General features: G+C 39.4%; 1 protein-coding gene across 2 annotated transcripts; it reads right to left on the bottom strand.

Annotated features, from left to right (window-relative positions):
- Positions 1–9,906: 9,906 nt before the first annotated feature.
- On the bottom strand, positions 9,907–49,929 carry LOC111155142 (mitochondrial ribosomal protein L3). Of its 2 annotated transcripts, XR_002641121.1 has the most exons (11): positions 49,706–49,929; positions 48,492–48,676; positions 47,151–47,242; positions 44,950–45,048; positions 36,510–36,609; positions 34,336–34,396; positions 21,671–21,779; positions 17,082–17,159; positions 15,328–15,405; positions 14,908–15,007; positions 10,558–10,616 (listed from the first exon to the last, which is right to left on the bottom strand). XR_002641121.1 is itself a non-coding variant. In XM_022515214.1 (10 exons), exons 1-10 carry the CDS (start codon positions 49,795–49,797, stop codon positions 10,464–10,466), a joined length of 1,047 nt encoding a protein of 348 aa, XP_022370922.1. In that variant the 5' UTR covers positions 49,798–49,929; the 3' UTR covers positions 9,907–10,463. The 2 variants fall into 2 exon arrangements, 1 of the variants encoding a protein (XP_022370922.1); XM_022515214.1 differs by lacking the exon at positions 14,908–15,007 and having other exon boundaries at positions 9,907–10,616.
- Positions 49,930–72,089: the final 22,160 nt, after the last annotated feature.

The following is a 72,089-nucleotide window of genomic DNA, read 5'->3' on the forward strand; positions in this document are numbered from 1 at the left end:
CTATTGGGATTTTATCAAGATCAAAAGCTTTTGCACAGCAAAGGAAACAGTTAACAAAACCAAAAGGCAACTGACAGAATGGGAGAAGATATTTGCAAATGACATATCAGTTAAAGGGCTAGTGTCCAAAATCTATAAAGAACTTAGCAAACTCAACACCCAAAGAACAAATAACCCAATCAAGAAATGGGCAGAAGACATGAACAGACATTTCTGCAAAGAAGACATCCAGATGGCCAACAGACACATGAAAAAGTGCTCCACATCACTCGGCATCAGGGAAATACAAATCAAAACCACAATGAGATATCACCTCACACCAGTCAGAATGGCTAAAATTAACAAGTCAGGAAATGACAGATGCTGTTGAGGATGCGGAGAAAGGGGAACACTCCTACACTGTTGGTGGGAATGCAAGCTGGTGCAACCACTCTGGAAAACAGTATGGAGGTTCCTCAAAACGTTGAAAATAGAACTACCTTATGACCCAGCAATTGCACTGCTGGGTATTTACCCTAAAGATACAAACGTAGTGATCTGAAGGGGCACGTGCACCTGAATGTTTATAGCAGCAATGTCTACAATAGCCAAACTATGGAAAGAACCTAGATGTCCATCAACAGACAAATGGATAAAGAAGATGTGGTATATATACACAATGGAATACTATACAGCCATCAAAAGTAATGAAATCTTGCCATTTGCAACGACGTGGATGGAACTAGAGGGTATCATGCTTAGCGAAATAAGTCAATCGGAGAAAGACAACTATCATATGATCTCCCATATCATATGATATGAGGGAGAGGAGATGCAACATGGGGGCTTAAGGGGGTGGAAGAAGAGTAAATCAAACAAGATGGAATTGGGAGGGAGACAAACCATAAGTGACTCTTAATCTCACAAAACAACTGAGGGTTGATGGGGGGAGGGGGTTTGGGAGGTGGGGGTGGGATTATGGACATTGGGGAGGGTATGTGCTATGGTGAGTGCTGTGCAGTGTGTAAACCTGGCGATTCACAGACCTGTACCCCTGGGGATAAAAATATATTATATGTTTATAAAAAATAAAATTAAAAAAATTATTGGAAAACGCAATTTATATAAAGTGTTTTAAATAAAGTTAAAATGAAGTAAAAAAAATGTTGGTTCAAAAAATATATGTTTATAAAAAAAAAAAAAGTTGGTTCAGCAGTTTTAGTTGGTATGACCAATCTGACATTCTGGAAACTCAGGATTTTTTTTTTTTTTTTTTTTTTTTTTAGGTTTCGTACAGTTTCATTGCCTGAAGCTATTTGCAGATCTAATCAATATCAGTTAGTCAGGCTTAAGACCCTTGCTCAGTTCAAAATAATCATTTTGGAGCTGGCTGAGAGGTTAATAAGATTGTCTTGACCTGTGCCGGGAGTGAAAGGGCAGAAGCTCTCATGCCCGGGGCCCCTCGACCCTCTCGCCCTCTGAGGATGGCAGAGATAGCCTGCCAGGAGAGCAGCCTCCTCCCGTTGTAAGCAGGAGGGGCCTCCAGCGAAGGTCCCTGGTCTGGAGGCAAGAGACCCCACAGTCACGCCCTGGTCTTCCTCTCACACTGAATTCGACCCTACGTGGGACAACCTACCCCACAGGGAAGTTGTTCAACATGCCTACAGGTGCAGTGAGGAGGCATGGGGCTCCTTTCTCCTCACAGTGGAAGAGTGGGCGAACTCAGTGGTATCCACCGGCGTGGTTAGGAAACTCAGGTGCCTGGAAGCTGGGCCTCTGCCCAGAACGCAGGACTTGGAGTTCAGAGGTGACCTTCAGTTCCTGTCCCAGCTCAGCCATTCCCTGTGTGCTGGATGAGACAATGTACGTCATCTCTGGGTCTCAGTTTCCTCATATGTAAAGTAGAGGAGAGAACAAACACCCGCCAGGGTGGCTGAGGACTGAACGAGAGGCTACGTGTGAAACATCGGACACTCAGTGGGTGTTCGATAAATGTCTCACAGACTGTTAACCTTCAGGTCGTAAGGAGTAGGGGCCCCGATGAGGCCTGAGGGGCAGGATTCCCTGAGCAATACCTCAACCCTTAGGAATGGGCTGGCATAGCCTCACCCTAGGCCCAACGCCCCATCTCCACGTCAGCTTCTCCAGAGTTGTTCTAAAGCATTCAGCCACGAAAAGAACAGTCTTGATCTATCCCAATTTGCAGAAAAAGAAACTAAGTTTGTGCATGTAACTCTCTCCATTTTCAAGATTTCCTCTCAGTAATTTTTCCAGAACCTTGGAGGTACAGGACAAGGGAAATAAATGAAGTAGTGAATATTGACAACAACAATAACTAACTGAAAGATTCAGATATGCTAGGTTGACAGCTTGTTTCACTTGTGATTTTTTTTTATCATTGAGGTGAGATACTAAAGTAACACATTTCCAAAGCACGCTGAAACAATTTTTAGTTTTCTAAGATTTTATTTATTTATTTGAGAGAGAGAGAGACAGAGAGATCAGGAAGAGGGAGAGGTAAAGGGAGAAGCAGACTCCCCGCTGAGCAGGGAGCTGGATGTGGGGCTCGATCCCAGGACTCGGATCATGACCTGAACCGAAGGCAGATGCTTAACTGACTGAACCACCCAGGCACCTGAAAAAATTTAATACATACTTGTGTATGAGGATAAAGCACAGTTCATAATGGAGGAAACCAAACGTATCAATATTTTAGGTTCTCCTTAAAGATGGTCATGAATCTCAGCTGTGTAGAGGGATATGGGGAAATCAGGAGCCCTGATTTTAGTACTGGCTCTGCCAGTCACTTGCTTAATGAGGACCTATACAAGTCCTAGATTTCTCATTCTGCTTGTTTTCTCATTATACGAGATTGATGGTATTTAACGTTTGTATAATTTTACAAGTTGTTAAGCATTTTCCCAGGTCAGTACTCTCAGAAGAACATAGAAACACCTTAAAATATAAAGTACTATACACATACAAAACATTACTATTATTACATTTTTATAAACATTTCTCCAACGTGAATGGCTTTAAGAAGGCTCCCAAATAAGGGGTCTGGGTACCCCAAATGATTTACCTGTCTACACACCATGTTGTTTTCGGCCAGTGGTTCTGAACCTTGATTGTGCATTGGTATCACCTGGGAGCTTTAAAAAATACTGATGTCTGGGGTCGAGCCCCAGAGATTCCAAGAGTACCAGACTGGGGTTCTCAAAGCATCCTACGTGGTTCCCATGTGCAGCCAGGGTTGGGGAGCACTGAGTTCGGCAAAGTTATGCCATGGTTTTGTAAACCACTGTGAGAATGACCTGTGCCTGAGGAGCTCCCTTTCAGGGCCCTGTGCTGTGGCTGGACCTCGTCACCACCCTGCAGCTCAAGGGCTCCCAGGCCACAGCACTTTGAATTTCTTTATGGGAAACTGTGTCTAACAAAGGGCTTTGAATCATTAAAACATAACCTTCTCCCCAGGGCACAGGTGTACTTACCAGCTGCTAGCTGGGGAATGGGGCCCTGTAGGCGGGAAGAGATCCTCCCTGTTCTAATTTTACAGGTAGAAAAAGGTTTGAGTTTTTACAGATCTTTTCCTGTTTACTTTTTTTTTTTTTTTAGATTTTTTATTTGTTCATTTGCTGGAGAGTGAGAGAGAGCACAAGCAAGGGGAAGGGCAGAGGGAGAGGGAGAAGCAGGCTCTTCGCTGAGCAGGGAGCCCTATACGGGGCTCTATCCCAGGACCTGGAGATGATGACCTGAGCTGAAGGCAGATGCTTAAGACTGAGCCACCCAGATGCCCCTGTTTACTTTCTTTTTATCAGTTTTTTTCCTTTGCTTATTTCCTCTGCTTTATGTTTTCTCATATAACCATTTTTCTCTGTGGATACTGTCGCCTTGGTTCTCATTCATAGATATTTTGGCAGCAAGCTGGCTGTTCCCAGCAGCTTGTGAAACTCTGAGGAGGGGAAGGGCGCCCTCTTTACAGGCACCAGTACTCCTGCGTGAGGGAAAGCATCGCTTCAGTGTTTCTGCAGTTGACAGAGGAATATGGACTGTCAGCCAACAACCCTGCGGCCATCTTTGCTCCATCACTGAAACACATCATTGTAGATGAGAAAATTCACGCGGGATGCCTGAGAAAGCCATTTTCTAAAAATAATTTATTTTTATTTTTTAATAAACATATAATGTATTATTAGCCCCAAGGGTACAGGTCTGTGAATCGCCAGGTTTACATACTTCACAGCACTCACCATAGCATATACCCTCCCCAATGTCCATAACCCCACCACCCTCTCCCGACCCCCTCCCCCCAGCAGCCCTCAGTTTGTTTTGTGAGATTAAGAGTCACTTATGGTTTGTCTCCCTCCTGATCCCATCTTATTTCATTTATTCTTTTCCTACCCCCCAACCCCCCACATTGCATCTCCACTTCCTCATATCAGGGAGATCATATGATAGTTGTCTTCCTCCGATTGACTTATTTCGCTAAGCATAATACCCTCTAGTTCCATCCACGTCGTCACAAATGGCAAGATTTCATTTCTTTTGATGGCTGCATAGTATTCCACTGTATATATATACCACCTCTTCTTTATCCATTCATCTGTTGATGGACATCTAGGTTCTTTTCATAGTTGGCTATTGTGGACATTGCTGCTATAAACATTCGGGTGCACATGCCCCTTCAGATCACTACATTTGTATCTTTAGGGTATATACCCAGTAGTGCAATTGCTGGGTCATAGGGTAGCTCTATTTTCAACTTTTTGAGGAACCTCCATACTGTTTTCCAGAGTGGTTGCACCAGCAAGAAAGCCTTTTTTTATGGTTCATTCTGACATAGTCCCTTTATACAGTCCTCCATACCTCTTGGTCACGATGTTTGTGATCGAGTATTTAATTCATTTCTTCTCAAATAAACCAAATTTTATGCACTGTCAGAACTTGATATCTTATCCTGTTTCTTTTAAAACAATGGACTTTTCTCCAACACATACTTGGTGAACTTACAAAGTCCTTTAGGAGGATCAAGGTCACAAATGTCCCTTTCACTCCTCCCATCAAAGCCAGGAAAGCACAACAATGCGCCTCCCGCCTCAAGAAGATGCTTTGGCCCTTGAGTTAGTCATTGATTTGCTTTTATGAGGTTACGGGTTGCATTCGTTGAGATTAACTTGGCTTGTCTAACTTGCACGGGCCACCTCGTTAGTCTAAAAAGAATGAAAAGCAAGGCATGAGGTGGACTCCTATAAATTCTACGGAACATTTAAAAGCAGAAAACCAAATGACAAAATGAAGGCTGGCAATCTGCACACTCAGGACTCTGGCTGTTTTTTGGAGGGGGTGAGGACACCCTAATCGGGTCCTTTTCTTTCAGGGACTCCTAGGCAATTGCTGGAGGCAGGACCTGGATGGCAGGCACATTTGTCTTGTAAGGCATGCTCTGAGAGACTGTGACCATTTCCAGCTCCCACCTGGAACCAGGAATTATTACCAGAAGCTGGCAGATAAGGTCTTAAAGCAAACACAGCAGTAAAACTGGAAACTGGAGAAATATGTTGTTAGAGTCGACTTGATAGAAAATTCCTGAAATCTATCATTAGTCAAGTATATAATGTGGACAACTGCTTCCTATATACAAAACAGGTAGCCATGGAGGGACACATAGGATTCTAAAGCTCCTGAAGATGTTTGCCCAGGGTGGCCTCGGGGCATCGTGACCTACCTTTGACTGTATTTAAAAACATTTTTTTAAAAAAAGATTTATTTATTTGACAGACTGAGATCACAAGTAGGCAGAGAGGCAGGCAGAGAGAGAGAGGGGGGAGCAGGCTCCCCACTAAGCAGAGAGCCCAATGCAGGGCTCGATCCCAGGACCCTGGGATCATGACCTGAGCTGAAGGCAGCGGCTTTAACCCACTGAGCCACGCAGGTGCCCCCTCTGACTGTATTTGAATGCTCTCTTTTGATTCAGCAAAACTGCAATCAGCAAAATGCCCTTCCTCATCTCTAACGTGCTCCACTGCAGAACTAGTTATAAAGACAAGGATCGAAGTCCACTCTCCCTGCCATGCTTCCTTCAAGAGTTGGGGAGAACTTCCAAAGTACTGACCTCAGGCGACACGGGCTGGAACAGGCATTGTTAAAAGTACTAACAAGAGAAAGAAATCCGCCATGGAAAAGCAAACAGCAAAGTAGCTGATGCAGGCTAGACCGCGTTGCACAGTGGGACGGCCGAAGAAGCCATGGCAGGGTATTTCCACTGGGCTGGGAATGAGGATTGATGCAGATGCATAAAGGCGTTTGCGTGAGCATCTGTCCTGGAGAGCCGAACAGCAGATCCCGTGTCACTGGTCTGAATGCTACTCTCCCCGCAGGCCGATGGGACTTCCCCTGCAATAGCAGGAACCCTGAATGGCTGCTTTAGCTAGTGTGTGTCGTAACACTTCACATTAAAAAAACAACCTCCCCCCAAACCCAAACCCCATAGTGCTGTACGTATCTCATTATATCTCCTCAGATGCACTCGGGTTCCATTCACAGATTTCCCTTCGGAAATAAGCTGTAAGATTCATCCTCATAGTCCATCCCTTGTGAAAAGTTGAAAAGCAGGTATCTAAGCATTAAAGGTTACAGAAAGCACTATTTATTGACTTTGAGAAACTTAATCTCCTTGCAAATTATATCCTCACATCTGCTGTGGATAAGAAATGCCTTCATTGACATTTTAGTGTTTGTTAGTGTTTAGTGTTTAGTGTTTGTGGCCTGTTACCATCCAATTGTCCCCCCATGCCAGGGCCCACTGTGGAGAAAGGAGTAAGCAGCATTATCATCTCAGCGACAGCTGCTCTAATAAGGTTAGGGTCCTGGAAAGGAAGCAGGACAACCAAAACTTAGTGTAACTCTTAAAGCAAATGGGCCTTGACCAGTGGGCCTTCCCGAGGCCCATACAATTTATACAAGGTTTAGCGTTTACCGATTTTAGAACTAATAGCTAGGACCAACTAAGGCTAGAACAAATGTCCAATTTGAATGAAGTTTAGTTATAACAAGGTTCCCAATTCAAAACAAATGTGAGGTAGTAAATCAGGTTCCAGCCCAAATCAGGACTGGAATGGGCTCCAGTGCTGAGAATGAAACTGCCTCCACACCTGTGCAGTGGCCAGGAGTGCTCAGGAGCAGGCCCTCATGGCCTGGACTCCACCAAGGGAGGTGAGTAGCCTAACCTATCCGTAGGAGGCCGAGTTCTATTTTCCTCAAGCTGAACGTTGGACGACAGGCACTGTATTCACAAGGAGTGACCCAAGGTTCTTAGCAAATCACTTGTCTTGCTTAGGGATGGACCAGGCAGACTCTGGCTTAACTGTCCATAACTGTTGAGGCTTCTTCCTTTTCCACTTGGGTCGGCAGAATACTTCTTCTGGGCTACTGAAGAAGTTAGCAGGAACGGGGCCCCAATTCTCTTCAATAGGTATCGGTACAGGGCCCCATCAGTGGGGAGTAGGTGGATGAAAGAGGGGAGTGGAAGCAGATGCTTTGCTCCCCGACTTAGAAGACAGGGTTCCTGCTCATTATTCTAAATGATCAAAAATCTTCTCCTTAAAACTCAAATGCAGATTGAAAGACCACTTGAAGACTCTACAGACAAATGGTGATGGTTCTAGGGCCGGCTCTGCAGCGGAGAGGGTTCCCTGCCTTCTTGAAAACACTGCATGTCCTGGGCAAACGATTGCTGAACGGCTCCTTGCTCTCCCCGTCATGTCATCTGGTTACCTTCAGGAGCTAGGATTCCTTTTTCTCCATCTCCACAAATACTTTATACCGAAACAAGATTTTATGTTCTCCCGGCAATGATTGTTCCTTTTGCCTTGCAAGGGAACAGCTGCTTCACTTTGGTTTATCAGCAAATGTCCCACATTTCTAAGTTCATTAAAGTCTTTTGATCAGATGCAACTGAAGTAGTAGAATCAAGACATACAGTATTCTGAATATCAAAGTTAAATAAAAGTGTGAGTCCCTGAGTGTAGTGTGGGGCATACCAAACTAATAGTTACGTTTTGCCTGCTCTTGAATTTTCAGGTCCACATGCATTTTCAAACCAGTTTGAACAGTCCAATTGGATGTCCTGTTGAGATTTTAAAAATAGGATTGACTTCTTTACAGTATTAGGTCTCCCATTCATAATCATGATATTCTTTTCTACTATATTTTCTTTTATACCCTTCAATAAAGTTTTATCTTCTACAATAAGACCCCAGCATGTTAAGTTTTTTTTTCTAGGTAACGTTTTAAAAAACCGATACTGTGAATGATATCCATTCCCTCCCACCCCATAAAATTTTTCAATTGAATATTGCTGTTTATACATAAATCTTATTTTCAGTCACCTTTCTGAACTGCCTTCATTGGTTCTGATGGCTTGTCAGTTGACTGTCTTTATCTTCTCAGTAAGTATTTCTTACAAATAATATTGTTCTCACTTTGCACTATTTATATCATTACTTTTTCTTGTCTTAGTAATTGCACTGACAAGGACCACAAACATTGCTGAATACCAGTAGTAAAGGGTATAGTTGTTTGATCTCTGACAAGAATGTGCCAAATACCTTAAGCCTGGGGCACCTGGGTGGCTCAGTAAGCGTTTGCCTTTGGCTCAGGTCATGATCCCAGGGTCCTGGGATTGAGCCCTACAGTGGGCTCTCTGCTCAGCGGGAAGCCTGCTTTTCCCTCTTCCACTCCCATTGCTTATGTTCCCTCTCTCACTGTCTCTCTGTCAAATAAATAAATAAAGTCTTTTTTTTTTTTTTTTAATATCTTATCCCTGAGTATGTTTGAGATAATCTTTTAACAAGTCCAGGAATTTCTAGTTTTGTAAGTTATTCTCATTTTTAGTAAAAAATGGTACAGTGACCAAGACTTAGTCCAGTTTAAAACAGTTCCTCTTGAGGAACTCATGACTCAAGAGAAATATGTAAAAGATGAATGTTGTTCCACTTTGGTACCCAGGCAGCTCAGAGTCAAACTGAGTATAACTTTGTATATCATAGTATGATCATCTATATCATCACTATTCTTTCCCAACTTCCCACCTATTTTTTTTTAAAGATTTATTTATTTTAGAGAGCACACCCAGAGCAAGTTGGTGAGGGGGGCGCTGGGCAGAGGGAGGACAAGCAGACACTGCGCTGAGCAGAGAGCCCAGTGTGGGCTCGATCAATCCGACAAACCTGAGATCGCCTCAGCCAAAACCAAGAGTCCGACACTCACCTGACTGAACCAATCAGGTGCCCCTTCCCACCTATTCTGATTTATATTATCCTTGGTGTTTCCTCTTTATTTACTTTTTTATTGTATGGATTTCCTGTCATTTGCAATAAATCTTAATGGAATTAGGTGAACAACAAATGAAAACTTAAAAAAAGATATGGCTGCATTTGGATTTAAAATCAAGAATGAGAGAAATGTAATCTAAGCAAAAAAAAAAATAGTGTTGGATCTTTCAAGAACAAATACGTTAGTTATCATGAAATCATATGGAGATCTAACAGTATGATTAGTAAGTCTCTTGGGTGACCATATGAATCAAATCTCAGAAAACATCTGGAGTTAAGTTGGATTCTGAGTCCTCAGGAATCTGGTACAGAGGAAATCCAGTTCAATGAGGCCTGCTTATACTTGCATTGTTAAGCTTGATTATTTGGCTTAAAGTAACTATTAGCGAACACATTTTAATTTCATATAATGAAGGAAAACCCAGGGGCCATTAGCATTTTCAGAAATAGGTGATTTACAAGTTTGTTGAATGTATAATCCCAGGCCATTTCAAATCCTCTGGGAAGGTATCAGGAAAAATGATTAAACCTATCTACAGCTGAGCAATCAAACTAAAAAACATCCCTCCCAACAGAAGTATAAATAGGATCCAAAATTTATCATTTTATTGTTTTTCCTTCATTAAGCCTTTATGACATACATATTTCTGTAATTTAAATAACAATCTTTCTTTCTATTTTAAGGGCTCTGAAAGTGTAAGAATGATAACAATGAATTTTAAGAAATGGTTTCTTTTTGTGAACAGGTTATACCATAACTTCCAAATGGTTTGCCACTGTTCCATCACCACTCCTTCACAAAGACAGACAAATCTTTAGTAAAAGAAGTTCAATTTAGAGGTATCTTAAGATAACCTGAAATATGCAGTAAAAAAAAAGAAACGAACCTCACAAATCACAAAGATTCTGCTCATATGCAAACTGCCAGTCCACTTAAATTTGGCATATTCAATCTACTTAACTGATCTGTTTAACGTGGTAACTTTTTTAAACATAATTTAGTTTGGGTGATGAATGATGATGTATTTATGCCCCTGACAAATACGACAAATATGGTATTGTGAGAAAGGAAAACATATTTCCTGGTTATATTACTGTTCTGACTCATCAAAACTCATAAAATATGTTAAGGTTCTGCCACATCCAACGAGGTTAGGTAAATGTAATAGAAGGTGCACTGGGCTGACACACATTTTCATCATACAAATCTTCTGGTAGTTCTTCTTCATCTCCATCAGGAAAATATGTAGGAAATGGTAGATTTTTACAGAAGTCCTTATATGCAGGCAGATTGGAATCTCTGATCTGTGGGGAAGGAGACAAAGATCTTATTATTAAGTATTATCAATTAAGTTAAAGATATTAAGGTAAAAGAAAAGGTCTGTTTAATTATTAAGAATTAGAGAATATCTGTCCCTACATTTTCTTTTTTTTTTATTTTTATTTTTATTTTTTTTATTTTTTAAAGATTTTATTTATTTATTTGTCAGAGAGAGAGGGAGAGAGAGCAAGCACAGGCAGACAGAATGGCAGGCAGAGGCAGAGGGAGAAGCAGGCTCCCTGATGAGCAAGGAGCCCGATGTGGAACTCGATCCCAGGACGCTGGGATCATGACCTGAGCCGAAGGCAGCTGCTTAACCAACTGAGCCACCCAGGTGTCCCTGTCCCTACATTTTCTAATGAGAATAACACAACTGTTATATGAAGTAAAAGGAACTATTACATGAAGTAAAAGGAACTCAAATGTATTCTTTTTATTCCAATAAATTTAATTAATCCAATGACAGAAATACAGCCTTCTTCAAGTTAATCATCTACTCATAATAAAATTATTGATTATTAATTTACATCTTATCCATAACTTATAAATCTCTAGAATTGCCCAGGATAAATTATATTTTATAATTACTACTTAGATATCAATTATATCCAAACTACGTACCTAAAAGTTATTACTACCTATTTCCTGATTTTTATTATCTACTCCTATTACATATTTTTATTTTTTTATTTTCTATCATAGATTCTTTTTGAGTCGAGGTTAAAAAATAACTTTTATCTTGTATTTTTGTTAGTCTTAAGTCAAAGGGCACATAACCAAAAATACCAAGTTTTATTAAGGAAATAAGTTTACATTTAACAAGCACCATTATCATTGACACGATAAGGACAAAACAGAATTTAGCAAAAACAATAATAATTAATCCACAAGTCTTTATATTACCTCTATTAACTCTTTATATTCTAAAAATATGCTAATTATATCTGTGAATTCACAAACCAAGGAACAGTTCAGATATTGATATGACCTGAAATGTTGGGCTTTATTTTTGGAAAACATTATTGGATTCTTTAAAGCTTCTGACTCATTCTACAGCTTTCATTCAGAGAGAAATAAAAAAAATTACATGTAATTAGACACACAGAGTAAAATAAGGTATAATCATTTTGGCAATAAGAAATGAATAATCTGGTTGAAATAAGTACACAGCTGCTAGGAACAGCTAAGTACAGAAAAACATCTACTTTAATCTCTCTCATTAAAATTGTTCCAAGAAATTTTCAGTAAGTTGCCCAGAAGAAAATAAACTCATTTAATTTTTTTTCCAATTCACTAATCTCGGGTTGAACTTTAACTTGAGGGGAAAAAAAATCCTATTCTTTTATCAATCTAAACTGTTTCAAAATCTAGGGATGCCTGGGTGGCTCAGTCGGTTAAACGGCTACCATTGGCTCAAATCATGATCCCAAGGTCTTGGGATTGAGTCCCACATCTGGCTCCTTGCTCAGAGGGGAGCCTGCTTCTCCCTCTGTCTGCTGCTCCCCCTGCTTGTGTTCTCTGTGTCTCTCTGACAAATAAATAAAATCTTAAAAAAATAAACTGTCTCAGAATTTAGAACTGAAGATAAAACCCAAGCAAATGAACAACAAAACCAGCAAAACTGCGTGCTAATTTGATAAATGTGAAAATTCAGTCATAAATGATCTACGTAGCAAATTCTCAGTTGCTTTTACATTTTGATAGACCTACCTTCCTGAGAACACTTCAGATACAAGCACTGCTTATATATATTCTAATTGTAAATGCTATAGTACTAAACATTCATTGATTTGAAATATATACGATGACATTTTATTTAAATCTCTTTTGTTTTGGTGGCTCTAAGGCTAAGAGCCAAAAGCTTGCAACCCATCTTTAACAAATGTGTAAGACTCGATAGTATGTATTTTTGTGCACTTAATCTAACCTCTGGCTTCATTATTTCCTTGCCTTCACCAAAACTCCCTCAACTCTCCAGCTCATTTTTTAAATATTTCTGTATATTGGCAAACCAGTTCAAATCCTCTGAGGAAAGGTGAGGGGTACCACACACACACACACACACACACACACACCCAGGAAATCTGGAATAAACTCAAATTTTAAATTAGGGGATAGGAATAAGCATACACAAATAATAATAACATATACTATGTAATGTTGAAAACAAGTTCTTTAGGCTCTCTTAATACATTTGGTGAATCCAAACAACAACAAAAATGCTTACATTGATTAAACAGGTTGGTCATCCTTAAGACTGTCTTTGCTAACTTTAGAATAAAAAAAGGCATTGGTAGCCCCATACTCCGTGGGGTGGTGGGGGAGGGGTGCTAAAGCTCTTATGGAATGAGAGAATGTTAAAGATGCTGCCTGTCCACTAGGATATACCTCAATCCCCATGGCCAAGGGGGCTTTTTTACTTGCTATGGAATCACCTAGAATAGAAAAAGTGGGGTGAATATTTTAAAAAAGTGCATCACACTTCTGACATTTAAAACACAAGCCTACGAAACACCCACCAAACCCATACCTTAATGTTTGGGACAGACATTTGTGTAAGGTTACAGAAGATACTTACTTAGACATTATATGTCAAAGATTTTTTTTCAAAATGAGTTTTTTTTTTTTTTAATCAAAATAATGTTTCTTGCAAATACATTCATTAGTGGTTAACAGTTCAAAATGGACTAGACACTCTTTGATGCTAGTTTTTTTTTTTTTAAGATTTTTTTTTTTTTATTTGAGAGAGTGAGCAAGCGAGCAAGCACACGTTCACGTGCACAAGAGTGCACAAGGAATGGGAGGGGAGAGAGAGAAGCAGGCATGCCGATGTGGGGCTCCATCCCTGGGTCCTGGGATCATGACCTGAGCTGAAGGCAGATGCTTAACCAACTGAGCCACCCAGGCACCACTATGCTAGCTTCTTGAAATATATTTGGATTCCTCTTATGGGATTGCCTTTTGATGTATCTTCTGAATGTCTTCAGTAATGATAAGTCATCATCCTTTCAGAGAGCTGAGTTTTTGGAGGCAATTTTTGGTTGATGTAGGTGGAAGAGTACTAAATGTTGTTGACTATAAACTCTTTCTAACAAACCAGTCAGAATATCACTGCACATATTATGGTTTTTCAAGACAACTGACTGGCATCCAAGAAAATGCTGAGGTGTACCTGAGAAGTCACAGTAGCAGTAAGGTGCAGCTGGAATGCCAGCCTAGAACGTGGTATGCGGTAAAATGGGGAGAGAAGGGAGACCAACAACCTTTTGTCAGAATTTAAAAATGGATCTGCTATACAGTATAATTTTATTATGGAAAAAATAATTTCCCTCTTTTTTATTAATTCGGTCATTAAATCTATATAACAATTTATTTACATTATATATTGTGTATATATATACTGTATACACAATATATATATAAACATACAATAAACGTGGAATGTGGAGGGATACATTTAATTATAAAGCCAAAATGTTCTAAGAAGTACAGTGACAACCTGCCAATCTTGACAACCTAACATTGTGTTTCTGACTATGTCACTTTGGAGACTGGAAACCTAATTAAATCTAAAAACATGCAAAGTAAAAAAAAAAAAAAAAGCTGTAAGAATTCAAAAGAATTATTTTTTCCCTAAGAAAAATGAGAGTAATCCAGTCAAAAAGTTAATTGCAGAAAGGGAATTTTAATTACTGTAAGATTAAAACAAGTATCATACTTTATGCTACTAATGGAATCTAATCTAAGAAATGAAAAGAATACATAAAGACCCAATCTGAAAATCTGAGGTTAAAGTTTTAGCGTATTTTTGTTCTTAGTGTTGGAAAATTAATAAAGAATACATTTCTGGGACTAGCTGGTATCACTTCCACTATAAACTTATTTTCAGAATGGAAGATTCAAAATTCAAAAGTAATTTCTAATGTTGTATTATGTTGGCCAAAATCCCAGGCAGAATATTTATTTTCTATTCTATGTGATAGACATATGTCTGTGAGAGTGCAAGAGTTTTTTCCTTCAAAATTTTCCTATACATCTGTTTTCTTCTTTTACTTACTTTTGAACATAAAACGTATATATTTTTAAAACACTAAAAAGTATAATCAGAGCAATGTTAGTTACAATAATAATAATAATAATAATACTGATAAATTTCTCCTTAAAATGTCTTTTACCACCTTCCTTTTTTTTAAAAAAAAGTTTCATTTTACGTTTTCTTTTAGTAATCTCTATACCCAATGTGGGGCTCAATCTCAAAAATCAAGAGTCACCTACTCTTTCAACTGAGCCAGCCAGGTGCCTTTTATCATCTATCTTGTTGACTCTCTCATTGAATTTCCATTTCATGTACATCCAGTGCTTGTGTCAGAGTACTCTGTAAAAAAGTAAAAGTTCTTTTTTGGAAGGATACTGATATTTTGACAACAGTTATCCTAATATCCTTTTTGTATTTCTAAAGAGCCTCTATTTATTGGTCCTACCCTTTGTGCAGGTTCATGATTTTATAAACCTAGGTTTTGGCTATTTTGTACATTTTTTCACTTAGGTGCTACTGAAAAGTGGAAAAAAATTCAACTTAGATAATGTGTTGAAACAGCCACTTATTTTCAAGCCATATTTATGGGTCAAAGGAGAATTTATGGCACACATTCATGTACCCAAACAATGGAAAATAAAGATGGTTTACATACATACCTTTACTAAGCAATTTTTATGTCCAGGTACAGAGCCATTTACATAGATTATATTGTGCTTTGTGTTTATTCTCCATACCTAAAGAAATGAAATAAAATTTTAAGAGTTAAAAATTTGAGAATATACTTGTATTAAAACAAGTGATATGCTACTAAAAGCCGAGGCTATAAGTAGCCTATGAAGTAATAATTATATTAGCACTTCAAAATGTTGAATGTACAAAATATTGTAATATAGGATTGTAACAGATATGACTTATGGAAGTGGTAGCAAATACTCATTTTAAAGATTTGTTTATTCTAGAGAGAGAGAGAGAGAGAGAACGAGAGAGAGAGCCTGCACAAGCAAGGAGAGGGAGAGAGAAATCTCAAGGAGACTCCATGCTGAGCACAGAGCTGGATGTGGGGCTTGACCCAGGATCCTGAGATCATGACCTGAGCTGAAATTAAGAGTCAGATGCTTAACTGCACCACCCAGGCACCCCACAAACTCTCATTTTAAATATAAATGTGACTGAACAATCAAGATTGCTTGGCTATTTTAATGGACTCTGTTGGCACCATTAACAAGTGGAAATTCGATTTTATTTTATGTTTATTTAATACTAGCTTGCTCCAACTTGAAACTGGGGAAGCCACAACCTTTCTAGGTCTAATTTTCAAAATAAGTGTGCTGAGCAGATGGCCCTCATGTGGGTGGCCTTTCATGTGGAAAAAAAGCTTATATAAATGGGGGAGAATGGTCAAGATATGGTAGTGAAAGAACTCATGTGGAAGGAAAATCAAGTCTGACCACGTTCACAGCTACTAATGGCTAAATGTTAAATACTATGGAAATTGAAATATTGCACATGTACACACATGAAACACACACACATGCACAGAAAATACACACAAACAGATACAAATGGTGATCTCATAGATATATTTAGAAGGGAAAAAAAATCTTAGATTTAATTACATAAAATTTAAAAAACCCTGCTGGTCAAAATTTATAAATAAAATGTATATAAGAATACATAGAATCTGGAAGAACATGCACCAAAATGTTAACTGTGTTTATCTTTGGGTATTGTTTTTATGAGGAGATATTTTCTTTGTACTTTTTATACTTTGAAACATATATGTGTATATATAAATATTAGTTGTCAAATTCCTCAAATTAGTAGGGACTGAATTTAACCCCCCACCTTAAATATATATAGTTATTGTAGAAGATGGGTATATACGACAACCCTTTCTTCAGTACTACCTTTTCTCTCCTATTTTGATGGTCTCCCTCTCTCCTCCTCCTCCACATCTACTTCTATCCACCCACATTCGACATATAATGCAAAATACTCTGGCATGGAATTCCACTTTTCTCTGTGCTTACATAACGGCACAGTAACATATATATGGAGGGAGCTTTTGTTCATTCTTTTATAAAAGGACAGTATTACACACAATGCTCTAGAATCCAACTTTTCTCACGCATCATCTTCTTATGCAAATCTTCCAGATCAAACAGTAGATGACTAACTTTTTCAATGACCATACATTCTACAGCTTGGGTGTTAAATAACACACTACCATGATTATGGGTACAAGACATACATACACACACACACACACACACACACACACACACACACACACACACCCTCTCTCAGGTATTAGAATGATCCTATGCAGAAAAAGACGTGGTACATCCTCTGGTGCCTTGACATTCAGGTATTGGACTATTCCTACAACAGAGCCACTTCAGAAACTTACTTTCAGTCCAAATGCTGTCCTATCTTTGTTTCCCATTTGTCCAGGCATTTTAGTTCCAGGCCAGACTCTGGCAACATCCTACATAAGAAAACCAAAATTAGTACTTTTAAGTACTCTCAATTTCCAATAGCACTGATCAAACTGAAATGCAAAGTGAGAGAGGAATTATTAAAATGTTTTACTTTGTCCTCATTCTGCTAGGCCCCAGTAAGGAACTAAATGAGGATTTAGACACAATTACCCCAGAGGATTTCCTTTCTAAATTAGATTAGAGCAACAAAATAAATACAGGCTAAGAAATGGATGTAGGAGAAAAACTCAGTTAACCAAAGAGTAGCAACTTCACTAATACTGGTTGAGAAGTAGAAAAGAAAAATTATAGAATGTAAACACATGTCATGCCACCACTCAAAGAACAAACCTGACAGCCTGGTCTGTTTTCACTAATCTGCATTAACTGACTTAACGGACTCCATCTATACCCCTGCTGGTGGGACAGGCCTACTCTTCCACCCCGCTTTTGTGACTTTCCTTCCCCAGAATGATTAAAGGACAGTTAGTTATAAGAATATTTGGTTTGTTTGTCCAGCTCTGGTTGTCTCTGATTCACATAAATCAAACAGCTCCACATTGTCTCTCTGATTTTGGCTTTGATAATAGATAATACTGTATCTAAAGTATTTGAATTACATCTAAAATGGGAAAGCTTCTCATGATACATGAATTCCTGGAATATAAACCCTTCTTTATCACTGCTCTGATATCAACAGGCAAAATGCCCAGTGGAAATAGCCTGCCATAGTATGAGAGTTGTTAACCAACTCAGATTAAAGGACAGTTCTGTGTGTTATAGACTAAGTATCACTCTTACTCATTCTACAAATGCACTCTGGATTGGTACACCTTGCTTAACATTACATTACTAAAAAAGGACTCTGTCCTCCCCCATTAAATTTACATTCTCATTAATAGTACACCCTTGGGGCGCCTGAGTGGCTTAGTCATATTCTGCCTTTGGCTCAGGTCATGATGTCAGGGTCCTGGGATTGAGTCCTGCATTGTGCTCTCTGATCAGCAGGGAGCCTGCTTCTCATTTTAAATATAAATGTGACTGAACAACTAAGACTGCTTGGCAATTTCAATGGGCTCTGCCAGCACTATTAACAAGTGGAAATTGAATTTTATTTTATTTTCATTTAATATTAGCTTGCTGCAACTGGAACCTGGGGAAGATTTGGATTTGGAACAGAAATTCCAAATCCATTAGTAGTCACTCCCTCCAATTCCCCCCAGCTCTGTGCAACCACTCATCTACTTTCATCTTCACAGATTTGGCTAGGATGGCTAGTTCATGTAAACGGAATCATACAATATATATTCTGTGACTGTTTTCAAGGTTCATCCATGTTGCAGCACATATCAATACTCCACTCTACTATATTGCTAAATATTATTGTCTGAATTTGCCATATTTTAATTATCTATTCATCAATTTATGAACATCTGGCTTGCTTCTATTTTTTGGGCTATTTTGAATAATACTGCTATGCACGCACAAGTGTTTTGGGCATGTTTTCACTTCTTCTGGGCATACACCTAGGAGTGGAATTGCTAACTGGTATGGTAACTTTACACTTAACATCTTTAGCAACTGTCAAACTTTTCCAAAGCAGCTGTTATTTCCATGTTCCTATCAACAATGTATGAGGGTTCCAATTTTTCCACATCCTTGCAAACATTTGTTACTATCCATCTATCTTTTTATTTCTAACCATCCCAGTATGAGTTGAAGTGCTATCTTACTGTGGTTTTGATTTGCTTTTCCCTAATGGCTAAAGATGGTAAGCATTTCTTCATATGCTAATTGGCCATTTATATATCTTCTATGGAAAAACACCTATTCAAATCCTTTGGATTAAATTGGGTTATCTTTTTCTTTTTTTAAAGACTTATTTGAGAGAGAGAGAGAAGGAGGGGGAGAGCACATATGCCCATGTGTAGGAGCAGGGGGAGGGGAAGGGAGAGAGAGAGAAAATCTCAAGCAGACTCTTCACGGAGTGTGGAGGCCAATGCGGAGCTCAATCTCAGGACCTTGAGATCATGACCTGAGCCAAAATCAAGAGTTGGTTGCTTAACCAACTCAGCCACCCAGGTGCCCTGAATTGGGTTATATTTTCATATTCTGGATTATAAATTTTAGCAGATATATGATTTGCAAATATTTTCTTCCATCCTGTGAGCTGTCTTTCATTTTCTTGATTGTACTGTTTGCAACAGAAAAGTTTAAATTTTGATGAAGCCTAAGTTATCTGTATTTTCTTCTGTTACTTGTATTTTTGGCGTCCTATCTCAGGCTTTGCCTAACCCAAGGTCATAGAGTTACTCCTGCGTCTTCTTAAAAGACTTTTATAGTTTAGCTCTTAAATTTACATCTATGATCTAATTTTTATAACTTATTTTCATATAATTTATAACTGCATAATTTCACATTCATAAAGAAGTTGTAAAATACAAAAAACTCTCAAACTTTTACCCAAACTCACCAAGTGTTTAAATCTTGCCCCATTTGCTCTATCATTCCCTCTACTTCTATGTATGCACACCCTCCCCTTACGATCTAAAATCTGATGGCAGACATGATGCTCCTTTACCTGCAAGTATTTCAGTGTGTATTTCTTAAGAACAAGAAAACTCTCTCATATAACCACAGTACAGTTACAAAACTAAAAAATAATTATTATTTAATCTGTAGTCCACGTTCTAAATTTTGCCCCAATAATGCTCCCAAGTCCAGGATCCACTTCAGAACTCTACACTGTAATTTGTTGTCATGTCTCTTTAGTCTCCTCAAATCTGGAGCAGGTCCTCAGTCTTTGTCCTTCATAATCTTGACATTTCTGAAGCTGATTATTTTGTAGCCAATTATTTGTTTTCCCATAATCTATTTCAGGTGATGCATTTCTGGCTGGAATCACCATAGAAATTATGATATGTTCTTTTTTGTTCCTTTTGTATTCACTAGGTTAATCCACTCTAAGGCTTTTATCTTTCCCCTTTGTAACTAATTGATGAGTTGTTTTAGGGACTCTGTATATAACTTATCTCCATCAAGTTTTCACCACTTGTTTCAGCATCCACTGATAATTCCTGGCTGAATCAATTATTCCTACAATGGCTGTCAAAAGTGAAATTCTAATTCTATCATTCCTTCTACATTTATTTGCTAATATTATACTGCAAAGAAGAGCAGTCCCTTTTTTCCCATTTATTAACCTAACCATTCACTTTATTCATCTATACCAGTGTGAGATCATCAATTCTAATTTTATTCCATTTTCTGTTATTTTTTACATTTTCAGATTGAACTATTCCAAGCTTTTTAAGTGGGAGCTCATTTTAGATGGCTGCTATGTCCTTTTCATGTGCCATCATTTTTAAAGCAGTTCCTTTCTTTCTTATTTTAATTTCTAAAGGAAGTATTTTTTTTACTGAGGTCTGATTGATCTACAGCATTATATTAGGTTATGATGTACAAAGTAATGATTCAATATTTGCATATGTTGTGAAATGGTCACAGTAAGTCTAGTTAACGCCCAATATCGTACATACTTACAAAAAACCTTTCTTGTGATGAGAACTTTTAAGATCCATTCTCTTAGCAACCTTTAAATACATACTACAGCATTATTAACTATAGTTACCAAGCTGTAAATCAGATTCCTTACTTTCTTGAACAAGCTATTTTGGGTTCATCTTATACTCCTGCCCCATACAAGAAACTGGCCATTTCACCAATGAGCCCAAGTTCTTTCAGTGGGCAAATGATATTTAGAAACCAAGATCTAGGCTCTAGATGTGGCTTGCTGCTATAGAATACTTTCGCTTTTAGGTTCTTTCAGTAGGGTGAGCTAAGGAATAAATATATACACACATACCTATCTATATCTATTTCTCTTTCTTTATATACACATAGAGTAAATGTACATGGATACATTCAATCTGAATTCAACACTATAGGGTTTGTTCTAATTTCCCTCCTTTTCATACCTGAATATCCTTTCCTAGTAGTGAGAAACTTGCCCCCATTATCAATATATTTACTTTTCCATTCAATCCTACAACTTACAGAAAACTATTTCAGAATACAAAAATCCTTCTCCATTTTCTGTGCTCTTACTGTTTCTACATTTCTTCTCTATTACTCTTCCCTTGTACCATGATACTGTCCTTGACAATCCTTCCCAACTGTGTTGACGCATAAATGAATTTGTGAAGGAACTGGTGGGGCAGATAGAAGGACATTCTAATCCAACTTCGAAGGGTAGGATGGGAGGCTGAGATGGAAGTGAGAAAGTATGCAGGAAAGTACCGAGAATACTGGTTGTTAAGTATGGGGGTTATTACTAAATGATTCAAGTCTGGTTCTGGAAAGTAAGTGAGGCCAGGACCCATAAACATGTGACAACTACTGTGACCCACCTGGAGTCAGATTAAAATAATGTGACCTGACCCCAAGGACAGACTAAAGCACTCTCTGCATAGAAGCTGAATATTCAGCATTAAAAAGGGGAACGCTAAGTTATACTTACACCAGTTGAAATAGCTCCAGGTCTCCTGTGAGTTTTTGTTTGACCATGAGTAGCAGGCTGGCCTTTAAATCCCCATCTTTTCATGACACCTTGAAAACCTTTACCAATGCTGAACAAGATAAACATTAGAATTTATATAATAAACAGAGTATAGAGTATTCCTAATTGTGCATTTTCTTAATAGTACCTTAGAGTTTTAACAATGCTGCTTATCTAAATACCTATGAAAAGCTATGCAAGAAAAACTGCAAATGAACATTTATCTGTGCCCTAGTTTGTACCCCTTCCTGGAGCCTCATTCCATATAAGATGATTAATTCAAGATGATGAGACAAGAACAAGTTAAGCAAAGGGAGTTCTTTCTGAACAGGGAGTTTTATCATCATAATCCTGTGAAACAACACAGTAAAAGTGGTAAATTTTTAGAAATTCCCAAGTACTCATAAGCTCTGGGGCAGGAAATCACTAAGAGCTCCATCTCCTGGTATTCATGCCCTTGTGTAATCACCTCTTGTGGAGTCTGCGTGGAACTAGAAACTCATGTCTAAGGAATAAACGATGGCAAAATGATAAGATGTCACTTCTGACACTGGGTTAGAAAGAGACCATGGGTTCCAACTTGGCACAGTCTTCCCTCGAGGCTCTGAAGGAAGTCAACTGTCATTTCCCATGGAGAGTCATTGGTAAAGATGTCTCCAGCCAATGACTGTAGTCCTGAGGCTTGCCAAAGGCCACATTAGTGAGCTTGGAGGCAGTGCTCCCCAAGCTGAACCGGGATGACTGCAGCCTTGACTGATGGCCTGACTGTAACCCTTGTGGGAGACTATGTGCCACAGGTACTCAGCTAAGTTGTACTGGGACTCCTGACCACGGAAACTGTGAGATAATAACCGTTCATTATTTTAAGCTGTTATGTTTTGGGGTCATGTGTTAAGTGGCAGTAGATAATATAACAATAAATAAAACAATAATAATGCCCTAATGCTGGACAAATTTTACTTTTATACGATAACAGAAACATCTTGGTCTCAAGGTTGGAATAGGAAACTCACAGAGGAACAGAATCAGAGACAAGCAATTTCTTAAAAATCTAGAATTTCAATTTTTAAATGAAACAACTCTATTTTCAAATTTCAGATTTGAAATCTGGAGAATTTGAAATGGCAGAGAATTGCAGATTTGAAATTGCAGAGAAGCATTCTGCGATGCAGGTAGAAAGCTGAAAATATAAGTCGGGAATTATTAAAATTTGTCTCTGTCAAATATATCAATATGAAGATACAACAAAATAGCTAGAATAAATTGCAATACTATACTGGACATATTTTTATACTCTTTAACACCTTCTTCACATTTCACTAGATAATATGTCAACCTATTTTTATTTCTTTAAGATTTTATTTATTTATTTGACAGAGAGAGACACTGAGAGAAGGAACACAAGCAGAGGGAGTGGAAGAGAGAGAAGCAGCTCCCCCCTGAATAAGGAGCTCGATGCAGGACTCATTCCCAGGATTCTGGATCATGATCTGAGCCAAAGGCAAACGCTTCACAACTGAGCCACCCAGGTGCCCTGATGTCAACCTATATTTAATGTCGTGTTCCCTAACTCTAACAAAGCTGACTATTTTAAGACACTGCATGTGCAGGCCACTAGCAAAAAGGACCCAAAGCATAAGATAATAAAAACCATGTTATTTCCATAAGGACTTTGTTAAGCATTTAATAAATTATCAGAGAGTAATGGATTAAAGTAAGCCCACACAAATAACTTTTAAATAAATTAAGAATTCAGCATAAAAACAATGGAAACTATGTGCAGAACCTAACAGCAGATTATCAAACTGCATGTCAAAAGTAACTTATATATGGATAATTTAAACGTAGTTTACATCATTTTCTTCACAGTACTTAACTGAACTCATCACTTATGATGTGCACATAATTCTGCTTTGCCTCAAAAAATCAAAATAATGTTTATTCCTAGTCAAAGAGCTAAAACAGCACTTAACACATATTAAATGAAAAACCCACTATAAAGTGTGCAAGGACATTAACATCTAAAAACAGAAACTTTGATAACAAATATTTTACTGAAAGTTTGCTTTAGAAACTTAAATATTTCTAGTTAATGCTGAATTTTAGAACATATTTGAAAAATAAAAAGCTTGGCAATTTAAAAATAAAGAAGAAATACCTATAAAGTCATTTTAGCCTACAGATATTGTCTGGCAAATTAACACTTTAAAGATAAAAAGAGGGGACTGGTAACACTAACCTAAACTGAACATGTTTTTTAAAATACCGCATTCTAACACTGGCCATTCTTGGTAGAAAGTTTGCTGGTACCTTCTGAGTTCTCAAACTGATTCATCGATTCACTTAAAAAGAAAGAGTGCTAGTATGTGCACCAATAAAACAAATGCCAGGTAAATTACAGAAGATATTTTAGCTCATTTTAAGAGTAAATGCTTGTAAGATGAAAGTGGCATCCTGAAAGTGCTAATTATCTGTGAGCTAATTACAGACTGTTTTTCAATCTAGCTCTAGAATGCATCATGTTGTTATACTGTGTACAATGGGAACCTCTTCAATAAATAACCTTTAAACGAAAGGATAAATGCAAATGACATGACAAATTACTGGCTTAATTCAGACTATGGAGAATAGAGTGCACCTGTTGCTCCATGGGTGGTTCAGGTATCTATTCTACTAGTTCTCTCAGTTGTCACCCAACTTAAGAACAAAACAAAACAAAACAAAAGCCAAGAAGAGAACTGATCTATACTTAGCCTACCCAGGCACATTTCAAATACAAGGTTTTCATAGGTCACATAAAAGAAAACCTTTATAGAACAATGATACACAGCACATAGCACACATGCTTTATTTCCTCTACCCCTTTTATGCTGCAGTTTTTAGTTAACAGAAAAAAATCAAATAAAGGAAAATTCAAGTCAGAAGGAACACAGTGTGAGAAGTTCCATATTTAGTGAGACAGATCAGAAATTTAAGAAAACACGAAATATATTTAGAGGATTTATACTTGATAAACCAAAAATTCATTAAAAAACTCAGAGATCCTATTTAAATTTAGGAGACTACTGTCCTTGTTTCTCAGTCCATTTTTCCTTAGTACACTTTAAGCTTAGAAAGGGTTTTTTGTTTAACCCTTGTGCCCAATCTAGAAAAGTCAGAGTTATTTTGTTATTGGCTACAGCTGTGTCTTAGGAAGAAAGATAATTAGTTTCCTTTATTTTGTCCTATAGTTTCCAAATGTTGTGAATGGGCATGCTTTTGTAAAATTTAAGATGGTATTAAGAAAAGGGGAGGAGGGGCTCAGAGGTATGACAGTCCTAAGTATCTCACAGAAGAAAATGAGTAATTTAATGTTTCCCACTACATTCTAGAAATCTCTAGAAATTATTGCTATGTGAGTTTCATTCCCTTGGTATACTACGTCAAAAGCACAAATGTCTACCAGCAGAAACACAGGTTTTAATACAAACCCATCATGTATTTCCCCACTTTGTGGGAAAGTGCCCTTGACACCATGATTCTAGATATATTTCTATAGGGCGTAAAACAAAATGTCCAAAGGTGAAGAGTGCTCTCAACTTGATTCATTCTGAGTCACTGGAGAACTTCCCCCCAAATTCTCATCACTGAGGCTTTTCCTGAACATGGGCTTTTTTTATCTCTCTCTCTTTGGTATCCCTCTTTCTCCACTTTGGAAAGCAAACTGTGCCCCCTTAATTCCCAAATCCAAAGAGTTTTATTAAAATACTGTTTTATTATGGAAAATTTTAAAACATACTGAAAAGCAGAGAGACTAGTACAGTGAATCCCTATGTACCCCATTACCCAGGGTCAAACATTATCAACTCAAGGCCTATTCTGTTTCATCTATTTCCCTCCTCTGCAACTCCAATGGATTATTTTTTTTTAAGATTTTATTTATTTATTTGACAGACAGAGATCACAAGTAGGCAGAGAGGCAGGCAGAGAGAGAGAGAAGGGAAACAGGCTCCCTGCTGAGCAGAGAGCCCGATGTGGGGCTCGATCCCAGGACCCTGAGATCATGACCCGAGCTATCCTCCTTCATAGTCACTAGAGTGACATTCCCAAGACAACAGTCTTTTCACACAAGCTGTCCCCTGCTTTAAAAAGCAAAATAGCAACAACAAAAAATAAAAGCAAACTAAACCATAACCTTAAGTGGTTCACAGTGACTTCTTTAGCTTGGGGCATATAAGGCCTTTTATAACTGGGTCCAGTCAACCTTTCAGACACCGCCCATCATGAATCCTCACGGTAGCAGATTACTCCGTGAATCCCTAAGTACGCCACTCTCTTTCCTGTCTTGCTCATTCTGTTCCCTCAGCTTCATACACCCATCTCACTGCACTGTCCTTCTACTTTTAACCATGAAAACAGAATCGAAAGTGTTTGTTATCAAGTGTCGCATGGGCTACAAAATACTTGATTTTCTTTATTAAAAGGAATCAAAACCCATACTGTAAGTAGAGGTTTTTATATCAGAACCATTTCTAAATTAAGCTTTCATGTTCTCTCTTTAGCTGATTTAAAGCTATAAAAAGTTTAACTCACTTGTACATAATCCCTCAGAGAACCAGTTAACTGAGTGGTACTAAATGGAAGAGAGGACTCTTGACTTCTCTAAGGATGCCCCAAGATCAGGCCATATTTTTATGGAGGTGAGGGTGGAAGATGAAGAAATCATTGGTTTAAAGCCAGCTTCTCTATGGTTAAACATTATGTACGAATACAGGGACATGGAGATTCACAACAGGTTCTGGTCAAAATCATGACTGAGATGCTTCTTTATGAAGTTGAATGACTGAGAACTGATTAGAGTAAGATGGTATCTCTCCTTGTGAAAAAGTAATGTGGAATATAAAGGCATAAAGTACAAATCAATAATCAAAAGAATTTCTTGTTGGATATAATTTAACATTACTTTGCTATGTTTTAGATTCAAACACCCAAAAGCTTTCAATTAAAAAAAATTTTTTAGTAAACAAAAAAGGACAATTTTTACTAAAATAAATCACATGCATATAAAAGGCCCTATGAGCTAATTCACTATCTCCATCAAGATTAGCTTTTAATTTATGATAAACTACTAAGGCACAAACATTTTAATCTTTAATTACAGCTTCTCATTTCAACAAACTCATGGAGATAGAGATTATCTACCTACTTTCATCTCCACACATTCCAAGGATAAAGTATTTCTGAAGACCCCTGTAAACTCTGGGAGTCAATTTCTACCAATTCAGTGTGTCTAAACCTATTTAATCAGTGATGTACGGCTCCTGAGCCCACAAGTTAAGGCATGGGGAATTTTTCAGTTGCTTTGTGCTCTATCACATTTTGTTAAAAGCTGGCATGAAATAACTATATAGCTGTTACTTCTGTTACTTTCTAGGATGAGTTTGTGACAGCATGACCTGAAATGTACATTGCCATTGTTTCTGTCTGAAAACCATAAACCTCCCATCAATTTATCTGGGAACATTTTTATCAACAAGTGAATGCTAAGAGTGCATTGCTTATAGCCTCCCAACTTCAAATCTAGCTTATTCAACAGTACAAAGAGCCAAATGTGCAGTGATTCCTCTGAGTCCTCTTAAAAAAGGAAGCATTTCCCCGCTGTCCTAAATAAACCCAGAAAACCATACTTGATGTCCTAAGTTCAATGCGAACTTCTCAAAAAAGAAATCTCAAATAACTAATTTTATAACGGAAGGACGTAACAATCTTCTGCAGGTCGTTAGCCATACCACTTTCTTCAATTGACCAGAAGACCATATTGCTGTGTATTGTTGAATCTACTGTTATGTCTTACTTCTTCTTCATGAATATAGATAAGTTATACCACTTGGAAAACTGAGGGATTATTTTTCATAAATAATTTTTTGGAACAAAAGGAATCTTAGAAACCACATGCTCCCATGCATGTCCCATGGTAAAGACAATGAAATCTACACTCAGACATGTTAAGCCACTTACCCAAGGACAGATCCCTGGTAAATGGAAGCATCTGGTCATGCTTTCAACCCAGGTCATACTGCCTCTTCGGAAACAGAATAGAGCAACAATAGGAAAAACGTCCAGCACGTCGGAATGGCATGAAGCTATTTCAAAGGCATTCTCGTTACTCAGTAAATTCTAGATGCAACAGGTAGTATGCAATCTTAAAATTACCTAGAGTGCTTGTAAAGCTACAACTTTGCTATACAAGTCAGTCTTAAGAACATAATAACTAGACATATTGGAAAATTCCACAATATAATTCCTAATGACTTGTGTTTTCTTCATTTTAAAAGATATTTCCTATTGCAAAAAGATTTTTCCTTTTAAAATCTGAAACAAATTAATAAGCAATAATATCAACAACAGTGATACTAGCTAATACTCCTGAGCATTTAATACATGCCAGGCCCTGACCTAATAGCTTTCTGTGCATCATCTCACTCAGTCCTTACAACATGGCTATGAGGTAGATGCTATAATTATTCTTATGTTAAAAATGAGACAACAGAGAGTTGATAAAGCTATCTAGGTCACACAGCTACTGAGAAGCAAAACCCATGCTTTCAGCCATTCCCTGCCTTAAATTAGACCTTAATTTTGCTGATTGTTAGGAAAAAAAAAAGTTATTTCATAGAGTTAAAAGGCTATTATAAATGATTACTATACAAATCTTTAAAGCAAAAAACAACAAAATATAACCCTAAAACACCACCCTTCAAACTCTCCTTTATCTTGAAACATTCACTTTTGACTGATTTGAAAAGGATTTTTTTTTATAGAGATGATTTCCTTCTACAGTTTAGTCACTCATTTTGAAAACTGTTTCATTACTATGCTTAAAAAATGTACTGCTTTCAATAACAGTAAATAAAGTAACTTATTAAAAATGACATAAAATTGGAAATGTATAGGGCCAAACAGCAACTGTATCCTGAAGGCAGCACATGCCTTGTTTTCCCCTCCTAGAGTTTGAGCAAACATCTGCTAAACAGAAGGACAGTGGGCTAGTGGGGAAAGTTTCTGACAGCGTGAAGGACTGGGCACAGAGCTCAATGAGTTTTTGCTCTTTTAAAAATCCACCTGGTGTTTTAATCACTTTAAGACTTTGATGGGCAACCATATTTCTGTACATAATGTGGTATTTTAACGAAAGAACCCAAATTAACCAAATCTCAGTAAATGTGCAAAGGTGCTCTACCAGTCATCTGATCTCCCTTGCTCCTTTCATTTCTACTACCAGGGATAACATTATCAAGGTAAGCACCTATTTTTCTATTTTGAGGCCAAAGGGCAGTAAGAATTGAAAGAGCACTGACAACTTTAACGTAATAAGATTACGTCTGAAAATATATGGGTTGTTCTTTCTTTTTTTTTTTAAAAGATTTTATTTATTTGACAGAGAGAGATGACAAGTAGGCAGAGCAGCAGGCAAAGAGAGAGGGGGAAACAGGCTCCCCGCTTAACAGAGAGCCCGACTTGGGGCTCAATCCCAGGACCCTGGGTTCATGACCTGAGCCAAAGGCAGAGGCTTAGCCCACTGAGCCACCCAGGTGCCCCTATATGGGTTGTTCTAATTAGCCCAGACTTAGAGACAAGACTGTTAGATTATCCTTTATCCAGAAAGGAAAGAATCTTTTAAAAGTAGTTGAATGAACTTTTTCTGACTTCAATGTGGGCTTCAGAATTTAAATAAATAAGGGAATAAATAAATAAATTCCAGACATCCAGAAAAAAATCCTTCAGGCATGCCACTGTCCTGACTCGAAGCTTAATAAAACACCTGGCAGGAAAGTGCACCACACATGCCCACTGTTACGGAGATATCACCACCATAGGTGTCCTTCAAGTCCTTTCAGACAAGGACCTAACTGTTTCCCCCTAATAAAGCAGAGCGCATTTTTACTGTTTTTTGTTTATTCTTTCTTTCATTCTTTCCTGATTTCTTTCCTTTTTTAAGAAAACCTACAAAAAGCACCATTAAGATTCACCATTAAGATTCAAAACAATGGACTATGTTGAGGACAGAATCAACAGTCACACCCCATCTCACACACTATTTACATATTATCCATAGCTATTTCTTCCTCAAAACTAAGAGTAAAAGAAAGGTGGTTCAAGTTAGACCCTGAACCATCATCTATTAGAATTTACGCTGGAATGTAATTGCCACTACAGAACAAGAACAGAAACTTTAAAAAGGTGCTAGGGCAGGGTGTGAGGGACACATCATGATACACACTAGTCTTAAAATCGTATTTAGAATGAATTACACAAAATTGTGATATTTCGAAGATAGGGCTTTATTAGCTGTTAACAGCATAATGCAACTAAAAAGTTATTCTGCTAGAATGGTTTTATATATTAGATGTAAACATTTTCCCCATTAATCTAAATTGAGTTTAGATTCTCAAACCCTCTGCACAAAAAACTATTTCCAAAATAGGAGTAAAAATTAGGGGCGCCTGGGTGGCTCAGTGGGTTAAGTCTCTGCCTTCGGCTCAGGTCATGATCTCAGGGTCCTGGGATCGAGCCCTGAATCGGGCTCTCTGCTCTGCAGGGAGCCTGCTTCCCCCGCGCCCTCTGCCTGCCTCTCTGCCTACCTGTCATCTCTCTCTGTCAAACAAATAAATAAATTCTTTAAAAATAAAATAAAATAAAAGTAAAAATTAAAATGAACTCTGGTAAATATGTATTTACCTCACATTTCAAAGTAACACTGGTAAATACTTATTTGTATAATGAATTATAACCAATGTGGAACAGGTAAATACAATGCATCTTTCAATGCAAGCAGATTTCCCAATGCAATTAATAACAGAGAAACATTTAAAAATTTTAGGGAAGACCTCAAGAAGCTGCTACTGTTGGTCACTGGTGACTCTAAAAAAAATGCAGATAATTTTACCCTCAAAGCAGATATTCTATTAAGATTTTATTTTCTTAAATTATACAGTATTTTGTTTTAAATTAGTTATTTCAAAAATATGTTTAGTCAAGCAATTAAAATTGAAGGTATAAGGTAAAAAAAAAAAAACAAAAAACAAACTTGAACTACCCAAAATATAAGTGTAGATTTAACAAATATAATTATTACAGTATGAGGAAAAATGAAGATTTTCAATTAGAGATTTGACATTTTTCTTTTCTAATGGAAAGATGGTGATGAAGCCAACTGATTAGTAAAGAGACCAATTTTCAGTTTTATGCTAACTAAAATGTGAGTACTAAATAGGCCTACTTCTATTGACACTGTTATTTGAAACTGGGCTGATTAAATTTACTTGCTTTAAAACAGATGTTTCAATGTAATAATCTGAGTACAGGTTTAGGGAAAGGAAGGGGTTAGGATTCTAAGCTGGGTAAAGGAGTAGGCAGGAAAGGCAGTTCCACTGGTGAGCCTTGACCAGGCCAGTGTTTCTCAAAGTGTGGTCCATGGACTAGCAGCATCTGTATCACCTAGGCACTTGTTAGAAGTGCAAATTATCAGGTATTGCCCCTGATCTACTGGGGGAAAAAAAAAGATCTCTGTGTGTGTGCACATGTATGTGCATGCGTGGCTGTGTGTGTGTGGGGAGGGTGGTTCAGAAAGCTATTCAAGTGTGACAACCACTGCTCCTGCCTGTAAATCCATGTCCCTCATCATCTGACCTATCCATGTCACTGCACAACTTTTTCTAGCAGGACTAATAATCAAGAAGATGGGACGCAGACATTTCAAAACATTTGAAACAGGGGCTGGAAATGGAGGACAAAGTAGTAAATCGTTGGCTGTAAGTGAGCCACAGTAAGGGACGGAGAGTGAGTACTTGGAATCTATTCCCAAAAGATGATGGTTCCATTTACAGTCAATAAGGAAAAGAACATTCTCACTGGCAGTGAAGAAATTTAACTCTCTAAAATGGGAAGCATCGGGAAGAGGAGACAATTTAAAAAGAAAAAAAGAAAAGCAAACAGGTGCATGTGTATGCTCCCCACAACCTGTCAGTGGCAAACAGAAGAGGCAGCAGCAACTAGGACTGGATGGAACTGAAGATCCAGTGCTGCCCTGGGAAGAATTCAAAATAGATCCTCATGAGAAGGACAAAGAGTCCTACATATTTACAAACATGGGCATCTTGAAGCCATAACACCATGTCAGCTATAAGAGTCACTGGAAACATTCATCTTTTAAAAAATCAAAGTCATCTGGCCTCAGGTACTAACACATAAAGGCACACCCACCAGAGTAAAGCGCAGCCATGTGTGGGTCAACTCTCTCCCCTGACTTCACACGGTGGAAGTCAAACAGAATACTGTATTACAGCCCACACAACAGTGAGATCTTCTCAAATGAAGGTCCTCCCTTCTCCAGAATTGAATGGCAACTTCTTTAAATTCCAGAAGTTATTCTTCCAGCTCTTATCAGCTACGTAGTCCCGAGGCTGGCACCAGGCTTTACAGACTTGGTTTCTAGGTACATGATCTTAAAACAAAACTAAAAAACTTTCCTTTTCACTTTAAACTCTCAAGAAGAATGCTAAAGTTTTAAAAATAACTTTTAAGAAGCCAGAAACCCAATAGTAGTATCTGAAATGAAACATCTACTGAACACAGGCATCTGAAAAGCTTGGCTCTAATTCAAGCTGGTCACAAATCCCACCACAAAGCATCTGCTAACGAAGGTCTCTGACTTTGCAGGAATTCTCGGAAGAGCTCATATAATCTGTAAAGTATGTAATGGAAATCACACATGAATAACTCTGTAAATTAATGGAATTACTGAGGTACTTTACTATATGTAATAATCAATCCAGAAATTAAAAAGTAAAATCATCTGATTCACAACACATACACATCTCCCCAACTAACCAAACCAAAGCTTTCCAGCTCTAATATTCTGAGTTCTTGCCAAGGGAAGGCAGAACAAGGAAAGTGACCAAGTGATTTTAGAGGCCCCAGTCAGGAGGGATGAGTCTGCAACAATCAGGAAGCAGGAAAAAAAAGGGAGGGGGGAGAAGTCCATAATCTCTCTCAAAGGAAGACACACTGTACTGTCAATTTATCTGACTCCATTTCTAAACAGCTAATCAAAGGTAAGGGCTGTTTGCAATGGCTCATATTGGAAAGTAGGCAATAATGGTGTGGAAATAAAGTACAGCTAACTGACTCCATTAAAGAAATGAATGCTGGGGACGCCTGGGTGGCTCAGTTGGTTGGACGACTGCCTTCAGCTCAGGTCATGATCCTGGAGTCCCGGGATCGAGTCCCGCATCGGGCTCCCGGCTACGCGGGGAGTCTGCTTCTCTCTCTGACCTTCTCCTCGCTCATGCTCTCTCTCACTGTCTCTCTCTCAAATAAAATAAAACAAAATCTGGGGTGCCTGGGTGGCTCAGTGGTTAAAGCCTCTGCCTTCGGCTCAGGTCATGATCCCAGGGTCATGGGATCGAGCCTCACATCGGGCTCTCTGCTCGGCAGGGAGCCTGTCTCTTCCTCCTCTCTCTCTCTGCCTGCCTCTCTGCCTACTTGTGCTCTGTCAAATAAATGAAAATCTTTAAAAAAAAAAAAAAAAAAAAAGAAATGAATGCTGGCTCTGGTTTTCTTGGATAAAAGCTCTTTGGCTCAGTTACTGTGATTGTAAGACTATCCCAGAGCACATGTGGGCCACTGTCAGAATTACACAGGCCACAGACCCTGTCGAATGACAAAAAAGGAGGAAATCAAGGCACACAAGAGAAGTAAAATTATCATCTGTGTTGACAGAACAAGAAACAGAAATAGCCGATAGCTGATATTTGGAGTTTAGTTTAGCCTAGTCATGCAGATTCTACTAACATATACTGAGCAACTGCTACATAAACAAATGTAAGGGCTCGGTTTACTTCATTCTATAGTGAAGTAACCTTAACCAAATTTTGAAAAACTGCTTCTTCTCCCGGTCTGAATATGACTCAAAGTCAGCACTTCTATTTGTGTGACAACTGTGTTGATTTCTCCCAAATTAAACCCTTGTTTCAGGAGAAAAAATATTTTGTTTTTATGAAGTCTCACTGTCTCACTTGTCTAGTACTGAGACATAACACCGTGCCACCAGAGGCTTAAGGTGTAACACTACTTCTTCCTGCTTCTCGTAGGCTCTTAACACAGTTAACAAAATGTTTTATAGTTACCCTAGGGGGACCTTAAAAACAACCATCACAAACAGTATAAAATGTTTCTAATTTAACTGTTTCCTAGAGTTGGAAAGAACCAGCATTTATAGATCACACAATCTCAAAAGAACCCCACAGCACTGTTCATTTTTATTTCACCATCAAACTGTAGATAGCCTTTGCTCTTAAAAATAGAAGTGGGCCCAACGCACAAAGAACCTGAGTAATGTGACCTTTCTCGTAGTCCCATTTCAAGAAGCATGCATCTCAGTTTCAAACCTGTAACTTGATGTTCACATACAACTAATTCAGTGCAATTTAAAATCTAGTAGAGTCAGTAACATTGCAGAATTACAAACGAGAATAATGATTACTTAATCTTTAGTCACAGACTTGAAGGACTATAATTTCACTTACTCTGTTATGTTTTAATATATAAGGAAAACAAAAGGAAAAGAACCTGTTATGTGGACCTACGTTTTGGCTGTGACATCCACATACTGTCCTGGGCGAAAATGAGCAGCATAAAGAGGGGTGCCTTTATGAAAAGAAAACAATCAAAATGAAATTTGTCAGCCTGGGAACAACTTCACTAAACATAAACTACATCTAGGAAAACTAAAAGATTTCAAAAAAAGTAGAAGATTCTCTTCACAATTACAATTATTAGAAACATCAACAATAAAATAATAAAACTGTTCATCAATCATGCCTTAATTGACTATACATGGGGTAGAGAACAATATGTCCCCGGACGAGGCACATGATGCGAGAGTCAGGCTAACAGACCATAGATGGCTGACGGGTTTGTGCCTGCACAGAGGCCAACGTGGTACTGGCTGAAATAGGCAATTCACATGACAAACACAGTGTTCTTATGGTAAATACATGAGTCTGATGATTCTTTGTTATTATGGTGAATAATAATATACTGACATTTAAGATACCTTTCCCTTTTTGTATAACGAAATAAAAACAAGAGTGACTCAAAAAATGCTGTGGCTGGATCAGATCTTTTTTAACCATTAGAGATAATTTACCCAAAAACAGGAACTGTTTGAACCCAGGTCCACCGTACATTAGGCAGTAATTACTGTATGGGTGATATCCATATAAAGCCCCTATATATCAGATTTTTGGCAGATTGGTCACTGTACCAATAAAATATAGTTATTTCAGCACATGCCCAGATAATTTCGAATTCTGAAAAATTGTCATCATTGATACCCCAAGTTTTATATATTAACATTTCCAAAACTAGTTGTATGTAAACAGAATTTTAGTTAAAATGCACCAGAAAAAATGTTATTTAGAGGAATTTTTAAAGTGAAAGCCCTTCACAACATTGTTTGTATCAATTTGGAATTAACACTATGAGAATTATTTGACAATTAATCTGCAAATATTTCTAGGACACTTGCTATATGTACTGTTAGAATTATAAAAGGTAAGACATGGCTCCTAACCTCAAGAATTTATTATCTAGGTGAAGAATCAACATTAACATCATCAAGTAAGACTTTTTCTTAAAAAAAAAAAAAAAAAAAAAAAGCCATAGTCAATGTAGTAGAGAATGCAACTGAATGGTAATTATGGCTTGTTTTACAACAGGGAATAAGGTACTATGGGATTTCAGAAGGTAGTATCCTTTAATGTAGGACCTAACCTAGATTTGTATAGGTAAAGAAAAACCCTGAATTAACAAAAAATAGGGGAGATTAAAACTGACTGAATTTCTAGGAGGCTGAATGACTTTTAACTGCTGATACCTGACCACTTTTCATCCACAAAAACAATTCCACATGGTTTGACTACAACAAAAGTTAATAGGGACTTAATTTTTACACTTGTTACCTTAATTCCATTCACTTTAGCTTCAAACGACAAAACCTGCACTTCAAAAAATACTTTTAATTCTAGCTTATATCAAGGCTGATCCTCCGTCACTCCTTAATAAGGCTTATTGTAATTATAATTTACTTTGTGAAATTCAGTTCAGTTATTAAAATACCGAATCTTATAAAACCCTTCTACTATCTGTTAGAACTCAAGTTGAAGAGATCAGGAAGCTTTTCTTAAGTTCAAAGATGTCAAAATGCTGTTAACTATATAAACTGATAAAACCATACTGCCAATCGTACTTTTTGACATTTCAGGGAGTAGGTAAAATACTTCAGAATTTTTAAGATAGAATCTTTACATCAAGGTGCTATGGTTAGTCAATTTGCTGTTCCATGAAAATTCTATCTCAGTGAGAATCTAGCTAATCTTCACCTATTAAAATGACAGCCTACACAGAGTGAACTTCACATTTTAAAGGCTAGTATATTTTGAAAAATAAAAAAGTAAAAAAAAATGAATGTTAGTGTATTTATCTGGAGTGGCTTTTCCAAATGTGAAACTCTCTGTACACTGAAAACAAAAGCGCTCCTCCCTCTTGAATGAAAACAAAGAGTTCTCTACAGTTCTTTCCAGTCAAAAAAGGAAAAAGACTTGTTTGTCCCTAGTGATTAAATCAGATACCACTTTGTATTTAAAAATAAATGTTTAGGACTTTGTATTGTGGATTCAACTTTACCGAAAGGCCTAACATTAAACAAATCACATACTTGGGTATTTTTGCCTCCCTCCCTTCCCCAGCTTCAGATTACCTGGCTTAATCACAGCATTATCTGTTACATGAAAGATTTTAACTTTCTGTTTTGGCGGCAATCCAAGTTCTTGGTAAAATTCCAATACAGATGTAGATTTCTAGAGGAAAAGCAGCACACATAAGTAACCCATGATACTGAAGGTGGAGTTCTGTGCAAAGAGATATAAACCAAGGCCTTAGCCCAGAGAACAAATCATTAAGAGCATTCTGTTCCCCTGATGAACAAAAACCAACACATTCTATTTAAGGGAGGTGAGATTTTTATCTATAATCCAATACATCCAGGATCCAACCAGATGCATGGTGTAGCTCATATATATTACATGGTGAAAGACCTTTATCTGTAGGAAAAGAAACAGCATTGTGCTCACATTTGAATTCTGACTGGAGGCTCTAAGTATCAAGAACCCCAATCTGGGGAAATTCCACTCTGTCTACTCTGCACCTGCTTCCAAGCAGCTGGAAGAAAATATACTAGCCACATTCAAATGTATGACCACAAACTTCAAAGTGAGTCCCAAATGTGGTCTGGCCAACCTACCTTTCCCTACTTAAATCCCTCTCACACTCTCCGAAGCCCCTTCCTTTTCACAACCCCTTTTAAAACCTCCAGTATGTTTCCCTCCTTCTCCCTTCTTTGAGCTAACCACGTTGCTTGAGATTTCACTAAAAAACCAGAAAAACTGGAGCATTTCCCCAAGGTCTTATCACCCAATCAAACAGCCCACACAAGCACTTACCCTCCCATCCCCACACCCCATGCTAGATTGCACGAGATGAGCATGGGGCAGTTTTAGCAAACGCCAATGTCAAGGCCCTTCTGTTTGGAGACTGTCGTTTCACTGATCTAAGGTGTTATCCAGGTGTCAGTGCTTTTTAAGCACTCCCTATGACTCTGATGTGAAACTTGGGCTGGAAATCACTATGACAAGTGAACTGTCCATGCTCTTATTAGAAGTCATACCCCTCACTGTGTACTCATCCGACCCCTCTCTTACCTGTTCAACCGCTTTTTCTTGAAATTGTTCCCACTGCCTTCTGAATCACCAATTTCCCCCTTTCTACTGGAACTACCTTATCCAAGATGTCACAATAACTCTCATTAAAACAAAACTTATCCTTGACTACAGTTTCCTTTCCATTCCCCCTTAAGACAATGCTCCTTGAAAAACTTCTGCTCAATCTACTTTCTATCTTCCCATTCTCTCAAACCCACTTTAATCAGGTGCCTGCAGCCCCTGAATACTCAATGCAAAGTGCTTATCAAGGTCACCAACCATCTCTATGTGGTCAAATACACTGGTCAATACTTATCTCACTGGCTCTGCCAGCACAGCTTGGCACAGGTGACCACTCACTCCTTGCACGCTCTCAGTTCTTTCATATACTAATAATACCACATTTCTAACTTCAATCGCAAATTCTACTCTGAACTACAAATTCATTCGTACAACCGCTAACTCAGTATTTCACTTTGGTATCATACAGCAACTCAAGTTTGATATGTCTAAAATTGAACTAAACTCCCCCCCGCCCCCCGAAACCTGCTTTCCTCTGGTTTTCCAAACTTCAATAAATAGCAACTCCATAACTCAGCTGCTTGGACCCAAAATCTTGTGGATACCTTTGAATCTTTTGTCATATCCCATGTCTCACACACCAGCAGTTCCTACAGATGCTATTAAAAATAAAGCCCACATCAATTACTTCTCACCTGCACCTCAAACCACTGTCTTTTGCCTGGATTATATTAATAGCCTCCTAATTGGTTCCCAAATTTCCACACTGCTGACACCATGGTCTATTCTCCAGGCACAGGCTGGCCATGATCCTTTTGAAACTCAAGCTAAATCACGTCTCCACAATGGCGACCATCTCATGCAGAATCAATCCTAAATCCTTAACATGGTTTACAAGGTTCTATATAATCTGACCTCATCTACTACTCTCCTCCTGGCTCACCCTGCTTCAGGTACAATGCATTCCTCACATTCCAAGAACACATTAGACAATAACCTTGGATCCTCTGCACATATTACTCCCCCTGCCTGGAATGCTTTTCAGATTTTTGCGGGACTTGCTCCCATGCTTTATTCGGGCCTCTATCTAAACATTAACTTACCTTTCCTGATTATTCTACCTAAAATAGCACCACTTTGTCACTTGCAAACCCCTCAGTCTTAGTCTACAAAGCACTTCTATTTGTCATGATACACATTTTTAATTGTGTATCTTCTAAGACATGGCCTCCCTTTATCGTCCACAATCTCACCAAAATGTAAGCTTCTTGAGAAAAGAAACTTTAGTTGCTGCTACATCCCCAGCTCCTGGTAGGTCCTGCCGCCTGTTTTTCCCTCCACCATGCCCTTTTTTCTGTACTGTAAACATCCTTGAATAAAAAATATCTTTGAATAGAAAACTTTATGAATATCTCATTTCCTTAAAATAATGTCCCAGGGCTTTTTCCTTTTCTTAGTTCTTAAGACTCTTGATACAGATTGCTAGAAGACTTGACAAAAAAGTTGTACCACTTTCTATTTTCTGATGTGAAGAGTGCCTCTTTCTTGGGACTATAACTAACACAGATGTATCTATCTTCTTGATGCTCTTTCCCCCTCAACTTCCCCTCTCATCACAAGAGAAACACCTACAGGTCCCCAAGGAACCACAGTACTCTATGTATGCTTACCTATCCCTGCCTATGCCAGTCTCTTGAAGGTAATTCTTCCCCAACCCTGTACCTCCAAAGCTCATTAAAAATTTGTTAAATATATGTCTAGTCTCAGCTCCAGTAATATTTCCTGTCCCGATTCCTGCGTGGGCAGCCTTGCCAGAGCAGACTACTCCTTGGTCTATGCGATCTTTAGACCTTGCCTATATCTCAAATATTGTCCACATTACCTTACACTTATCAACTGACGTGAATATTTGCCTGCCTGCTGGAGCACCTGGATGGTGAGCTGCTTTATTCACCTATGTTTGTAATTTTAGAACTAAGCACAGTTATAAGTCATATACTGCAGAAGTGAGCTAAATGAATGGTGAAGACACAAAAGATGGAGGACAGACATCCACCTGCGTGTGAAGTTCTGATTTGCCTCACCAAGTCACACCTTTCCACTCTTGCTGCTGCATCAGTTCTTGGCACACAACATCACTGTGTTTACAATGTTATCTTCAAGTCTAGTTATTAAAAATTGTAGGCCTTAAATAAAGATCATGACTTATTCTGAACATGAACAAATCTTCAAGAAACTAAACTATGAAACCAAACCAAGAGTAATTTGTAGTCAAAAAGCAAGAACAGCAGCAACTAAAAGACCCCAAACAACTCAAGACGATGCCAATGATGTACTGAAAACCGAGCATCACTGTCCCTAATCCAATGGAGTATCTGCACAGCCAGTCTTAATTATAGAATATATGAATATGCAGAAATCTTCAGTTACTTGATGATTTCAGTTTAAAATGTAAGCTTTTGGTGCCACTTTGAAACCTACTGAGAAGGCTGCGTTTGGTAGACATGAAATTGGGTGGCACTGGCCTGTAATGTTAATTTGTGGATCAACCCACAAGCCCTGGGAAGTCCTTGGGGACCTCTAGTGGAACCATACAACAGACCCCGAGAAGCCCTGCTCTGGATGCCCATGAAAGGTTGTTTTATACCTCACAGTGTTCCCTCAAGAAGCTATCCTTTCCACCTCCAAGAGTGATGACTTAAGTTCATCCCAGTCATTCCCTATACTTTTGCCTCCCACATGCTGAAATCTAACACTGATATTCAACACCACCCTTATTAAGGCCGCTACTTTTCTTTTCTTTTCTTTTCTTGTTTAAAGATTTTATTTGTCAGAGGAGAGAAAGAGAGAGCACACGCAGAGTGAGGGGCAGAGGGAGAGAGAGAAGCAGACCCCACTGAGCAAGGAGCCCAACACAGGACTTGATCCCAGGACCCTGGGATCGTGACCTGAGGTGAAGGCAGATGCTTAACTGACTAAGCCATCCAGGCGTCTCTAGGTCCCTACTTTTTAACTCCAATCATGCACACTTCCTCCATATCAAAGCAAACACATAAATTCTCATTTAAAAATGAGATTACATTTGCAACTGCAAATTGCAATTATTTTCCTGATGTATCAGATTTAAATTCATTATGTTGTAGAACAGAGTTTAAATTTATTCTTGACATTCACATATTCTACTTGATGATTTTAAAAACATATTCTTTTATTAATATCAGTTTCTAAGTATGTGGGGAAGCTTCTAAGAAAAAAACTTCTACTTTTTCAGAAACACAAAATAGGTAAGATAAACATCTTGACCTATGTAACTACAGACTGAGACATAAAAAGTAATACATACTTCGTGATTATATCCCAATTTCATTAAAATTAAATATTTTCTTTTAAAAATCAAAATATCATAAAACTAATTAGGTATCAGTTGTGAGAAAATCCAGAAGCTCAAGTTGAGTTGAAGGCAGCAGCAGTGTAACAGAAGTATTTTTTTAACTTCCAAATAAATGATTTCAGAAGGCAATTTAAAAGTCTGACAGCAGTGTCACACTTGGATAAGCCCATCTACGAGGCTGCATTTTTTTCTCCCTCTTTAGAGTTCTCTGCAATTATCCTTCTCACAATGAAAATGCTTCTCTGCTCCTAAGATGAATTGACTTAATCAACTTTTAAGGCTGCTTAACTTCCTATGTTTTTATTTATAAGTTACAAAAATAGCAAAAGCAAAACAGTCTAATTTATTGGAGGCCTAAGTTCTTTACAGAGTAAAAGACACAAAACAAAACAGTTCTACCCCATTATAAATAAAATTGATGCAGTCAATTCATTTTAGAATAGTTAACTATTTGATATTTTATATTCATAGGTCTATGTTTTTAAAACCTTTTATAACCAATTTACTTGCAGTTTCTCTGAGGGTTACACTTAAACAAGAGAAAGTCTGCATATTTTTAGTTTTAAAAATCTTTTTCCTTTCTGAACCAAAATTCTTATGAAGAATTCTAAAACTTCATTTTCACATCTTATTTGAAGAAAGGTCGTTCAAAGACCAATCTTTTTCTTAATATTGTTAATACATGTCCTCTGGACCTAGAAAATTTATTATCTTCTTTTTTCCTTTTTTTTCTTTTCTTTAAGATTTATTTATTTTAGAAAGAGAAAGAAAGCACACATGAGCATAGGAGAGGGGCAGGGAGAATCTTAAGCAGACTCCGCATGGAGAGCAGAGCCTGACGGGGGGCTTGGTCCCACAACCCTGAGATCATTACCTAAGCTGGAACCAAGAGTCAGTTGCTTAACCAACTGTGCCATCCAGGTGCCCCTAGAAAATGTTTACCTTGGAGAACAAGAAAGACCCCTGTAGCACTTTCCATACAAGGGAACTAAATTAAAAATCTGTGTAAGATAAGTGGCTGGAAATCCACAACATAATCAAGCGTCCAAATCACCTAGCTCTGCAATTTTTTTTAAAGATTTATTTGATAGACAGAGAGAGAGAGAGACGACGAGCACACAAGAGGGAGAAGTAGGCTCACCACTATGCAAGGAGCCAGACTCAGGGCTACATCTCAAAACTCTGGGAATCAGGGGCACCTGGGTGGCTCAGACATTAAGTGTCTGCCTTCGGCTCAGGTCATGATTCCAGGGTCCCGGGACTGAGCCATACACAGAAGTACAATTAATGAGAAAACAGGCATCTATCAAAGCAAAGAATTACTTACATGAAGATTAGCATGTATTTACATATTTAAAAAATTCAAACATCTGAAAAAATCTGACATTTTAAAAAGTTTTCATAAATACCTCACTGTGCTTTTCATTACTGTGAAACTACTTAAACCCCAAATTAGCCAATAAACTGTCAAGAATTAATCGCAGACTAAAATATATATAAACTATACAATACCATAATACGCAAAAGTAGTTAACTTCTCTAACACTTAGGAGACAGGCCCCAATGGCCTCTAGTCCTATAAAACTATAGGACTCCAACAATTTTAATCACCTTGAACTCACCCATCAGTATATCCCATTATTTATAGGACAACTCCTCCTGAATTTTCTATAAACACTTCACACACTTCTTTCCTCTTCCAAAACTTCCCTTTCCCTGTCACTATTCCAGGTTACAGAATCCACACTGAACTAGGTATGCAGGAATTGCTCTAAGCCTGTGTCCCCTTACCACATACTCAGCCAGTCTTGTACAATTCCTTGCCCTCTCCAAGCCCAATTCAACTACCTTGGGTCAAAAGCCTTTTATCAACTCTCCCCAGTGCTTAAAACAACTTCCTAAATGTTCTCCCTATATCCAGATTCTTCTAATTAAGTAAGACTATGATTTGACAATATCACTGCCCCAGTTGAAGAATTCAGAAGCTCCTGGGAGTCTACACGATGAAGTCTAAACTCTTCAGCACTCTACCCTGACAGGTACATCTTTGCACCTTTACCATCTTCCCCCACTGGCCCGCACGCTCACACACTTAAGAGTTCATATACCACACTTCTCTTTCCAAGCACACATACGCTCTTCCATGTGTCTCTGCAGAAGCTACCTGAAACTAGTAACTCCAAGCTGCAGTATTTGCCCATCTGTAAAATGGGGATAAAAATACTACTTACCTAAGAGGTTTGCTGCCAGGATGAAATGAGATTTTTGAAATGTGCCTGATATGTTAAAACAGGTATTCCTGCTGACATGTTTTTTTCTTTTCTGGTCTCCACTCTGTGAAACCTTCTGGGATTTTCCCAAGCAGAACCGGCCGTCCCCTATTCCATGCTTTCTGCATGTGTAATCCTATACAGGGATGGCGGATTTATTTGTCCATCCTTCCCATTAGCCTATGAGCACCCAGAGGGTGAATGTTAAGATACAATTAAGAAAGTAAGATCTGAAGTCTGACTGGCACCCTACCTTTTACCAGTGGGTGGCCCTGAAGGAGTTCCTTAACCTCTTTAGCCTCAGATGCTAAGAAAATTAAATAACAGGCTTAATGGTTATGTATCCATGTGTAATAAGTGCTCAACAAAGTTAACTATGACAACCAAATAGGAGTTTGGTTGTCCAATACTTGCTAGTTTTGACAGTTGTATAGTATGGGTTGTATCCTATTTACCATACATGTTCATTTCATAAACAATTTACAGTGGAAAAAATGTTTATCTTAGGTACAAGCACAATGTTTTAGTAAACTTGAGGATGTTTCATTACTTATTAGTGAAAACCATCACCATTTCTAGAAATTCTCTGCTTTTAGTCCTTCAACAGAGGATACTAACTGCACAGATTTCTCAAATATAAGTTATATATTTAGCATTCTAATAGTATCCTACTTGGGGGAAAAATGCTTTATTTCTAAAAACCTGAAGTAGGTTTTAATACAGCTCTATCCCAAGTACTGAAAGTTCCTTCTAGGGAGGGTCTAAACTGGGTGCTTCCTGTGTGCTCTAGGGACCTAAAAATTTTTTCAGATCTTAGGATTGTCACGTCACCATTTCTACCCACATCGGAAATGTTATTGGTTCTCTCCACATTGCAGAGAATCATGCTTGGGGAGTAAACATCATGGGATGGTTCTGGAGGCTTACAGAATCAAAACAATGCTGTTTGTATGTGATGCCAGTGCTGTTAAAGTTCTTGTTAAGATGATGAATATAGTTTATTCATTCTCGTGGATGCGACAAGAAAGGACTATGTTTTGCATCTTCTTAGGAAATATAGTGTTTGCGAAAGTATTTGAATTGGTATAAAGTTGTGGGGTTTTTAGTTTATGTGAAATCTGAATAGACTCTACCTTTTAGTTTTCCATGTGTGTTTTAAGAAAATTACAAATTTTGATGATGAAAGATACTTAGAGAAATATACACAACAGTGAAAATAAAAACAACTTCTTGATTATATGATATATTGTACTGTATTCTCATATTGATGGTGACAATTTCAGATTAAAAAATGCACAAAAAAATGTTCCTTCTAGTATAGACAAATTAGTCCCCACATGCTGCTGGTGTCAGGTATTCAGACAACTTAGAAAAAAATGAGAAATTAAACATAAATGACAAAATAGCTACTATCTATTGAGTATCTGTGACATGCTAAGAACATATGAGAAACCTCATTAATCCTGTTAACAAACCTCTTAAATAAGTAGTATTTTTATCTCCATTGAACAGATGGGCATATACGTCAGCTCAGAGGATAAAGTTACTTGTTTCAAATACTGAGGAGAGGTACTGGAACAAACTCAAATTCTCTCAGAATCCTGGGCTCAATGGCTTCACTAGCCTGCCTTCCCTCAAACCCACAATTTACTTCATGGATAAACACAAATTTGACTATGGAATCGCCTCAAAACTTAAAGAATTCAGATCTGAAACTAATGAAATGTACTCTTCTAAAGAATGAAAACATATCCTTACATGGAAACGTGATACGGTTTTTCCTCCTACAGTTAGGGCCGCCCGTTTTCCATTATGGTTTTCCTTTGGTGTGTATTTTAGAACGTGACAGTCTTGAACCTAAGGAAACAAACATAAAAAAGAAAACAAAACTAAGTATGTGCGAAGATACGTTTTAGCATATCATACCAGCCACACTAAAAGCCATAGAACAATTAGGGATTCCCTAACGTTAATTTATCCATCATTCCTCTAACACCAACCACAGTCTTAAAATACAGAAATAACTTTAGACAAAAAAAAAAAATCAAGTACAGAGCACACAGACAACACATACAGAAGAGTGCCTAAAACATAAATACACAACAGAATGAGTATTTATGAAGAAAATACGATTTACCGCCACCCATGTCGAGAAGTAGAATCTACAAAGCCTCTGTGTATCTCTTCCTAGTAATCTCTGACCCCACCTTTTTTTTTTTTTTTTTTTTAAACACCTCTAGAGCAGTGGTTCTCAAAGTGTGGTCCTCAAACAAGCATCATCAACATCACCTAGGAATCTGGTAAAAATGCTGGTCCTCATGCCCCAGCACAGACCAACTGAATCAGAATCTCCTTCTTTTATAACCCTTCTAGGTGATTAAGGCCCACTAAAGTTTGAGAAGCACTGCCCTAGAAATAAATACTATTCTTGATACATGGAAATCATTTACTTACTTTTCCTTACAGTTGCTACCTCTGAAAGCATGTAGTTTATTGTTTCCTGCCTTAGACTTTGTAAAAACAGAATCAGGTTGTACTTTTCCACGTCTTGCTTCTTTCACTTGTTTATATTACTAAGTTTCATCCACAATGCTGTGTGTAACTCTCTTCTGTTCATTTTCATTGGATCCTGCATTCTGTTACATGAATACCATGACTTATTTTTCCATTCTGCTACTGGACATTTGGGTTATTTCCAGTTTTGGAGTACTAAAAACAATACTGCTGTGAACACTGTTGTAAAGTAATAAAGTTCAAGTTTTCTATTAACACTCAGGATTGGAATTGCTATACTACAAGATTCGCCTATCTCAACTTTAACCACATAATTATGCTAACTGTTTTCTGAAGTGGTTGTACCAATGTACAATTCCACCAGTCTTTCCTGAAAGCTCCCTAAGTTCCCTAGAGTTTTAGGAACTATAATCTTCTCTTTGATCAGTCAGAGTCAATAAAACCATCCTAAGACTTGTAGGCCCTCTGGGCCTATGTGCATGAGCTCTCATTTTAATCACCAACATCTGTCTCATCACTTGTCTAAGACGAGACCCCAAAGATGAACTCAGGTGTCCAAACTGATTTGGGGAATGATGGCCTCCTAACGCTATCAGTAATATTTCTAATAATAATCATAAAGACAATAGCAGCCAATGTATACTGGACATTTAACACTGTTTTAAGTGCTTGATATTTATTACCTTGTGCAACCCTCACAAAAACCTTTGAGGTAGGTAATAACTATTTCTTTTACCAAATACAATTATATCTTTTGCAGAGGAGGCAGAATGTTCCAAGGAACATAGCCAGGAAGTGGCAGAAACAAGATCTAAAGTCAGATATTCGGGCACCTGAGTGGCTCAGTGGGTTAAGCCTCTGCCTTCGGCTCAGGTCATGATCTCAGGGTCCTGGGATCAAGCCCTACATCGGGCTCTCTGCTCGGCCGGGAGCCTGCCTCTCTGCCTACTTGTGATCTCTCTCTGTCAAATAAATAAATAAAATTAAAAAAAAAAATAAAGTCAGATATTCTGGTCTCAGGGACCACATTCTTAATGATTAGAGTTTATCTCAAAGAACAAAACACTGCCTCTCCAGACAAGAATGTTACATTCTAAGTAGCAAAGAGATCAAAATTTTAATTTCCAGTTGAAAGAATGAAAATAAGATGGGACCGAGACATTTTTCCAATTATGAATTCAACCAGCACACCTGTGAGAAACTAGGTTACAAACATTTTTTTTTTATTCATGCTCGTAGTTAACCTTATGACAGTATCAAGAAAACCACCACTCCGGCAAGAGTGAAACATTCACTGAAACAGAAGTAAAGTTCTTTAATTATATTTATGCCTGGCATTAGCCCATTCTTCATCACACAGTCACATGTTTCAGGATACAAATACTGTCCATTCAGGTTTGCACAAATAGATCTTGGCACACATACAGATCCTCTTTCTTTCTCACCTGAAGTAATGTAACCACATGCTTTTGACCATCTTTGGTCCATAAAGGCATCATACCCAGCTTCAGTGCAATAAGGCCTACTCTAGAGGAACCTGGTAATTAAAAGCAAATCAGTGTTATTACAAACTTTTTCAACATTCACTAACATGAAGTAAATAGTATTTCCTACACTGTGATGTCAATACGAGCAACAGTTAAGAAACATGCTAACATATTCAAAGAGTAAAACACTACTTGGAAATGTAAGAGATTTCAACCATGGCTGGGTAACAAACTGTTACTTAATAAATCTCTGTATAATGAATAAATATATGAGAACTGTGCTAAATAAGGAAAATAGGTAAACTGAGAGTCTGATTTTAAAACAAGGGTATTCATAGAGGACATGATAAATCCACCATTACGCTTTGCTTTTCTAGTATCAATTCTTATCTAACCCCATTAACTAGAAAACATCTATTCAAATTCTAAGAACTTAGCTGGTGTTAAAGGATGACACAAGTGGTCAAGTTGCTAAAATATGTCAGCCTCCACCATGCCACTTAGGTTTCTTGCCTAAGTTAGTAAAGTTGCTCCGCTAAGAATTTTTTAAAGATTTTATTTATTTGTGTGTGTGTGTGAGAGAGAGCATGCACGCACAAGCAGGGGGATGGCAGGCAGGGGGAGAAGCAGGTTCCCTGCGAGCAAGAAGCCTGATACAGCACTAGTTTCCAGGACCCAGGGATCATGACCTGAGCTGAAGGCAGATGCTCAACCAACTGAGCCACCCAGGCGTCCCTAGAACTTCTGATCACTACATAATCCAACTGTCACAATAAACCCCAATCAAAGACCACACTCTCAACAGGACAGGTCTTATTCTTGGTATGGCTACAGATGGGGTTAGGACTCTACTATGCAAAAGGAGCTGATTCTAGGGTTATGCTTGGCAAACCTAGAGTGCTAGAACACTCCAACTGAAAACATCTGCGTGACCCAGTGTAGTTTAGATCCTACTCCTCAAGATTTTCTTCCCTATTTATTTTATACACACACACACACACACACACATATATATTTTTTTTTATCTGAAGGAAATAAGAAAACATATGCAGAACAATTTTCCTTTCACCTACAAAACAGCTTCTTCAGAAAGTCTTGATTACCATCAGACATTTTACTAATAGTAGACCAGCATGCTAGAAATAACCTTGCAAACCAAACCACAATGAAACAGAGACACTTAAGACACGAAAAGTAAATTCAAGAGATGATAAATTCATCAAGCAGTCACCATGATTTTGAATGCTCCAGCCACACAGTAACTAGGAAATGAGAAACCATCAAAAATAAAATAACTACCTGGTTCCCAGGGATGTAGAGGCCATGGTTCATCTTTCAAAGGGCACAGTTTACTTGCTAACTGGGCTTTATTTTCATCAGAGACCAACTGCTTAACAAATGGGACATTTTCTTCAGAGAGATGCTCATCCCACCAAGTACCACTCTTGCCATGGAAACTTCTAGCCAAAAGCCAGATGTCCGTTCTGTAAAAATAACAATTAGAAAAGAAATAAAAATATAAAAAGTTCCCCAATTTAATGTGGGGAAAGGAAGCCATATGAGTTGTAAAGTGTAGTCTGGGCCTTAGGAAAGGATTTGGAATCTGTGCAAGTTTTTTTTCCCCCCTGACATTCCTTATGATAATAATGGGGCTTACACTTTAACTACACTTTAACTATTAATGATTACCCTAGTGTAAAAGGTCTTCATCTCCTCTGGTATAAACCAATTTCTAACAGAGCTGTCCTACCTAGACGCTGGAGAAGCCACTGACCCATCTGTATGCATACTTTAATAGTTTACATCCAATGGAGGTGGCAGACTATGGGACGCTGATCTCTGATAAGCTCACCTCTTTTCAGCAAGGGCAGGCCTAGGCTCAGAAGATCCATAAAAGACATGATCTCGGAGCACGTGAACACAACAAGGAAGACCTTGTATCGGGAAAGAGGTGTGTAATTCTTGCACGGAGGCTCAGAAAAGAAGTAAGGCTTTCTGTCACCTATCCACCTTTCCTAGTCAGGTGCTAGACTCTAACTCCAGGTTATAGTCCCAGTTTAACACTAATTAGTTGAGTAACCTTGGGTAAGTTACTTCCCCAAGCTTCCGTTTTATCTGCAAACTGCAATCATGAGAGTACGGAATAATGACAGTGTCTGTGAAACGAGTAACAATAGCAATTCTATCTCGTGAGGCTACACAAGCTAAGGCGCCTAATATACCAAACAAAGAAACGCCCAGTAATGGGTAGATAATATTATTGCTGTTGGTAATAGTCTCCACCAGTCGCTGGCTCATAAACATTAAAAAAACAAAACAAAAAAAAATCACCGCTTCACTCCTTTAATGCACACTTCCTTGGAGTAATGCTCCTTACTCCTCTGTGCCTGCGGTCTGTTACAGAGCCCCTCCCTCCCCCACCACGGCAGACCCCTCCGCACTGGGCCAGGGCACTGCTCCAGGTCTGTACTTCGCAGGGACTAAACCCCACACCCTGTCTCTAGCCCACCCACCTGTTTGCCAAGGCCCGGGCAGCACCCAGGCCGCCCGCGCTGCAGCCCAGCACCTGGCCGCTGGCCTGAGCCAGCAGCCTCCAACCAGGCATGGAGTGGCAGGGGAGGGCTGGCCCCGTTCCTTTTCCCGGCTCCCTGCGGCTCTGCTTTCAAGGCGTCTCACGCTGCAGCCGCGAGCCCGCCACGAGCCTCCCTGGAACGTCCCGCCGGGTGCCTGCCGCTGCCCTCCGTGATCGGAAAAGAGTTGCGGACCCACTTCCGGTCCGTTTCCCAATGCATTCCGGGCACCAGAGCCGTCCCTGGAACTAGAGTTCCGCCTTCGGATAGTCCTACCTGGGATGCCGGTTAGGGTAGGACGGGCAGGGGCTGACTCTCCAGGGGTTGGAAAAAAGGGATGTTTGGAGTTAAAACTTTGCAAGAATGAGGCGAACTGGAGACAGGCTCCTTAAGAAAGCGAAATCACTTCTAAGTAATGTGCATTGTGGGGCAGCTCATTGTACTAAGCAAACTTTGATATTGTTATACTGGTTTATGTTGAAAACAACCCCAAAAGGAAATTGTTATTTTTATATTATAAACGAGGGAACAGAGACTCGGAATTTTGGTGCTGGCCCAAAGTAGTACATCTGGCAGGTGGTCAGAGCTGGCACTGAAACCGGACCGGCATCTATTAACTATAGAATATGGCCAAGGTGATGATGTGTGCCTTGTAGGGCTGAATCATACAGAGCATTGCTACTTCTGTCTTGGTCTCTTGCATTGCTCCTTATGAGGAAAGACAGTGATCATGTCCTGCAGGCATTTGAACAGCCCTGTCGAGAGGCTCCTTACCAGCCAGAAGTGAGCCACCTAGAAGTGGATTCTCTGGTCCCAGGCAACCCTTTAGATGACCACATCTCATGAAAGACCTTGATCCGGAACTGCCCAGCCAAGGAGTTCACAGGTTCCTGACCAGAAGAAGTTGCCAAAGAGACTAAATGATGACTCTTATTTTGACTAAGTTTTAGAGTGAGTTGCAATGCAGCAGTAAGGAGCTAATATACATTCTTTACAAGTAAACCCTTTTCCTGTGTTCCAGACCCAGACTAATCAGCATGTGTGGGCCTTGGGCCATCATTCTACTTCTCCAAAGATCCATTTCCTTATTTGTTAAATGGGTGTTTACAGAAATTTGGAAATAAGAATTTAAGAATTTAGCTATTTCAACAGTCTTTTTTTATTAGTGATCTGGCTAGCCTGACTTAAAATCTCCAGGCAATGGTAAATTCTTGGTTACTACTTGGAATTCGGTAGGCTGGAAATCTTTGCTTTGTTTGCTCTTCCATTCAACCTGTTGCTATTGTGGTTACCTCAGACACTTCCAAATAATATTTTGGGCATTGGAGGAAAAATTACATCTTTTAATTCTAGACAGGCTACCTGGCATCCCAGTTACATAAACAATTATCGTATGATCTCTCTGATATGAGGAATCTGAGAGGCAGAGCAGAGGGTCATGGGGTGAAGGGAGGGAAAAATGAAACAAGGTGGGACCAGGGAGGGAGACAAACCATAAGAGACTCTTAATCTCAGGAAACAAACTGAGGGTTGCTGCAGGGGAGGGGGGTGGGAGGGATGGGGTGGCTGGGTGATGGAATTGGGGAGGGTATGTGCTATGGTGAATGCTGTGAATTGTGTAAGACTGATGATTCACAGACCTGTACCCCTGAAACAGATAATACATTATGTGTTAATTAAAAAAAAGAAAGACTCTTCATTGAACAAGCATACCCTGAGGTGTGCTACATGTAAAAAGCTGGAAGAAAAAAGACTTTCCTATCACTGCCAATAGCTAGCATTTCTTGTGTACATAATACATGCTCAGTGTTGTGGAAATCCATCAAAGACCACTGGGAGCACACCTAATCTCATACAAGGTTAAGTTTAATTAGCTTGTGACAACAAGAGAAAGCATACACAAGACGCTGTCTTGATGAGTTGGGAGGAACTTAAGCCAGGTGATTTTAAGTTGGCACCAGGGAAGCTGGGACTTATTTTGGAATGCTATCAAGAAGCAAGGACAGTTCAGCAATTGGGCATCTCAAAAATCTTGTCCTGGAGGCAAGAAAAACAAAGTGAGACCCAGGATGATGTTGGTATGAAGGCAGAATTCAGAAGATGGAATTGTTAGTCAGTTTGTAACAGTGGTGTGGCCTCGGGTATGGTCTGTTAGAAATCTCGTGTTGATGTTCCATTATAAACACTGTAGTTTGATTACTAACAGAATTCATTTTCACTCTTCCAGTTTATTTTCCCACTTAATCTTTCTAACAGCCCTATATGCTAATACTATAATTATCTCCATTTTACAGTCAAGAAAAAAAAAAACTCAGAGAGATTACATAACTTAAATAAGGTCACTCAGTAAGTGGTAGAGCCAAGATTTAAATCTCAGGAGTATGAGCACAATGCTTGTGCTCTGAACAATTTTATTTGGCTCTCTGTGGCAAATATTGCATTAGAAACTCTCTAGGGCTAAAAGGGAAAGTTAGTGAGTAAACATAGCATACACGTGGTCTGAGGATTGAGGAGTCAGCCATTCAGTCTAGCCTTTGCCCCTGGTGCCAAGTCTCCCGAGGTCCATAGTAGAGACCTTGAGTCAATGAAACCCTTAGCAGGCACCACTGCTTAACTGAATCTAAGGAAAGCGTGCTTTGTCCCCTGTTACGTAGCACTCATGGCCTGATCGCTGGCTGGGCCTGGAGATGGCATCATGTTTGATGCTGTCACAGCGGTATGCTGCTAATCGACAAAGACCAGGCCCAGTTCTCAAAGAAATCAGCCCGGACTCCTTTAGGGCACTCAAGCACTATGCTCAAGAGTCTTACACTTTCTGATGCGGTCCTTCAGATACTGCCCCCTCTCGGACTTCACTTTGCCTCTCTGGGAGTTCAGTTCCTCTTGGAACAAAGATAACCTTCACACTCTCTTTTTAGTACTACAATTAAAATTCAAAAAGCTGATTTAACAAATGTTCCCCTTTTTAAGCAAAACATTAAGAGTAGATTCGCTTCTGAATTTCTAAAACCACATCTAACAAAAGAGAATCATCACAGATTATCTTCTCTAAGATAATATCTTAGAAAAAGATATCTTTTCTATCGTTTCTGCCTTTAGGCTCTTTAGTTAATTCTTATAATGTTAGTGATATGTCCTGTATGGTTGGCTTATTGCAGACTAATTAATTATTCATTGTTGGTTAATTTACATTTTATATTCATTTATTATCTTAGTTCACAAACATGCCTTGTATTTGAAATTAAAAATCTTTTTGAGGTGAGTTTAGACTTTCCATTAAATTACCCTTGGCTTTCTTCCATTTTTCTATAAGTTGTGAGAATTTAGCATGTTCTAAAATCAAGAGAGATATCATGAAGGTAATCTGAGCATTGGATGGAGGAATAGGTAAAATGAAGCTTTGAACTTTGAGATTCCATTGCTAACTGAACAGAAAACTTAAAAAGGCCATATTGCAAAATCCACAGATGCTCATTCAGTAAGATGATGATGAATTCTGTTTCAGTGTCCTTCAGTAATGCCAAGTTACAATTTTCAACTTTGATATAATGCTTTTAAAAACATAATTTTTATTTATAAATTCTTAAGTCAGCCCAGAGATTTTTAGGGATCCAAGAGATGACCATACTGGAAAGTCCGAAAAGAAAAAAGAAGAAGAAGCCAGAGGAGGAGTCAGAGGAGGAGTACGAGAAGAGAAGAGAAGAGGAGGAGAAGGAGGAAAAAGAGGAATAGTGTGGCTATGTAGTGATGCGGATTTGAAGTTTCTCAGTATCCTTCCTGCCTCTGTTGTATTCAGAATGGTTCTGAAACTTAATGTAATTAAACCCATCTATGTTGCTTTAAAATTCTTTGGTGACCGAACAGAAGTGTTAGCTATAGACAGTGCAGCGTCACATACCAGGGGACCAAATGCTTTAAACCAAAGGAAGTTCCTTTTTCCTGGTATTTCTCCTGATGCCAGTGCAGTTCTGATGGCTGGAGTGCGGTTTTAGACCAGTGAGAGTTCTTGTCACCTGGAACCATGGCCAGGGTGTCTCCTCTGAGCCCAGAAGATACAGAGTCTTGAGAAATTCCTAGAGACTGAGTTCATTTGGGATTTTGATTATTCTTGGAAGGGGTCCCAGAAGCATGAGAAAGAGCTAGCACATCACTCTTGCCAAGTGGCAAGCACTGTTCTAAGTGGTTTACATATGTTAAGTCCCTACTCACCTATCATGTAGGTACTATATTCTCACCCTCATTTGCAGATGTGGAAATTGAGGCAGAGAGAAAACCAGCAGCTCACCCAAGATCACAGACCTTAACTTTGTTAAATAAGTAGGAGTTTTAGGAGTTGAGTCCAGGCAACATGGCCCCAGAATCCAAGGGTCTAACTGCTCTGTTGTACTGCCTGTTTCCCAAGAAGAGAAGGCTGTACAGCATGGTATTGGAATACTGAACTTGGAATTCAGAGGTTGCCCCAGACAGACAAGGACTGGGGATGCTCGTTTTCAGTCTGCATGTTTAGAGATTTGATCAGCCTGGATCAAAATCAGTTGGGCTCAGGAGGAAGCACTGAGGCCCCACTGCTTAAGGTACTGACCCACTGATTGTGTACAATTTTCTTGTCAGGAAAGAAACAGGAGGCTATGTGATGTTCTAGATCAGTGCCTTTCAAACTTAAAGGTACTTAAAATTTACCTGGGGATCTTGATAAAATGCAGACACTGATTTAATGGGTTTGAGATGGGACCTGAGAGTCTGCATTTCTAACAAGCTCAAGGTCACATAGCTGCTGGTGAGCAGATGAACTCTGAGTAGCAGAAAGAATGCTGAGACTTGGGATCCAACCTCAGCTCTAAATTGAACTACCAGTGTGACCCTAAGTCACTTCCCTCTCTGTTTCTTCCTCTGTGAGGTGGTAGAGGAGCAGGGTTTGTTCAGCTGAGGCTCCTTCCAGGCTTTTTAAGTGAAATTCTTTGTAGGAGACAGAATGATGGTCCCCAAAGTTATCCACATCTGAATCCCTGGAACCTGCGAATGTGTTCTGTTACATGGCAAATAGGACTTTGTAGATGTGGTTAGGGTTAAGGGCCTCAAGATGTAGAAATAATCCTGGGTTATCTAGGTGGGTCCTAAATTTAATCACATGAGTCTCTCAATTTCAATTTTGGGAGCCTTCCTGGCTGCGAGAATAAAATAATGTAAGACAGATGTAATTTGGAAAAGCTACAGCCTGCCTCTGCTGGTTTGGAAGGTGGAGAAAGGAGTCCACAAGGCAAGGAATGTGAGTGGCCTCTAGAAGATAGAAAAGGCAAGGAGTGGGTGTTCCCATCCACAAATGAATGCAGTTTGCCAACACCTTCAAGTTAGCTCAGTAACACTTGTGTTGGACTTCTGACTTCTAAAACTGTAAGATGATTAATTTGTATTATTTTATGCCACTATGTTTGTGGTAATTTTTTATGGCAGCAATAGAAAACAAATATAAACTTTTAAGCCCAAAGTCCTAAATGCTTGTAATTCATGGAATAAACAGACCTTGATTTTGGACCATTTTGAGATGTGACAAAAAGATAAAAATAAAAGTATTTTCAAGCTTACTTTTGAGTCTGAGAAAGAGAATTCTTGGTAAGAAGCCCTGCATCCATTGCCAATTACATTATTTTGTACATACATATGTTAGAAATACTTATGGAATCTCAACTATGAAATGTATAGTGCTTGGCACATAGTAGGTGCTCAACAAATATTGGTTGAATGGTCAAATTCAATTTGAATCACACTGCACTAAATGCAGGGGGTAATAAAATAATAATGATAATACGTGCTGTTTAGGAGCATTTTACATGCCAAACACTGGGCTCAGAACAGATACCATCAAGATTGCTCCTGACAAAAATGATAGATGTGGTCACCATTTTACACAGGTGATTGCATAGAGACTGCTCTGAGAGTAGGTAACTTGCCCCAATTAGTTAGTACATAGTCCAGCTGGAATTCACAACTTAGTTCTTTTTGACTCCAAAATCTCTGGTCATTCTACTCTTTAGCTTCTAATTCAAACAAGCAAGACAGAATAAGCTCAGTCCTTGAGGAAATGACAGTGCAGCAGATAAGGCAGAGGAGGGCAGGAGCCAAAATGGTAAGTGCCCAAGTAAAGGTATACGGACAAAATTCCCCAGGTGGGATACTCATAAGGGAGCTAATGTCTGAATTACTCCCTGAGGGGAGAATAAGAGTGCTCAGGGATAGAGTAGGGAAAGGACCTTCTGAGTAAAGGGGACATGGTTCCAGCTACTATGGCTGGGTAAAAGACCAGCTCAAAGTTTTTGGCATAGAACAACCACCATTGTATTATTAGTGGGGCTTCTGTTGGTTAGGAATTCAGAAAGGGCACAGAGGGAATGGCTTGTTTCTGCTTCCCGGTGTTTAGGAACTCAGCTGGGATGACTCAAAGACTGGAGGTGATGTCAGGTGAGGGACTGAAATTATTTGAAGGCTCATTCATTCCACGTCTGGTGCTTGATGCTGCCATCAGTCAGGACCTCAACTAGACTGTTCTCTGGAACATCTCTATATGGTCCTTCCATGGGGCTGCTTGGGCTTCCTCACAGCATGGTGGCTGGGTTCCAAGAGCAAGCATCTCGAGAGAGGCAGATGTACGTTGTGCCACTTTGTATGACCTATCTTCATAAAGGATGTGGTATGACTTCACTTCAGATACAAGTTGGCTCAGACTCAGGGGGAAAGTACATACACCCATCCCTCAGTGTGAACATGGCACAATCGCCTTGTAAGAAGAGCAGGTGGGATGGGAGACATTGTGACAGTCTTTAGACAATATAATCTGCCACAAACACTGTGTGTGTTTGTGTGTGACATAAAAGAAAGGAAGGCATCTAGGTAGCTGCAGGAATTGACCATGGCTGACACATTTACTATGATAGATTTACCCTGTAAAAAAGTTCCATAGTGGGGGGGAGGAGTCAAGATGGCAGAGAAGTAGCAGGCTGAAACTACTTCAGGTAGCAGGATATCAGCTAGATAGCTTATCTAAAGATTGCAAACACCTACAAATTCAACGGGAGATCGAAGAGAAGAAGAACAGCAACTCTAGAAACAGAAAATCAACCACTTTCTGAAAGGTAGGACTGGCGGAGAAGTGAATCCAAAGCGACGGGAAGATAGACTGTGGGGGGAGGGGCCGGCTCCCGGCAAGCGGCGGAGCAACGGAGCACAAAATCAGGATTTTTAAAAGTCTGTTCCGCTGAGGGACATCACTCCAGTGGCTAAACCGGGGTAAAGCCCACGCAGGGTCAGCGTGGCCTCAGGTCCCGCAGGGTCACAGAAGGATCGGGGGTGTCTGAGTGTCGCAGAGCTTACAAGTATTAGAATGGGGAAGCCGGCTACAGAGACAGAGCTGAGGAGTGAGCTCTCAGCTCGGGGTTACCTTGAACGGGTCGCAGGCTCGGTCAGCTCGGAGCGCGGCCAGAGGCCAGGGTGACGGGAGTAATTGGGCGTTGTTCTCTGAGGACCCACTGAGGAGTGGGGCCCCGGGCTCTCGGCTCCTCCAGGCCAGAGACTGGGAGGCCCCCATCTTCATTCCCGTCCTCCAGAACTCTACGGAAAGTGCTCAGGGAACAAAAGCTCCCGAAAGCAAACCCAAGCAGATTACTCAGCCCGGTCCTGGTAAGGGCGGTGCAATTCTGCCTGGGCAAAGACATTTGAGAATCACTACAACAGGCCCCTCTCCCAAAAGATCAACAAGAAATCCAGTCAAGACCAAGTTCACCTACCAAGGAGTGCAGTTTCAATACCAAGGAGAGCAGCGGAATTCCAGAGGAGGAGAAAGCAAAGCACGGAAATCATGGCTTTCTCCCCATGATTCTTTAGCCTTGCAGTTAATTTATTTTTTTTTTCTTTTTCAATTTTTCTTTCTCTTCTTCTGCCAATTTTTTTTTAACTTTTACCCTTTTCTTTTTTTAACGTTTTTTAACTAGTCTATCTAATATACATATATATTTTTCTCTTTTTTATATTTTTTCTTTATTCATTTTCTTTTTTTTAAATTTTTTTTTATTTTAAAGATTTTATTTATTTATTTGACAGACAGAGATCAAAAGTAGGCAGAGAGGCAGGCAGAGAGAGAGAGGAAGGGAAGCAGGCTCCCTGCTGAGCAGAGAGCCCGATGCAGGGCTCGATCCCAGGACCCTGAGATCATGACCTGAGCCGAAGGCAGAGGCTTTAACCCACTGAGCCACCCAGGCGCCCCTGTTTTCTTTTTTTTAATTGTTTCTTTTTTTTTCTTTCTTTCTGAACCTTTTTTTATCCCCTTTCTCCCCCCTCAGATTTGGGATCTCTTCTAATTTGGTTAAAACATATTTTCCTGGGGTTGTTGCCACGCTTTTGGTATTTTACTTGCTCCTTCATATACTCTTATCTGGACAAAATGACAAGGTGGAAAAATTCACCACAAAAAAAAGAGCAAGTGCAGTACCAAAGGCTAGGGACCTAATCAACACAGACATTGGTAATATGTCAGATCTAGAGTTCAGAATGATGATTCTCAAGGTTCTAGCCGGGCTCGAAAAAGGCATGGAAGATATTAGATGGACATCACAGATATATTCAGAACATTTCATCCCAAAGCAACAGAATACACATTCTTCTCTAGTGCACATGGAACATTCTCCAGAATAGATTCATCCTTGGTCCTAAATCAGGTCTCAACTGGTATCAAAAGATTGGGATCATTCCCTGCATATTTTCAGACCACAATGCTCTGAAGCTAGAACTCAGTCACAAGAGGAAATTTGGAAAGAACCCAAATACATGGAGACTAAACAGCATCCTTCTAAAGAATGAATGGGTCAACCAGGAAATTAAAGAAGAATTGAAAAAATTCATGGAAACAAATGATAATGAAAACACAAAATCTGTGGGACACAACAAAGGCAGTCCTGAGAGGGAAAAATATAGCAGTACAAGCCTTTCTCAAGAAACAAGAAAGGTCTCAGGTACACAACCTAACCCTACACCTAAAGGAGCTGGAGAAAGAACAAGAAAGAAACCCTAAACCCAGCAGGAGAAGAGAAATCATAAAAATCAGAGCAGAAATCAATGAAATAGAAACCAAAAAAACAATAGAAGAAATCAACGAAACTAGGAGCTGATTCTTCGAAAGAATTAACAAGATTGATAAACCCCTGGCCAGACTCATCAAAAAGAAAAGAGAAAGGACTCAAATAAATAAAATCATGAATGAAAGAGGAGAGATCACAACTAACACCAAAGAAATACAGAGAATTATAAGAACATACTATGAGCAACTCTACACCAACAAATTTGACAATCTGGAAGAAATGGATGCATTCCTAGAGACACATAAACTACCATAACTGAACCAGGAAGAAATAGAAAGCCTGAACAGACCCATAACCAGTAAGAAGATTGAAACAGTCATCAGAAATCTCCAAACAAACAAAAGCCCAGGGCCAGACCGCCTCCCGGGGGAATTCTACCAAACATTTAAAGAAGAACTAGTTCCTATTCTCCTGAAACGGTTCCAAAAAAAAGAAATGGAAGGAAAACTTCCAAACTCATTTTATGAGGCCAGCATCACCTTGATCCCAAAACCAGACAAGGATCCCATCAAAAAAGAGAACTACAGACCAATATCCTTGATGAACACAGATGCAAAAATTCTCACCAAAATACTAGCCAATAAGATTCAACAGTACATTAAAAGGATTATTCACCACGAACAAGTGGGATTTATTCCAGGCCTGCAAGGCTGGTTCAACATCCACAAATCAATCAATATGATACAACACATTAATAAAAGAACAAGAACCATATGATACTCTCAATAGATGCTGAAAAAGCATTTGACAAAGTGCAGCATCCCTTCCTGATCAAAACTTTTCAAAGTGTAGGGATAGAGGGCACATACCTCAATATTATCAAAGCCATCTATGAAAAAGCCACCGCAAATATCGTTCTCAATGGAGAAAAACTGAAAGCTTTTCCTCTAAGGTCAGGAACACGGCAGGGATGTCTGTTATCACCACTACTATTCAACATAGTACTAGAAGTCCTAGCCTCAGCAATCAGACAACAAAAGGAAATTAAAGGCATCCAAATCGGCAAAGAAGAAGTCAAACTATCACTCTTTGCAGATGATATGATACTATATGTGGAAAACCCAAAAGACTCCACTCCAAAACTGCTAGAACTTGTACAGGAATTCAGTAAAGTGTCAGGATATAAAATCAATGCACAGAAATCAGTTGCATTTCTCTACACCAACAACAAGACAGAAGAAAGAGAAATTAAGGAGTCAATCCCATTTACAATTGCACCCAAAACTATAAGATGCCTAGGAATAAACCTAACCAAAGAGGCTAAGAATCTATACACAGAAAACTATAAAGTCCTCATGAAAGAAATTGAGGAAGACACAAAGAAATGGAAAAATGTTCCATGCTCCTGGATTGGAAGAATAAATATTGTGAAAATGTCTATGCTACCTAAAGCAATCTACACATTTAATGCAATTCCTATCAAAGTACCATCCATATTTTTCAAAGAAATGGAACAAATAATCCTAAAATTTATATGGAACCAGAAAAGACCTCGAATAGCCAAAGCAATATTGAAAAAGAAAGCCAAAGTTGGTGGCATCACAATTCTGGACTTCAAGCTCTATTACAAAGCTGTCATCATCAAGACAGCATGGTACTGGCACAAAAACAGACACATAGATCAATGGAACAGAATAGAGAGCCCAGAAATAGACCCTCAACTCTATGGTCAACTAATCTTTGACAAAACAGGAAAGAATGTCCAATGGAAAAAAGACAGCCTCTTCAATAAATGGTGTTGGGAAAATTGGATAGCCACATGCAGAAAAATGAAATTGGATCATTTCCTTACACCACATACGAAAATAGACTCAAAATGGATGAAGGACCTCAATGTGAGAAAGGAATCCGTCAAAATCTTTGAGGAGAACACAGGCAGCAACCTCTTCGACCTCAGCCGCAGCAACATCTTCCTAGGAACATCGCCAAAGGCAAGGGAAGCAAGGGCAAAAAGGAACTATTGGGATTTTATCAAGATCAAAAGCTTTTGCACAGCAAAGGAAACAGTTAACAAAACCAAAAGGCAACTGACAGAATGGGAGAAGATATTTGCAAATGACATATCAGATAAAGGGCTAGTGTCCAAAATCTATAAAGAACTTAGCAAACTCAACACCCAAAGAACAAATAATCCCATCAAGAAATGGGCAGAAGACATGAACAGACATTTCTGCAAAGAAGACATCCGATGGCCAACAGACACATGAAAAAGTGCTCCACATCACTTGGCATCAGGGAAATACAAATCAAAACCACAATGAGATATCACCTCACACCAGTCAGAATGGCTAAAATCAACAAGTCAGGAAATGACAGATGCTGGCGAGGATGCAGAGAAAGGGGAGCCCTCCTACACTGTTGGTGGGAATGCAAGCTGGTACAACCACTCTGGAAAACAGCATGGAGGTTCCTCAAAATGTTGAAAATAGAACTACCCTATAACCCAGCAATTGCACTGCTGGGTATTTACCCTAAAGATACAAATGTAGTGATCCGAAGGGGCATGGGCACCCGAATGTTTATAGCAGCAATGTCTACAATAGCCAAACTATGGAAAGAACCTAGATGTCCATCAACAGACGAATGGATAAAGAAGATGTGGTATATATGCACAATGGAATACTATGCAGCCATCAAAAGAAATGAAATCTTGCCATTTGCGACGACGTGGATGGAACTAGAGGGTATCATGCTTAGCGAAATAAGTCAATTGGAGAAAGACAACTATCATATGATCTCCCTGATATAAGGGAGAGGAGATGCAACATGGGGGGTTAAGGGGGTTAGGAGAAGAGTAAATGAAACAAGATGGGATTGGGAGCGAGACAAACCATAAGTGACTCTTAATCTCACAAAACAAACTGAGGGTTGATGGGGGGAGGGGGGTTGGGAGAGAGGGGTGGGGGTAATGGACATTGGGGAGGGTACGTGCTATGGTGAGTGCTGTGAAGTGTGTAAACCTGGCGATTCACAGACCTGTACCCCTGGGGATAAAAAATATATGTTTATAAAAAATAAAATTAAATTTAAAAAAAAGTTCCATAGTATGTCTGGCTCATGTACAGGAGAGAAAATAAGATTTATTCCAGATTTTCCTCTGCTCCAGGAAGTACGGCTTCCAGGTAAGTGCCTAGTACATTCTCCGAGAGACAAAGGCCAGGCTCGTAGGACAGTGTGTGCCCAAGAGGACTTGAGTACTATGCATGTGAAGAACACACTTTGGAGCAGGAGGGGAGACTGACCATGGAACAGGGTGGGCCATGGACACTGAGGGCCCTTGTAGCTGTGCCTGTGCCTCCTGTTGGCAAGGACTGGGCAGCGAGGTGCATCCATGAAGAGGAGGGGCAAACTGCGAGGGGCAGGGAGGGCAAGGCCAGACTTGCTCCGGAGTCAGGAAGGGACAGTGGTTCCTCTATCCATGGTATTTAGACTCCAACCAGGCCTGGCAGGGTCGTCATGGCAACTCGGCTGTCTGAGCTGCTGAGCTGAGACAGGATTCCCTTAGTAACCGAGGAGCCCGGGAGATGATGCTTAAAATAATCTTTTATGCCCAGGCAGAAATGCCTTTGCAGTTTTATTAGCCACGAAGCATCACGGGGCATGGCTTTCACTCCCACTTTATTTCAAAATGGAACAAAATGGCTTTTTAAAGCAGGAATTTCCAACCCAGGGCCAAATGCTGTCTTCACTCCAGGGAGCACACATCCCGCTGCAAGCAATGAGCCTCACCGCTGAGTTTCTGAGAGGAGCTGCTGGTCACTATTATATAAATTACCTTCAAATAGACCAGGCGATCTCTGGCTGAAATTGCCGGGCTCCATCTAATCTCCTTTCTATTTCCTATTGAAGTCTCACCCTGTTTCTCAAGAGGGCAAATAGTTACGCTTGGCGAGACTTGAACGCGGGGGCCATTTAGCCTGACAGCCCTTACCTCCGACACCCTCCCCGCTCATATCACCTCTTCGATTTTCCCTCATCTGCAAGGTCTGCTTTCTGCCTGCCTCCTCCATGACAATCCCCTTTTAATGGCAGCCCTGGCTGTGAATTCCTCTCCTCTCTTAGCACTGACCCTAGGCACACATGTTCTTACATGGTACTAGTCTCCTTATTATAAGTAGTGAGAAGCCTCAAGTTTAGAACCACAGTCTTTGCGACAAGACTGCAAACTCTTTAAAGGCAGGGTAGTATCTAGTTCTTCAGCTCTCCCAGAAACTCTGCATTTATAATAAGAGCTCCAGAAACAGTTGGAAATTTTAGTGGTGAACGTTGCAAAACTATGTGACTATGCCAAAGGCCTCTGAAATGTACACTTTGAAAGGGAGAATTCTCTGGGATATGCATTATACCTCATTAACCAGAAAACAGAAACTCTGGAAATCTGATGTGAAATCATGGAAGTGGTCAGAATTCCCACACCAACCAGGGTACAGGCAACACCAGAGCCATTATTTTGTACATCGTGGGGTGTGCAGCTGGGGGTGAAAGGGATTGAACTTGAGTCACCAAATGTCTAACAGAAGGAAAAAGGCCCTGTCCTGCCTACGGACATGTTCCTTCCTCCTCCTCCTCCTCCTCCTCCTCTACCAGCAAGAGGAGAAGCAGAGGACTTGATACATCCACATAATGGCTAGCAGGAAGCAGTCTTTTTTTTTTTTAGAAGGGGAAGGTCTGGGTTCATATCTTATCACTGCTGTTATTTTCATGCACCCATGTGAATCGCTTAGTTTCTCTGAGGTTCTTCATTGGTTAAATACGATAAAAAAAAAATGCCCCTTCCCCAGGTAATAGTGCAGATTAAACAAAATGATGCACGCAACGTACTTAACACAGTACTTGGCACGTAATACCAACAAAACAAGTGCTGACTACTTTTATTGTTAAAAATATTTATATTCACTTTCTGTTAGATATTACAATGATCACAAAAAATCTCAACTCATCTTTTTTTGACTTTCCTATTACTATTTTCTCCATGAACCATTTCATCTTGACACAATCATACCAGATTCCTAACAAGATGTTAGGGGATCTCTGCATCATTCTTTAGTCTCAGTTTCCTTTATCTCCACGTCTGCTGATTGCCTCTTAAGACTACAGAGATGTAACATGTACAAGAATATTGTTACATTATGTAAAGACACCGTAGTCATCATCAGGAACCAGGGCTCCTTTCTGGACAAGGTGTTCATGCCAAGCCCATTCCTCTCTCTTCCTTCCATCCTTTTCTATCTCCTTGGAATTCACAATCCCCAGTCCAGGAGCACTACAGAGAATGCCAGATGTAGGTCTGCAAACTTTGCCTTAAAGGAAAACACGCTTCTTGAAGGGAGTTGATCATGATGGGGATAGTCATTTGTTTGAGAGATTATGTGTTCTCCAGAAATGAAACTACTGTTGTACCATAATAGTAGTAATACTAGAAATGAAAATGCTCAGGACAAACTTAATTGTAAGGCCGTTTATTTGTGTCTGGTGTGACCTAAATGTTTTGCAAATATTATTTCATTTAATTCCCAGAGTACTCTATGAGGAAAGCACTATGGCCAGAGAGGTTAGGTAAATTGTCCAAGACCACATATCCAGTAAACATCCCTAATAAAGCCACGGACCTGTTTCAGTCTGGTTTAGAATCCAGGTCTCCCAATTCCCATTCTGTTTTTCCCGTCTACATGATGCCGGGCCTTTGGTTTGCTGTTTTGGATGAGTGAAAGGAGAAGTTTTTTTGTCAAATGTCTCCTTGCTTAAGTTATGGCCAGCAGAAGAGGGGAAAAATGATCTTTAAAGCAAAATATCAACAGATTGGAAGTGTCTAATGCAAAATGTCATTTTGAGTGTGCAAGTCCTTCTGCAAAAGGGAGTTTGGGACTTGGTCAGGCAACCAAATAGAATATATTAGAAATGGATTCCTGGGGGAGTTGATTTTGTCATCTAAACTTGGTGTAAAAGGGGCACTCCTGGGCAGTGGGGAGGCTTCAAGCAGAATAGTTTCTGGTCATGACAGATGCTCTCTTGGAATCAAAAGCAGAATGGCTTTTCCCAAGGAGAAAAAAGTCAAGGACAAGGAGCCATTCTCCCTCAATGTTCCCTCAGTTTTCCCTGCCTCAAATTTCCAGCAAATTTAGAGAACACCTTCATCACCATTTCCCTCCCACTTCTAAGAATGTGAGAGAGGTTTGATCTTAATCTCTCCATTGTTCCATGCGTATAAATCTGAGTACTCTTATTCCTCGTCCTGAAATGGGAGTACAGTGGCTCATCATCTAATGAGTGTCAAAGGGCAGTCGTAAGAAGTGGTTAGATATAGAATAGCAGGAAGGGACACAGCGGGCCTCCCAGAAGTGGAGGAGAGGTGGACACTAAAATTGCCTGTCCTTTTGTCCTTTCCCTGCAGTGGCAACTTAAATGATTTTATCAATCTAGGAACAAATGATCTGAATCTCCTGTTTCTTCTCCATCTCATGTAAGAAGAGAAGTAGAGGCTGGTTGAATGTTCGTTTCATTCAACAAATATCCAAGGACTTTCCTTGCTCCAAATCCTATATTCCGTCTGCTATCTGTGTGCTAAATCCTACAGGGAAATCAAAGATGAACCTCTTCTCCAAGGCCTTAAGTCAGAACACTTACAATAAAATATTAATTGATAAGTAATATCATATTAATCTAGATACCTCTCACCCCTACAAGAGTTCAGCGACCAGAAAGGCATCAAAGAACTGAGCTGTCTTTGTGGCTGGTAGGAGTAGAAAACAACACCTGGTCAGCACTGCCTCCCCTGTCTGCTGCCCTGCCATCTTTCCTGTCTGCCCAAGGTCAAGCTACATTAGAAATCTTTGGTTGCAAGCAACAGAAATCCCACCTCAAATGGACTAAATGAAAAGGAAATTTATGGGCTTTGGTGGCTGAAAATTCCAGCGACAAGGCGAGATTCAGGGGCTGACAGACGTCATCAAGTGGGTATCATAATTTTTGTTATTTTACCTCTTAAAATTTTCTCTGTTTTGGCCTCATTCCCACTCGGTGGGAGGATACCTTCCTGCCCACGAAGCTTCCTATCTTCAAAGTGCAGCCACATCAAAGGAAAGTTACCCTACGCCGAGAACTCCAGCAAGTCCTGGGTTTGGATTTTTTCACTGGGCTTGGGTCTCATGTTTATCCCTGAGCCGGTCACTATGATGAGGACTATTCAATGCTGCAGGGTTTTGCATTTTTTTAGCCTACCTTTATTATTATCATGATTATTAGTATTATTATGCCTTTGTCTTCTAGGCTACCCAGCTTTCCTGGTATGCTATAAATAATGACTTGGAGACCACTTTCTTGCACCATTGAACCCAACATTGTAAAGATATTATCTCCTTAAGTCCTCACAAGAACTCTAAAAGGTAGAGGGTATTGCTTGCACTTACAAGGGAGGAATCTGAGCCTCAGAGAAGGTAACTCAATTTAATATTCCCTGGGAAACCTATTTCTGCCTGACACCAAAGCTCTCACTCATAACCAGCATGATTCTCCTTCTTTAGAAGGGTCGGGCCAGCTTGTTAAATACCCTTGCTAGAATGGATCAACGTGTATCCTAGGATGAACTGAGACCCGCAGAATGGCAGCTCAGCTAAGCATGTTCTGATCCTGTGGATATTAAATAAGGAGACATAGAATGTGGTGGTAATTTCGGGGCCGTGGCTTTATTTAATGATATTTTTAGCCACTTTCAATCCATTTGATTCCTATTAAACTCTAAATGAATTAGTTTCAATTATGAAATTATTTTCTCAGCCTAATCCAGTCTCTCTGGGTGTACGTATTTTTAATATCCCACACTCCGGTCCACCTGGGTTTGACATTTGGTGCTGATTGCTTTCCTTGATGCAAGGATTTCAATCCCAGTGGATCCCGGCTTGTTGCCAAGGATTTACCTTTGGATTGTTAATGAATGCAGGAGGTACTTCCTAGCGTTTTTTAGGTTACTTGGAAAAATCATTCAGTACGTGAGAGAGAAGAAAAGATCTTCCTTTTGAAAAACCCCATACCTTTTAATCATCTACGAAAGAACTTCCTTTCTTAGAAATCTCACCCTGGCCTTCAGGATGGGAGCAACACAGGGGAAATTGTGTCTGTGCATTTTGGAGCGAGCCTGCCAACCTTGGGTTCTGCTTTCAATTTTACAAAAGTGAAAATTAATGAATATATGTACACTTATGCATAAAGGGAAAGGGCACTCCATAGAGATGAGAAATCAGTATATGGCTGAAACTATTTTTTTTTCTTTCCGAAATTCTTGGGTAAGACTAGAGATATTATTCATCACGCCAGAACTTGAAGCTGTATTTACTTTCTGGGGAAAAGTATTTTTGTGTTCTGTCAACAAGGCTGCAGTTTTTGGATCTTCTTATGCTCCCAGGAATCAGAAACACAGACAGGAGTAGAATGGCAGCCTGGTGCTCCTTTGTGAATCCACACTGGGCTTTTAAAATAGAAACCGCTGTAAGTTTAATCAAATAGGAAAGGCACACAAAACCTCAGCGTTCTTGGGTAAACTTCAGAGCTAGATTACTCACCATAAAGACCCAAAAAGGTCAGGGTCCCAAGCAGAGTTACAAATCCCAACATTTCTTTGTGGGGTTCTGAGTAACTGCAAATGGCAGAAGAACCTTTAAAGCCACAGTATGAAGAAGGCTTAGATGTATTCTGACACCAAAGAAGAAAGGAGAATAGGGTTGTGGGGATAAATGCGTGGTATTGTTGGTGAATATGAAATTTCTGTAAATATTTAATGAAGTATTTCTTGTCCTCCAATGACTTGTTAAATTAATGATGCATTTTATAATCCATGAGTTCTCAGCACAAACAAGGTATCCGGTTTTGGGTTTTCTTTTTTCTTTTCTTTTTTTTTTTTTTTTAATTTCACTCTTTTATTTTCCCCAGTTCAGTAAGATAAGGTATCCAGTTTTAAGTGTATCTTCTTCGCATTAAAATTTCCTTTGTTCCGTTCAAGTGTTCAGGAACGCTTCCCTGAAGTAACTGGAGTGTGTTCTTGGCTTGACTTCAGGGGTTCAGTGCGGGAACTGTGTCTGTGGTGGGGGTGGGGTGGGGAGTGGGGGGTGCAGTATGATTTAAAGAAAAATTCAGCAGCCCAGAAATGTGTTAAAGAGATTCAAGTCACAGGAGGTAATTAGCAGAAGAACCTGGAGCTGGGTCCAAGGGGAGAAGTGAGGCTAGGTTTCGGAGGGCAGCCTGGTGAGTGGCTGGACTGCCTGCTCATCTAATCAGCTGGGGTATTAGAACGTTTGTTTTGTTTTGCTTTGCTTTAAATTGAGGTGAAATGCACATAACGTAACACGTACAACAGAAAATCATCCATTCTAGACTAGAAAATTGAGGGACCTTCATGCATTCACTCTGTGGGGCACCACCGTCTCTAAGACACTTCTATCACCCTGTTCTATTGGGGGTTTTAATGAAAGGCTGGAGAGGTCTGGAAGACATCTGGATTATGTAACTGCATTATGTAAACCTTAAGGCACTGGCTACATTCTCTCGTGTGTTAAGTGTGTTGTCCTTAATGGTGTTTGCTTGAAAATCTGTGTTAAACTGAGGCTTTCGGTGTAATGCAAGTTGACTCACCAGAATCGAATTTGTGCTCAGCAGCTGCATCTCTCAGAGAACCGCAGCGAGGTTCCACCATACACCTCGTTGCTTCCCATCAGAACGTACCCCCTTTCCTGGTTTACCCCTGCACGTTCTCGTCATGAATTGAGCGTCCATAACAGGACGCAGGAGTGCAAAGGTGGGTGAGACAAAGCTGTGCTCAATGGGAGAGACTCAGTTCTAGTTGGAGAGAGAGTTTCTGAAGGAGGCATGTAGGGCGAAAGGAGGGAAGGGGCAGGAGGAATACTTGGCCAAATCCCAGCACTTCTGACGGGGAGCTGGTGCCTGAGCTGAGAGTTCAAAGTTGAGTAGAAATCAACTGAGTGAAGGATGGCAGGGGACGCTTCAGCAAATGCAATGAGAAGAGGTCGCCAGATCACAGTATGAGGTGGGGTGACCGACGTGGACAAGGATCAGAAAGCGGAAGGCAGATGCGTGCTGTGTTCACAGATGGGAAAACTGAGACCCGAGAGATTATCCAACTCTTTGGTAGCAAGGGCTGAACTTGGCTCCACTTATCATGGCTTAAAAACACTGGGTACTCCCACTGAACCACACTCAAGAGGAGGGCGCAGAGTGTAGAGATACTTAGAAAGTAGAATTGTTTAGGACTAATTTGAAGGTCTAGTTCATGTGTGGGGCAGAGCGGAGGATGACACTGCAAATGGCTGATCGGTTTGCTGTTTCTTTTCACATGCGTCCCTACCTCTCCCCATCTATTCTTCTACTTCTAGTGTTGAAGAACATCTTCATGAGGAAGTCTTTAGATATTATAGGTCTTAAATGCTAAGGCGCATAGAATATGTGCAATGAGATTCCAAAGTCCTAGAATCAGAGGGCAGCTCTAGGTTGTGAGCAGAGCAGACGGACACCATCTCTTTTCCCTTCTGCTTCTTTAAAGTCTGACCCCTGCCAAGCCCCACCCACTCCTCATCCTCATCCTCAAGCCAAGGGCAGGGCTCATATTTACCAAAGCTGGAAAGACCGAAAAAAGGAGGTATTCAAAGAGATTTAGAATGAGCTCTCTGGGGCAAAGATTTGGAATCAGCTAGTATTTTTACCACCACTCCTTTTACCTCCACCTCGTCTATATTCTCCTTCTGACCCCGTGGCCAGCTCTCATTTACAGTTCTTGAACACACCCCATTTCCTTTTGGAATCATCTGGCAATATCCTGCATTCTCTCTGTGGCAGGCACAATGGCCTCTCAAACTCCTAATCCCTGGAACCTGTAAACATTTTCTATTTCATGACACCAGGGCCTTAGCAGATGTAACTAAAGGTACAGGTCTCAGGATGGTGAACCTGGGTTACCTGGGTGGTCCTGTCTAATCGCATGAACGCTTAAAAGCGGAGAACTTTCTCTGACTGGAGTCAGAGGGATGCCATAGAAGTCAGAGAGATTCAATGTTTGAAAGTTGCTTGGCCCACTGGTGCTGGAGGGGTCATATGGAAAGCATGGGAGGGATGTGGAAAGCCTCTAAGGGTCAAAGCCACTCCCCCTCCCCCAACTGACGGCCAGTAAGGAAATGGGATCTCAGTTCTACAATGGCAGCCAACCTCCTGAATACATCTGGAAACAGATTCTCTCCCAGAGCATCCAGTAAGGAATACAACTCTGCGGACATCTTGATTTCAGCTTTATGAGGCCTTAGCAAAGGACCTAGCTATCTTCCTGGACTTGTGACCTACAGAAACTGTGAGATAATATATGTTATATATGTTGTTTTAAGTCACTGAATTCATGGTGATCCATAATGCAGGAATAACAAACAAATATACACTTTGTCAAGTGGTCTAGAGCAAGCAGTTCTCAAAGTGTGTTTCCTGGAGGTGTTTCCCTGAGACCCTTCCAGGGAGTCTGTAAAGTCAAAACGATTTTCATAATAATGCTAACATGTAATATGTCTTTTTCACTGGGCTGACATTTGCACCAATAGTGCAAAACCATTGGCAGGCAAATTGCTGGAATCTTAGCTCCCATCAAGATGGTACTACACTTGACCAGCGGCCATTTTATTTGTCATTAATCACACACTTGCAGGAAAGAATGCATGGTTTCATTTAAGGATGTTCTTGATGGAGCAGAAAAATTAGTAGTTTTATTATGTCTTGACCCTTGAGTCCATGTCTTCTTCATATGTGGGGTGACAAAAGGCAAAGCGTGCATATGGAAGAGCTATGGCAGTCCAGCCAAGATGGTTGTCTCAAACAAAGGCACATGTGCCTTCGTGTTGTGACCTGAACCTGCTGCTTCTTTTTTTTTCCCCACGGAATGCCATTTTTCCCTGGGGGGAATGAAAAGACTGATATAAACTAGAGTTACTCAGATGTGGGCATTTGGGAGATCCTTTCTTGAAATTGAATGAAATGCATCTGTCACTTCAACAAAAACAACTGACAGTATTTGTTGCCAGTGAAAACATTTGAGCTTTCCAGCAAAAGATTAGAATTTTGGAAAACCCGAATCTGCCACTATAATTTGACAGATTCTCAATACTTAGTCTGTCTGATGAGACAGGCAGAGATATAATACAGCAAAACCATGTGAGTTTTTTGGTATTGTAAACTATGTAAGCATTGAGAACATCTAAATAAGTGAGTTGATCAGTATTTCCCAAGTGACTAATGCACAATGTTAGGAAGTCATGCATGGGTAAAAACATTAAAAATGCCAGGAAGGGTTTATTGATATGATTTCGTATTCCACATTGCAACTAACCTTTAAGAAGCGTGTTGAGATTTGGTGCAGTGAAAAGAATTAGCACGGTTATCTGAGAAGCCTGAAAATACTCTTCCCCTTACTAACTACATAGCCATGCAAGACTAAATTTTCTTTGTTGTGCCTCAACCAAATCATCATTTCACAACAGGGTGAATGCAGAAGGGGAGCTGGCTTTTATTAAGCAAGATGTACAATGTTGCTTGTCTCACTATTTTTGGTTGTTAAAATTTGTTTATTCATTTATTCATTCATTCATTTTTTTTGTAATCTCTACACCCAATGTGACGTCGAACTCACAACCCTGAGATCAAGAGTTGCATGCTCTTCTGACTGAGCTGCCTGGGTGCCCCGGAAATACAGTTGTTGATTTTTTTTTAACTTTATTTTGAAATATAGCTTTTTAAATAAAAATATTGTATTTATGTTAGGGTATAATGGATTTGTTATTGTTATGGAAATGAATTAATAAATATTTTGAAAATAGCAAATATCAATAGATATAAACCACAGAAATAAAATCTCTTTGGGGTCCCCAAGAATTTTGGAGTGTATGTTATCTACTGAGGCCCTGTGGAGGGCAGACCACACATGGGCATAACTCAGTGATTCCGTATTTGCCCTCCAAGCCAATTTAAGGCCAGAGGTATTTTTCCTTTGACTCTTACAGTTTGGCCCTTGTAATATTTAAAACAATTGTTGAATCCTGAATGAAATTACCATATTTACAAATTGTGAGGTTTTATGTGAAATACCACATTTTCCAATTCTCTTGGGAAACTGATGGGCTGGTTGCACTGGGTCCATGGTTGGGCAGGAACCCTCCCCCCCGGCC

Source organism: Enhydra lutris, unplaced genomic scaffold (assembly GCF_002288905.1).
Source record: "Enhydra lutris kenyoni isolate GAN:26980312 unplaced genomic scaffold, ASM228890v2 scaffoldscaffold39, whole genome shotgun sequence".
In the NCBI taxonomy this organism is placed as follows: domain Eukaryota; kingdom Metazoa; phylum Chordata; class Mammalia; order Carnivora; family Mustelidae; genus Enhydra; species Enhydra lutris.

Coding starts and splice junctions, on each gene's coding strand:
- LOC111155142 (XM_022515214.1), bottom strand. CDS start 49,797: ATGCCTGGTTGGAGGCTGCTGGCTCAGGCCAGCGGCCAGGTGCTGGGC. Junction 21,780..34,335: donor GTGGATGTCACAGCCAAAAC/GTAGGTCCACAT, acceptor TATCTTGTTCAG/CATTGGTAAAGGTTTTCAAG. Junction 10,617..15,327: donor ATAAAAATTGCTTAGTAAAG/GTATGTATGTAA, acceptor CCTTCCCCACAG/ATCAGAGATTCCAATCTGCC.